This window comes from Aegilops tauschii, chromosome 6, assembly GCF_002575655.3.
Source record: "Aegilops tauschii subsp. strangulata cultivar AL8/78 chromosome 6, Aet v6.0, whole genome shotgun sequence".
Taxonomy (NCBI): Eukaryota; Viridiplantae; Streptophyta; class Magnoliopsida; order Poales; family Poaceae; genus Aegilops; species Aegilops tauschii.
Window position 1 is genome coordinate 345,525,109 of NC_053040.3, and position 72,089 is coordinate 345,597,197.

General features: G+C 43.0%; 3 protein-coding genes across 3 annotated transcripts; 1 reads left to right on the forward strand and 2 right to left on the reverse strand.

Annotated features, from left to right (window-relative positions):
- The first annotated feature begins 24,074 nt into the window (after positions 1 to 24,074).
- Positions 24,075 to 26,613, forward strand: LOC109732417 (uncharacterized). The gene is made up of 10 exons (XM_045230415.1): positions 24,075 to 24,104; positions 24,261 to 24,547; positions 24,634 to 24,736; positions 24,828 to 24,908; positions 24,998 to 25,178; positions 25,216 to 25,592; positions 25,680 to 25,709; positions 25,863 to 25,972; positions 26,142 to 26,231; positions 26,357 to 26,613. The coding sequence occupies exons 1-10, from the start codon at positions 24,075 to 24,077 to the stop codon at positions 26,460 to 26,462; spliced, it is 1,395 nt and encodes a 464-aa protein (XP_045086350.1). The 3' UTR covers positions 26,463 to 26,613.
- Positions 26,614 to 31,122: 4,509 nt separating this feature from the next.
- On the reverse strand, positions 31,123 to 52,021 carry LOC109732424 (tripeptidyl-peptidase 2). Its single transcript, XM_020291598.4, has 34 exons — positions 51,350 to 52,021; positions 50,361 to 50,439; positions 50,178 to 50,251; positions 49,732 to 49,841; positions 49,560 to 49,640; positions 49,133 to 49,219; positions 48,914 to 49,056; positions 47,404 to 47,554; positions 47,204 to 47,326; positions 46,937 to 47,020; positions 46,657 to 46,844; positions 46,284 to 46,458; positions 45,996 to 46,117; positions 45,805 to 45,884; positions 44,785 to 44,843; positions 44,267 to 44,421; positions 43,630 to 43,808; positions 42,726 to 42,838; positions 42,472 to 42,642; positions 42,263 to 42,391; positions 42,090 to 42,190; positions 41,886 to 42,003; positions 40,780 to 40,859; positions 39,373 to 39,445; positions 38,684 to 38,769; positions 38,557 to 38,608; positions 38,323 to 38,448; positions 38,034 to 38,105; positions 37,503 to 37,595; positions 36,545 to 36,640; positions 35,402 to 35,500; positions 35,207 to 35,299; positions 32,254 to 32,403; positions 31,123 to 31,431 (listed from the first exon to the last, which is right to left on the reverse strand). The coding sequence occupies exons 1-34, from the start codon at positions 51,735 to 51,737 to the stop codon at positions 31,273 to 31,275; spliced, it is 4,089 nt and encodes a 1,362-aa protein (XP_020147187.1). The 5' UTR covers positions 51,738 to 52,021; the 3' UTR covers positions 31,123 to 31,272.
- A 287-nt stretch (positions 52,022 to 52,308) lies between these two features.
- On the reverse strand, positions 52,309 to 54,669 carry LOC109732425 (probable phospholipid hydroperoxide glutathione peroxidase). Its single transcript, XM_020291600.4, has 6 exons — positions 54,275 to 54,669; positions 53,985 to 54,061; positions 53,401 to 53,462; positions 53,204 to 53,322; positions 52,674 to 52,841; positions 52,309 to 52,585 (listed from the first exon to the last, which is right to left on the reverse strand). The coding sequence occupies exons 1-6, from the start codon at positions 54,527 to 54,529 to the stop codon at positions 52,553 to 52,555; spliced, it is 714 nt and encodes a 237-aa protein (XP_020147189.1). The 5' UTR covers positions 54,530 to 54,669; the 3' UTR covers positions 52,309 to 52,552.
- Between the last annotated feature and the right edge of the window lie 17,420 nt (positions 54,670 to 72,089).

Genomic DNA, 72,089 nt, shown 5'->3' on the forward strand with positions numbered 1-72,089 from the left:
TTAACTATGGGTTCTTTTTCCTTAAAACTTTTCAGAGTAACTCCCACCTTAGATCCATATTGGGTAATTCGGTTGTGGATCTTTTTATCCAAATTCTCAATCAACTCTACAGTAGCAACTTTATTTTCAATAATTTCAAGCCTTTGCATCACATGTTCCAAAGTTAACATAGTTCCATTAACCAAAAGAGGTGGTGAGCCAAACAAATCTATCATAGCATTATAAGAATCAAAAGTACGGCTACCCAAGAAATTCCCTCCGGTAATGGTATCAAGAATATATCTGTACCAAGGAGTAATGCCTACATAAAAATTGTGGAGAAGAATGGAAGTAGATTGCTTCCTGATAGATCTATTTTGAGCATTGCAAATTCTATACCAAGCGTCTTTTAGATTTTCTCCCTTCCTTTGCTAAAATTTAAGAACTTCATTCTCGGGAGACAACGGAGAAGATAAGGGACTAGCCATAACGACAAGGCAAGCAAGAAAGCGACGAACGGAAAAGAGAGGGCGAATAAAACGGCAAGGGTGAAGTGGGGGAGAGGAAAACGAGAGGCAAATGGCAAATAATATAATGCGAGGGATAAGAGTTTGTGATGGGTACTTGGTATGTCTTGACTTGTGCGTAGACTCCCCGGCAACGGCGCCAGAAATGGATCGTTGTCGGGAAATCAAATCTTGATTTGACTTGGCGCGAACCTCCCCGGCAACGGCGCAAGAAATCCTTCTTGCTACCTCTTGAGCACTGCGTTGGTTTTCCCTTGAAGAGGAAAGGGTGATGAAGTAAAATAGCATAAGTATTTCACTCAGTTTTTGAGAACCAAGGTATCAATCCAGTAGGAGACCACGCTCGAGTCCCACGCACCTACACAAACAAATAAGAACCTCGCAACCAACGCGATAAAGGGGTTGTCAATCCCTTCACGATCACTTACGAGAGTGAGATCTGATAGATATGATAAGATAATATTTTTGGTATTTATATGATAAAGACTAAAAGTAAAGAAAGCAAAATAAACGGCGCCGGAAATAGCTTGTTGACGGGAGATTAATATGATGGAAAATAGACCCGGGGGCCATAGGTTTCACTAGTGGCTTCTCTCAGGAGCATAAGTATTATGGTGGGTAAACGAATTACTGTCGAGCAATTGATAGAATTGAGCATAGTTATGAGCATATCTAGGTATGATCATGTATATAGGCATCACGTCCGCGACAAGTAGACCGAAATGATTCTGCATCTACTACTATTACTCCACACATCGACCGCTATCCAGCATGCATCTAGAGTATTAAGTTCATAAGAACAGAGTAATGCTTTAAGCAAGATGACATGATGTAGAGGGATAAACTCATGCAATATGATATAAACCCCATCTTTTTATCCTCGATGGCAACAATACAATACGTGCCTTGCTGCCCCTGCTGTCACTGGGAAAGGACACCGCAAGATTGAACCCAAAGCTAAGCACTTCTCCCATTGCAAGAAAGATCAATCTAGTAGGCCAAACCAAACTGATAATTCGAAGAGACTTGCAAAGATAACCAATCATACATAAAAGAATTCAGAGGTGATTCAAATATTGTTCATAGATAAACTTGATCATAGACCCACAATTCATCGGATCTCGACAAACACACCGCAAAAGAAGAATACATCGAATAGATCTCCAAGAGAATCGAGGAGAACTTTGTATTGAGATCCAAAGAGAGAGAAGAAGCCATCTAGCTAATAACTATGGACCCAAAGGTCTGAGGTAAACTACTCACACATCATCGGAGAGGCTATGGTGTTGATGTAGAAGCCCTCCGTGATCAATGCCCCCTCCGGCGGAGTGCCGGAAAAGGCCCCAAGATGGGATCTCACGGGTACAGAAGGTTGCGGCGGTGGAAATAGGGTTTTGGCTCCGTATATGATGTTTCCAGGGTATATGGGTATATATAGGAGGAAGAAGTACGTCGGTGGAGCAACGAGGGGCCCACGAGGGTGGAGGGCGCGCCCCATGCCTTGTGCTCTCCTCGTTGATTGCTTTACGTAGACTCCAAGTCCTCTGGATCACGTTTGTTCTGAAAATCATGTTCCCGAAGTTTTCATTCCGTTTGGACTCCGTTTGATATTCCTTTTCTGCGAAACACTGAAATAGGCAAAAAAAACAGCAATTTGGGCTGGGCCTCCGGTTAATAGGTTAGTCCCAAAAATAATATAAAAGTGTATAATAAAGCCCATTAAACATCCAAAACAGAATATAATATAGCATGGAACAATAAAAAAATATAGATACGTTGGAGACGTATCAGAGGTTATCGTTGTCCAGAGGCCGGACATAGGTACCTTGGAAGGTGCCTCTAAAGGCGTCTTCCAGGTCTTCCTAGCTACCAATAGAGTTCTCTGGGAGGCTGTTTAGCCAGTGTCGTGCTGGTCCTTTCAGCTTTAAGGGGAGGTATTTGATGGGATGGAGATCGTCACCACGGGCCATGTGGATATGGAGAAGGAAATCTTCGATCCATACCGCGGGATTTGTCGTGCCGTCGTATGATTTGATGTTTATGGGTTTAAACCCTTCTGGGAACTGGTGCTGCATTACCTCATCTGTAAAGCATAAGGGGTGTGCGGCGTCTCTGTATCGGGCAACGTCGCGACGGAGTTCGGATGACATCCGTATGCGGTTTTCGGCCCAGGTGAGTTTATGCCTATCGCGCCAGGCTTGACGGTCGTCTTCTCGAGTTGGGGCGCGCCCCCTTGATCCATAGATTGATATAGCTTTGCCTGCTCTATTTCTCAGGTCTTGTAGGTAGGTCGTAGGTGTATCCTGGAGCCGCTGTCTCTCTGTCCCTACAGCAGGGAGGTGTAGGTTGGTGTTCGGCGTAGGTGGACGCTTTATCTCACCCGCGTTGTGGCCGGTCTGGTTCATCAGCGCGGTCGTGTTTCAACGGTATTGGCTCGAAGGCCTCATCGTCGAATTGTGGTAGTAGCCTTCGCTTCGGATAGCTCTTTGTTGGGTGTTGTAGGCCATATCTTCGGTAGCTAGGACCTGGGTCCATCTGTCGTTGAGCGTATCCTGTTCGGCTTGGAGCCGTTGCTGCTGCTTTTTTAGGCTTCTTGTAGTGGCGACTAGTTGGCGCTTAAAGCGCTCCTGCTCGAGGGGTTCCTCTGGCATGATAAAATCTCCGTTGCTGAGGCTGACATCATCCTCGGAGAGCGGTAGATAGTTGCTATCCTCCGAGTCCTCGTTCCTGACCGGATCATCAGGGTTAACTTGCCCCTCCTCCACATCATCCTGTTCGGATGTGGGCTCGACGGAGGTTTCGTGGTCTTCGGCATCCTCTGGAGTGTTATCGTCTCCGGTGCCGGTATTACTGTCTTTGCCACAACGTGATTTTGAGCAGCGTCGCTGGCGTCAACGCTTCGGTGGAGCCTCGCAGGTTTGTCCTCAACCGGATCCTTCCTGCCTTCGCCATCATCCTCTTTGGGTGTATCCACCATATACACGTCGTATGTGGAGGTGGCCGTCCAGCGTCCGATAAACGGCGGGTCTTGGCCTTGTTCGTCTCTGGCATCGTCGTCCATGCCGTCGATGTCTTCGGAGGTGTAATCTAGCATGTCGGTTATGTCCTCGACGGTGGCTATGAATTGGGTGGTGGGTGGGACATAAAATTCCCTACTCTCAACCCCTAATCCGGGCTGGGCATAGTTCGGAGGTGATTCCTCTGTAATAGCGAGGGACCGCATTAAGTCTAGAGCCTCGTTTAAGGGCGAGGATTGGGCGGCGAAACGAGAGTCTGTGGGGCTAGCCAGGGCAAAGGCATCCTGGCCACGCTCGCTTGGCGCAGACTTCGAGAGTTCGGAGCTAGAGTCCGGGGGCGAGTCCGGCCTTTCAATGATGGGAGGAACCCAATATGATTCCGAATTTGCCGAAGACACAATTGCCTTCGGATCTACGGTAGTGAGCTTCGCCGCAGAGAGTCCGGCGGGCTCCAAACTCCCATCTTCGGACCTGGCGGTTTGCTCCGGCTCTAAGGCCAGGGCGGTAGTCGGGGCCGCGAACCCCTCGAAGATCAAATCTCCTCGGATATCAGTGACATAATTTAGGTTCCCGAAACTGATCTGATGACCAGGGGCGTAGCTGTCGATCTGTTCGAGGTGGCCAATTGAGTTGGCACGCAGAACGAAGCCGCCGAACACAAAAATTTGGTCGGGGAGGAAAGCTTCCCCGGAAACGGCATCATTGTTGATGATCGAACGAGCCATCGAACCTTCTGTTGATGACACAGTGGAACTCTCAATGAAAGTACCAATGTCAGTGTCAAAACCGGCCGATCTCGGGTAGTGGGTCCCGAACTGTGCGTCTGAGGATCGAAGGAAACAGGAGACAAGGGTGACACGATGTTTACCCAGGTTCGGGCCCTCTTAATGGAGGTAAAACCCTATGTCCTGCTTGATTGTATTTGATGTACAGGGGTTCCAAGAGTCGATCTACCTTGAGATCGTAATAGCTAAACCCTAGATGTCTAGTCTATATGATTTATCTTAGCCTCTATGGACTAAACCCTCCGGTTTATATAGACACCGGAGGGGCCTAGGGTTGTACAGAGTCGGTTTACAGAGAAAGGAAATTATACATCCGGACGCTAGGCTTGCCATCCACGCAGAGGAGAGTCCCATCCGGACACGGGGGAAGGTCTTCTGCCTTGTATCTTCATGGCCCATCAGTCCGGCCCATATCAATTAGGCCGGACACCTGAGGAACCCTTAGTCCAGGACTCCCTCACTCCAAACAACATTTGGTCACCAAATCACATAACTCATATAATACAAAATTGTCATCGAACATTAAGCGTGCTGACCCAACGGGTTCGAGAACTATGTAGACATGACCGAGACACCTCTCCGATCAATAACCAATGGCAGAACCTGGATGCTCATATTGGCTCCTACATATTCTATGAAGATCTTTATCGGTTGAACCGTTATGACAACATACGTTATTCCCTTTGTCTATCGGTATGTTACTTGCCCGAGATTCGATCATCGGTATCTTCATACCTAGTTCAATCTCGTTACCGGCAAGTCTCTTTACTCGTTTCGTAATGCATCATCCCACAACTAACTCATTAGTCACATTGCTTGCAAGGCTTCTTATGATGTGTATTACCGAGAGGGCCCAGAGATACCTCTCCGATACTCGGAGTGACAAATCCTAATCTTGATCTATGCCAACCCAACAAACACCTTCAGAGATACCTGTAGAGCATCTTTATAATCACCCAGTTACATTGTGACATTTGATAGCACACAAGGTATTCCTCCGGTATTCGGGAGTTGCATAATCTCATAGTTAAAGGAAAATGTATATGACATGAAGAAAGCAATAGCAATAAAATTGAACGATCAATATGCTAAGCTAACGGATGGATCTTGTCCATCACATCATTCTCCTAATGATGTGATCCCGTTCATCAAATGACAACACATGTCTATGGTTAGGAAACTTAACCATCTTTGATTAACGAGCTAGTCTAGTAGAGGCTTACTAGGGACACGGTGTTTTGTCTATGTATCCACACATGTATCAAGTTTCCGGTTAATACAATTCTAGCATGAATAATAAACATTTATCATGAATAAGGAAATATAGAATAACAACTTTATTATTGCCTCTAGGGCATATTTCCTTCACCAATAGGGAGGCGCCCCCTTTTCCTCATGGTGAGGGAAGGAGGCCGAATTGGAGGGGGTTTCCCCCTACTTGGCTGGTGCAAGGGAGAAGGTGGTTTCCCTCCTTGTGGTGCCCCCTTCCTCTCCTCCTAACCTATATATACTATAGGCTTTTTCACCTTTTCAATATACAAGTTTTGGAACCTCCTCTAGTTCATCTAGTTCTAATTCTAGTTGGTCCTAGTTGACTAATTAGAGCTAGACCTAGTTCCTCTAATCCTCATAATTAGAAGCCCAGTGTGGTTCTAATGTCCTCCCTCTGAATCTCCGGCGACGATTAGCTCTGGACGGCGAAGCACTGCCGGATAGTGAAGACCGTACGCCTGCAACCAAGTAGAGAGGTCGTGCTTTCGGTCTTCCGTTCGAGGGATCATTCGAGGGAGGTTCACGGGATCGTCATCAATGGTTCGGTGGACTCCAAATACGATCTACACCGACTCGTCTACTTCCCCTGCACTCCGGAATCAGAACTATAGTTGATCCAAACCCTATATGCATCTTCATATTGTTTATGGGTGATCGTAGGGCGGTTTTTTGTTTTATACTACATTTCCCAACAGTTTTTTATAGGACCGAACCAACCGAGCTTGTATTGTGATAGAAAAAACAAATTAGCAGCAAAAAAGACCCCGCAGCCACGTCTCACCACCTCATTCGGCCCAACTAGCTTCTTTTTAGGTACCCAACAAACTACAAATGAAGCATGCGACATGTTGCCATGTTACTTTCCTTTTAGATTGCATTCCAACTGAGCTAGCCCTTGATTTTTTATATAAGACAAAATGGTACTTTCACATAGAAAGGTTATCTTATCTAAAAAATCAATAATATGTGGAAGTTATTGCACATGTAGATGTGCCCTAGTCATCTATGTAAAGGTCTGTCTTAGGGCAGATCTAGATGTGCCCTAGTTATGGAACATCTGAGTGACCCAATCAAACATAAAAAGAAAAGACAAAGGGACAAGAAAATACCCATGCGAATCTCCACATAAAATCAATGACATAGGATTTATATATGTATAATACTTAGGCAACATCTAGTTCCACCTCGCTCCCATGTACCCAAACCGACCAATTTAAATAGGAATGCGAGTTAAAATCAATAAGTCTCCTGAAGGATAAATAGAAAGAGGGTGAGGGGTGTATCCTCCTAATCCCTATGGAGGATGATGCACCATTGTTTGGTTATATGAATGGGCACGAAGGATCAATGAAAATATGAATGCAGACCCCCATTAAAAAGATACATGAACAAGAAGGATGAATGAAACTACGGACGCGGACCCCATCAGAAAACGCATGATCAAGAAGGATCAATGAAAATATGGATGCATGGAAAATACGGCTAAGTGACTCCCGACATAATGATCTGCGCAGATAATATAGATGCGGCTAAGTGGACCTCGGCAAAAGGTGCGTCAATCAAATCTTAGGTATCAATGAAAATATGGCTAAGGCCCTTCCCAGTGCTCCACGGTGGAGAGGTCCTAAGCATGCCACATAAGCAAAAAAATGACATGGCATAACATTTAAGAAGGGGAGAGCGCACTTTGGTGACCCAAGAAGAACCAATGCCAAGCGCGAGAACCTAGTCAAACCACTTAAATGAAACAACTTGACCAATGCATGAAAGACTTTAGGTGTTAACTCATTAAATAAAGTGTGCTTATCAACAACCAGTTAATTACCTACACATTGGGGAGTTGAGTTGCTAAGGTATTTAATGCACTTAGCACCTGATCTAAGCACCTTTGCATTGGAAGAGGTCTAAGTGACCCCTGCCTAAGGCTGGTTGTAATGGGGAGTATCATATACTAGTATCATGCATATGATACTAGTGTATGTTACTACTTTCGTAATGCATAGTATCATAGGTTAGTATCTTAGGTTGCCTTATTAATTGTCATGCATGACACAAAGTAGTACATCATTTAATATGATACGGTATCATAATATGATACTACATCCTCTCTTTTCTCATTTAATTGTGTGCCACATTATCCAAAAAGTCCAGTTGGCATGCATGATACCGCTTATGATACTCCCATTACGACCAGCCTAATGATATGCATAGAAAACATGAACACAACTAAGTGGACCCTAACAAAAAAGCCTGGTGATCAGTGCGGAAAATACGGACACAACTAAGTGGACCCTGGCCTAAGAATAACCAATAGATGAAGAATATCATAAGCGTTGATGACTTGCGTGGAAACTATGGACTGTCTAAATGGACACTTGTCCTCTGGCCTCATAAGACCCCTTCCAATGCAAAGGTGCTCAGATGAGGTGCTAAGTGCATTAAATACCTTAGCAACTCAACTCCACAATGCATAGGTGCTTAACTTGTTGTTGCTAAGCACACATTATTTAATGAGTTAGCACCTAAATTCTTTCATGCATTGGTCAAGTTGTTTCATTGGTTTGCATAGGTTCTCGCGCTTGGCACTGGTTCTTCCGAGATCACCAAAGTGCTATCTTCCCTCCTTAAATGTTGTGCCATGTCATTTATTCGCTTATTTGGCATGCTTAGCACATGTCCACCGTGGAGCATTTGGAAGGGCCTAATGCCAAAATAAGGGAGCATAACGTAAGAGTCGATGTGGTTGATATAAATTTCTTATATATAGGTTCTTTTTCGTGTGTGGGACAATTAGCAACCTTGGCCTACGCGTATTTCACCGGGCAGGACAATTAGCACTTTCTTTGTACTGAAACACAACTGTGGTTGCACATACAACAAGAGACATAACATAAGAGTCAATGTGGTTGACATAACTTTCTTCTAGACTTTTTTCATGTGCGGGACAATTATCGACCTTGACTTGCGTGTATTTCGTGGTGAACCACAACTGCTCTTGCACATACAATTTCCACTAACTTTGGGTATACGTCAGATTTCTCTCCCGTTTCAACACACGTGCATATGTGCTAGTACCCCATCATGTGCGATTCAACAAAACGTACAGGGGCCGCTCATAAATTAAAGCAAGCATTAATGATTGGAAGTTCCCTATTATTAGAGATGATCCTACAATTAGGGCAGAGTTACTAAAAACAAGAGCCTATTTTCTTGGGCAAAAAAATAAAAAAGATACATCATGGAGGTGTCAATAACAAAACTAAATTAAATATTAAAGGAGAGGAGGAGAAACACCATTATAATTTCTAGAGCACACGAAAGTACTCCAAAGTAGCATTGTGCATTAATAGAAAGTTTTCATGTGCATCATATTTCATACACTAGTGGGGACTTTACATTATAGAATTTGGTTTGTATATTCCAAAGATGAGCTTCCTCAGATGCTCTAGGTCTTACTGAGCAAGCAACTTAGATGCACTTCCCACTAGTCCATACAAGGGCTTTCATAAATTCATAACTCTAGTCCATATGTTGCATGACAATACCTACTCTTTGCATTAATATCAATTATAAGACATTTCAATTGTCTAATGATCAGTTGCATTGATGCAAAAACTTCTTCAATTTAACTTCTCATAAAACCATCATTATTCTCTTTTCCCCTATGAGCGTTGGAGTTACCCTCAAAAAGAGGGGGGAAAGGTTCCTTAGTACTCGCTCAGTTTTTTTACTTCGCATACAAAATTTGTCTGAAGTCCAACTTCACAAAATTTGACATGTTTGTTGGGAATCGTAGCATAATTTTAAAATTTTCCTACGCTCACCAAGATGCATCTATGGAGTATACTAGCAACGAGGGGAAAGGAGTGCATCTACATACCCTTGTAGATCGCGAGCGGAAGCGTTCCAATGAACGTGGATGACGGAGTCGTACTCGCCGTGATCCAAATCACCGATGACCGAGTGCCGAACGGACGACACCTCCGCGTTCAACACACGTACGGTGCAGCGACGTCTCCTCCTTCTTGATCCAGCAAGGGGGAAGGAGAGGTTGATGGAGATCCAGCAGCACGACGGCGTGGTGGTGGATGTAGCGGGATGCCGGCAGGGCTTCGCCGAGCTTCTACGAGAGAGAGAGAGAGGTGTAGCAGGGGAGGAGGGAGGCGCCCAAGGCTGAGATGTTGCTGCCCTCCCTCCCCCCCCTTTTATATAGGCCCCCTTGGGAGGGGGGGCGGCCAAACCCATCTAGGGTGGGGGGCGGCGGCCAGGGGGGTGCCTTGCCCCCCAAGGCAAGTGGGAAGCCCCCACCCTAGGGTTCCCAACCCTAGGCGCATGGGGGGAGGCCCATGGGGGGGCACCCAGCCCACTAGGGGCTGGTTCCCTTCCCACTTCAGCCCACGGGGCCCTCCGGGATAGGTGGCCCCACCCGGTGGACCCCCGGGACCCTTCCGGTGGTCCCGGTACAATACCGGTAACCCCCCAAACTTTCCCGGTGGCCGAAACTTGACTTCCTATATATAATTCTTCACCTCCGGACCATTCCGGAACTCCTCGTGACGTCCGGGATCTCATCCGGGACTCCGAACAACTTTCGGGTTTCCGCATACACATATCTCTACAACCCTAGCGTCACCGAACCTTAAGTGTGTAGACCCTACGGGTTCGGGAGACATGCAGACACGACCGAGACGCCTCTCCGGTCAATAACCAACAGCGGGATCTGGATACCCATGTTGGCTCCCACATGTTCCACGATGATCTCATCGGATGAACCACGATGTCGAGGATTCAATCAATCCCGTATGCAATCCCCTTTGTCAATCGGTATGTTACTTGCCCGAGATTCGATCGTCGGTATCCCAATACCTTGTTCAATCTCGTTACCGGCAAGTCTCTTTACTCGTACCGCAATGCATGATCCCGTGACTAACGCCTTAGTCACATAGAGCTCATTATGATGATGCATTACCGAGTGGGCCCAGAGATACCTCTCCGTCACACGGAGTGACAAATCCCAGTCTCGATCCGTGCCAACCCAACAGACACTTTCGGAGATACCCGTAGTGCACCTTTATAGTCACCCAGTTACGTTGTGACGTTTGGCACACCCAAAGCACTCCTACGGCATCCGGGAGTTGCACGATCTCATGGTCTAAGGAAAAGATACTTGACATTCGAAAAGCTCTAGCAAACGAAACTACACGATCTTTTATGCTATGCTTAGGATTGGGTCTTGTCCATCACATCATTCTCCTAATGATGTGATCCCGTTATCAATGACATCCAATGTCCATAGTCAGGAAACCATGACTATCTGTTGATCAACGAGCTAGTCTACTAGAGGCTTACTAGGGACACGTTGTGGTCTATGTATTCACACATGTATTACGATTTCCGGACAATACAATTAGAGCATGAACAATAGACAATTACCATGAACAAAGAAATATAATAATAACCATTTATTATTGCCTCTAGGGCATATTTCCAACAATGTTTATATGAAAATTATCAGCATTCGCAATACCATACAATCATTAAATGCATCATGAAATTAATTTTCATGTGTACAACTTTATTATTGTAGATGCTGATATTTCTAGTATAAATTTGGTAAAACTTTAGAAAGTTTGACAAATCTTATATGCAGAGTAAAAAGAAACAGAGGAATGCAGCGTTTCGATGGCCAGGCTCATCTGCATCCCGTCAGAAAAAATCATAGAAAATTCATAACAATTCAAAAAATGCATTGTTCTGATCCTATTTGTCTTTTTTGACAAGAGCTGCTCATATGTCCAAATGATTTGAAAATTGGAGCGGACCTCACGCGTCAAATTATCTACCATGCAAAAAATAGAATTCGTTGAATTTTTCTAGTATTTGTTTTGATTGTTTTCTTCATCGTGGGTGCAGATGAGCCTGGGCTCAGAAGTGGATTATCGGAAACAGAGGGAGTACTCCAGGTGTAAAGAGAGAAGTAGAGCACAATTTTCGCAAGCGTTGATAGTCTTAGTGTGTTTTTCCATCACTTCACCGAGCTTCCGACGGAAAATGAGCAACATCGGTTTTTAAATAGGGAGAATAAAGGGACGCGACTATTCTGCACTCAAGCTCAAATGAGCCCGAGTATGAACAGTGAAATTATTGTAAATAGCAAAAATATTAAAGAAATCGGATCTTTTTTGTGGTGAAAGATGCTCATGTACCCGGGGTCAATTTTTGGTGAAGTTTGGACATTCAAGGAGCTCGTGGCAAAGAAAACAAATTTTGGGTGCCCGAGAAACTTTTCAAAACAACACTATCCATACCTGATTTTGTATTTTTTTCCAATGAGCTCATCGAATGTTCGAAAACCATGAAATTTTGCACGAACATCACACACTTGAGCATCTAGCACAAAAAAATCATTTTTTTTATTTTTCTGGTATTTTTTACTGTTCGCCGAGTGTAGATGAGCCCGCGCACTAAATTGAATTTTCAGAAATAAAGGAACAATCTCATTGAATAAATGAGAAAGATAGGGAAATAAATGGCTCACTAACCGACCAAAGATATACCACAACGCGCATGTGCTTCAACAAAAAGTATGAATACCAATCATAAAATAAGGAATTAACGACCGGAAGTTCTCTATTATCGGAGATGATCCACTAATTAGGGTTGGATTACTAAAACAGGAGCATGTTTTCTCGGCCAAAAGGAAAAAAAAATGCATCATGAATGTGTCGATACAAGAGGAAAAATAAAATATTAAAAGGATAGGATGAGAGAAGGAGCAACGGCATTATCATTTCTAAAGTACACGGAAGTGCTCTAAAGTAGCACTCTGCATTAATAGAGAGTTTTTATGTGCATCATCTTTAATACACTAGTGGGGACTTGATGCTATAGAACATGACTTGTGTATTCCAAGGATGATCTACCTCGCATGCTCTAGGTCTTCGTGAGCAAACAAATAGGATGCACACCTTGCTAGTTCAAAGAAGAGTTGTCATACATTCATAGATCTAGTACATATATGTTGCATGATAATCCTACTCATTGTATTAACATCGATTATAAGGTATTTCCATTTCCTAATGATCAGTTGTGTTGATGCAATACTTTCTTCATTTCTGACCCCTCATAACACCATAATTATTTCTGTTTCCCGTTTCCCCTTTTTAAGCGCGAGAGCGAAGAACCTAATATGAAGTTCCCTAGTACTCTTTCAGTAAAAAAGGGAAAATAAAGGGGCTTCCTCGTACTCCACCCAAGAAAAGTAGAGCACAATTTGCGCAAACATTTAGGATCTCACTGTTTTTGTCCATCACTTTACTTAGCTTCCCACGAAAAATAAGTAACATTGGGGAAAATAAAGGAACAATCTTCCTCGAATAAATGAGAAAGATACACAGGTACAGCGAGGTGCTATACAAACGGTTTTTAACCCCTTTCCGTGATGGCATTTGGAACCGTCGCCAAGTGAGTGTGGGCGATAGGGGGGTCCTTCCCACACGACCCAGAAACCGTCGGGGATATGCCCTCCTGACACACAGGCTCGGCAAAATGAGGTCGTGTGCGACCGACGAGTGATCAAATACGGTTATACGTACAGTAGTGCTAAAAAAATACAATTATATAGGCGAAATCGTTTCCGGTCGTAAGTACTTCCCACACAGTCAGTCCCTGCTAAACGTTTCCGTTCGTATATACATCCCACACAGTCGCTCTAAGGAAAACGTTTCCGTTCGCAGGTACATCACACACAATATTAACAATTTTATCGTTTGCGTTATTGAATTCATCACACACGGTGCGTAGAAGAAACTGTGTGGCAAAGGCTGTCCATCAGACACAGTTCCTCGCCTCCTGACCATAGAGGTGGTTTGAGAGGTAATCATCAGTGAACTGCTTTGGAAAGGCCTAAAAACAAGGATCTGCATAAATATCTTCTCTATATTGGAAATGGGCAAAGGAATAAAAAGGTCAAGGTATAATAGTTAGCACCATCTTGTAGTGAACTGATGTCTTCTTCATTGTGCAGACAAAGATCTTGTTGTTTTTTGTCGCTAATTTCTGTATCCTAACAATCTTTCTGAGTTTCTTGACTTGATTGATATTCATGGACAACTCATTTCCCCATATGCAAAAAGGGTCGAACAGTGGGTCAAAACCTATGGCAGCAGGACCTACATGTGCAAGACCAAACTGTTTAAAACCTAAATATTAGAATGGTTCCAGCAATTGCACAATAATGTGCTATTAGACAACGGACCATGCACGTGCTAACCTCGATTGTAAACCGCAGTGCTTCCCGTTGTTTCCTTGCAACACATATAAGGTAGTTAGTCATCAGGTTAAGTAAGGGTTTGCATGCTATCAGTAAAATATGTTGATAAAAATAAGCACATTGCATATTCATCAGATTAATTCAAGCCACATGGAAAAACCCATTTATCCAAACTAAACGTGATTAAGAACTAGGAAATATGGCACTTGTATATGTTTCTCATGTATTAAGTGCAGCCAAATTCAATTTATTCCTCACATGCACAACAATACAAAATTCTACCCACGACAATTGGACATCACATTGCAGAAATGAACCAAGCAGTTAACTAAACACCACAACAAAATGAATCAAACATTAACTGAGCACCACATTGCACAGTATAACATACTCCTAATAGAAGATCAGACAGTTAACCAAACCAAGCATGCTTAACAACTTGGAAATATAGCAATTGTATTTGTTTCTCATGTATTTACTACAGCCAAATTCAATTTATTCCTCACATGGTATACAATAACAGAATGCACCCACAACAATTGAACATCGCATTGCAGAATTGAACCAAACAGTTAACTAAACACCACGACAGATGAACCAAACATTAACTGAGCACCACATTGCACAATATAACACACTCCTAATAGAATATCAGACAGTTAACCAAACCAAGCATGCTTAACAACTTGGAAATATGGCAATTGTATTTGTTTCTCATGTATTTAGTATAGCCAAATTCGATTTACTTCTCACATGGTATACAACAACAGAATGCACCCACAACTATTGAACATCGCATTGCAGAATTGAACCAAATTGTTAACTAAACACCACAACACAAATGAACCAAAAGTTAACTGAGCACCACATTGCACAATGTATAACCAAACCAAACATGCTTGACAACTTGAAAATATAGCAATTGTATTCGTTTCTCATGTATTTCGTAAAGATAAATTCGATTTATTTCTCACATGGAAGACAATACAAAATTGCATCCTGAAGAATTGAACATCACATTTGCAGAATTGAACCAAACAGTTAACTGAAGATGACAACTAATTAACCAAACAGTTAATAAGTGAGCACCACACTGCATGACATATAGAACATATACACTAGAGCAACAGATTTTGCACGGTAAAATTAGAAGCACAATTCACTATAATTTGTTAAGGAAAGGCAGGAGCAGCACACGCAATGGGTAAACCGAGCATGCTTAACCGGCGTAGCTAGCAAATGACAAGGTGCTCCTCAAAGATCTAGGGGTCAGCACGAATGGCAGCCATCGCGACCTCATCCGCGCTTGCGGCCGCGATTTGCTTCTTCGGTGCCAAATGCTCCTTGAGCTCCTGGCTATACTGTGTGCACCATGGCTTAGGGCGGCGCTTATTTGGTGGAGGGGTCGGTGATTTGGGTGGAAGGTGGGTATGTGGGATGTGGAAGGAGGAGGAGGATGGGGGTCGGGTGTGGATTACCTGCCTGGATAGACGAGGCCGGGCAGCGTGAAGGAGGGTCGCCGGCGAGGAAGCGGCGCTGCAAGCAAGGAGTGAAGGTTTCAACTTGGAAAGGAAGGTGGAATCGGGGGAAATGTGGCTTTTGGTAAGGGGGGCGGGGAGGTAGTGTTTCCGCGGAAGCCGAAAATTTTGAATCGGTTCAGCGAAAAAACTGGCGCGCAAAGTGTCATCAGACATGGTCCCTTATTCAGAACTGCGTACGATGTGTGAACATCACAAACGATTCAGATAGCTTAACCCGTGTGTGATGAGTTTGAACGTCAAAAATTTTGGTTCCAATTTCCCTGGTTACAGTGGTCATCCACGTCATTGCATAATTTGGGTACACAGCACACCCACACTTCTTAATCGAGCAAGTTCAGCAATTAAACAGAGCTAGCTGGCCTAAACATTACTCTAACAAATTAAAGACCGGCGCTCTTAATTAAACAAAACAAAGAGTACTACTACGGCTGGTGCTCGTCGATCCGTCGCCTCCTCCATGTCCAGCTCGCACCCGACGGTCTCCTCGGGAAGGGGCTCCATGGCATCCATCGCACCATATTCGGCAAGCATCTCGCCATCCGCGTCCGCCATCTCTATGGAAAAGGCCGCCACGAGCTGGGCATGGGCGGCCGCGATCTGGGCTTGGACGGGCTCTGTCGTCGCAAGGTATGCGGTGGAGGAACGGACGGCTACTCGAACGCTCTCGCTGATTGCCAACTCTTCAGCCGTGGTTTGCCGACCGTTGTCGGAGAAGCTTCATTCGATTTGTGTGGTGACCGCCACGAGCTGGGCATGGGCGGCCTCGACATGGTCGTGGGTGGCCTCCATCAGGGCTAAGGCCGCCGCTGCAGAATGGACAGTTGTTGTGTCACTCTCGCCAGTTGCTATCCCCGAGGCAAATGTTGCTGCCACCACCTGAGAAGCAACAACGGCCGTTTGGGCTGCCTTGGCCGCCCAGTCGCAGATTGCGGTCGCACTCATGCACCTTGTTAGCACGCGCATGGCGGCTGCGGCCGCGCTCTCGTCGGAGTGGGCCGCCGAAGTCACCGGCGACGATTGAACAGTGAAATGTTATTTGGGGAGCGAGCTAGTGTGCTTGACACGCCGGTTGTGGACTGTAGCCGACGCACCTTCTCGCATAAACCATAGGCATACTATACACCGACGGTGCTCCAGGATATTTTGTACTGCATCTCACACGGTTGGTGATAATGAACTGTGTGGGATCTACTAGATTTTTCATCTTGATTTGAATTACATAATGGGGTCACAGCGGCAATGGACGGTGTTTGAATTGCTAGACCTTTTATCTGCGGTGAAAACATGCAACTATATGTGTGTCGTAAAAAAACTGGAATTATTCAGGGTTTGTTTGGAAATTTTATACATTAAATTGGTTTTCTAGCCATTTCAGGTGCACAATTCAAAATTAAAGCACATGCACATGCTCCGGTGCACCAACATGGGTTGTAAAATCATATATGTGTCCATGGGTTTATGCTTATGTCCCATGCAAGAAGTGGGGATGAATTTCGAACACCACGGCATCGTGGCTCTCCGGCAAATGTTGAGGTACTTGCTTTTGTAATTCTAGTAAATCCAAAACCCGTATGAAATTCATGAACCTTGGCATGCTATCATGGAATGGCATCAACATGCTGGGGTAAAAAATATTGTCCCATTTGGAGCAGGTTGTGGTATAAGCTTCTCACAAACCAGAGTTTCTCACAAGAAGCCTCATGGTTCCGTTAGGGAAACGTGTCACCTTTGTGGACAAAACGATATTCGTTGCCTCTTCTTCCTTTCAATTTTTTCCTGGCGTCAACATAGAAAAACAGGGTGCGTGCCACCTTGGGGGACGAAACGATATCTATTGCCTCTTCTTACTTTCAAAATGTTTCTCGTGTCAACATAGAACAACACGAGTGTTGTGTCAATTTTGGGATTTTTTGGGGTTCGCTTGGACATTTTTATACATTAACTGAGTTTTCTATGCATTCATGTGCATAATTTAAATTTGAACTACAGGCACATGCTATAATGCATATAAATTAGTTTAAAATTCAAATCTGTATCCTTGGTTGCATGCTTATGTCCCATGCAAGAAATGGGAATGAATGTCGAACACCCTGCCACCGTCACTCGGCCGCAAACATGAGATGCGTGGTTTTTAAATTCTAGTAAATCCAAAGCTCATCTGAAATTCATGAAACTTGGTATGCTACCATGGAGCGGCATCAACATGCCGTGGTAAAAAATTTGTCCCATTTGGGGCAGGTTTGGGTATAAGTTTCTCACAAACTAGAGCTTCTCACAACAAGCTTGTTGGTTTCGGTAGGGAACGTGCCACCTTTGGGGACGAAACGATATCCGCTGCCTCTTATCTTTCAAAAAAATTCTAGTGTCAACATAGAACAACAGGAGTGTTGTGTTAAAATTTGGAATTTTTCGGGGTTTGTTTGGACATTTTTATAATTAGCTGGGTTTTCTAGGAATTTTATATGCATAATTCAAATTTGAACTACATGCACATGCTCCAGTGCATATAAATTGGTTGAAAATCAAATATTTGTCCTTGGGTGCATGCTTAGGTCCCATGCAAGAAATGGGAATGAATTTCAAACACTAGGGCACTGTTGATTGCCGGCAACGTTGAGATACTTTGTTTTTAAATTCTAGCAAATCCAAAACTCGTCTAAAATTCATGAAACTTGGCATGCTATCATGGAATGGCACCCGACATGTTGTGGTATTTTTCGTGTCCATTTTGAGAGAAGGCGCAGTCGAATAACAACCAACAAAGGCATTTTGAAACAAATAGCTGCCACTCTAACATCGCAAATGTTTGTATAATTCAAATCGTGTGTGTTATGTTAACCATTCACGTGACGCCACGTGTCTGCATTTTAATGGCTATAGGAGGTGCCGTGCGGACCACTGCTTGACTAATGGGAGGCGTGCGAGCGCAGTCCGGTGCGCAGGCTGACCGAGAGGCGTGCAAGCTGTCCTCCAATGCGCAGGCTCACCGGGAAACGTGCAAGCTGTACGCTGTGCAGGCTCACTGGGAAGCGAGCCCTTTGACTTCCATGACCGCCCGCCTTCCTCTCCATTAATGACGCCCGAGCCGCTGCTTAATACGGGCAGCCTTACTGTTCGCCTCCCATTCCCCTCCCTCCCGCAGACCTCTACCAACGCCATGGCGCAGAAGGATCATCTGCCACTAGTCTTCAAGTTTGGTGAAGTCGACTCCGAGCCGGAGGAGAGAGAAAATAAGGAGGAATGGGGCCTCATGGACATGGCCCAGAACGAGCTGGCCGCTGCGGTTGCTGCCCCCGCTCCTGTCCCAGCTCCCATCCCCGCGCCCGTGCCAGTGACCATCCCCGTAGCATTAACGGGCTGGTCGCCGAGCACTATCGCAGAGCTGGAAGCCGCGGGCGTCAGCGAGGTCTCCGCGCGCCCGTGCCCGTTCCCGTGCGCACCCCTCCACCCACCGCAGCGTCGGTCCCCGTTCGTTTGGCTGCACCGCCGCGCCCGTGCCCGTGTGTGCGCCCCCCTCAGCGGTATGGGACGCCGCCGTCGACCGCTACCTCTCAGCGCCGCCAGCTGCCATCCTCTCGCGCCCCGCCCGTTGATCGTGCGACGACATGATGTTTGATTTACAAGTGAAGAACATTATGTGCTGCATTGAAGATTTCAACAACAGCATCCCGAAGGACGACAACGACGGCGCGGCACGCCGCCTCCGCCGTCGCCGGAAATAGTTTTTTTTCTTGGGTTTAATACTGTATCTTGATCATATGAATATAAATTCGCAGTATGACTGAATGAAAGATATGGTTTGAGCAAACTTGCGTTTTTCTCTCTTAATATACAGACTTGTGAAACGGTTTTCTTTTAAAAAAAAGTCAATGGTTTTTAAATATAAAACACTCATCGCAAACGTTTTAGTTAGAACACCCGTATGCAAACCGACAGCTTCCCCGGGAAGCCAAGGGAAAATGTGCCGAGCAGGATTTGTGCAACTCTTGATCGCAAACGTTTTAGATAGAACACCCGTATGTAAAGTGAGAGCAGGATTTGTGCATATCTTCAACGCAAACGGTTCTTTTGGATGACCCGTGTGCAACCACTTACAAACAACTTGGTAAGATTTGCATATGTCATATTGGGTATGTTGCCATTTGTCAAACTGGAAAGATTGACATTTGTTGATCTAGTAACATTGCAATTTGTCAACTTTGTAACACTACGATTTGTCAAAATATGAAGCTAAAAAACACTAGCAATATCTAATTTTTTCAACTAAAATTCAGTAATTAAGCATAGATTTCATTCATAGATTAAGCAGTCATTCTTTATACAAACAGTTCAACTCGACAGCTGAACCGACCAAATTTTTCACCAATTGTTGCCAACCACGTACTGAAATAGCTAGTTCTACTTTATATACTAGCTAATTTTAAGTACGTTGTATAGTTCCACCACATCTATAGTCAGATGAACTGAACAAAATAGTCCCTAAATACTACTACTACGGAGGGCCTTTGTACTACTTTCGGTAGCCTCTCCTCTGTCGAGCGCGCTCAATAAGAGGTAGAGGAGGAGGAGCCTACCGACGAGCTGGACAACGACAATACGGTGCCTGCCGCTGCTGCACCTTCAGCGACGCTCACCTCGAAGGACCTCCGCCGCTCCAGACGACCCCTCTCGAAGCGGTTGTTCTCCTCGTAGATCTCCTGATTCCTCGCCTCTGAGGCGGCGTGTGCCACGGCCATGGCGGCGGTAAGGCTCTTTGCGTGCTTGACGAGGCGCTCCTCCTCCTCCCGTAGGAACTCGGTGTAGCGCGCAAGGTCGCTGACGCACGTCCGGGCATCCACCTCCGCCTCCCGCCTTCGGGCGGCGGTGGCGGAGCGGGTGATGACCCCGGCGGTCGACGATGGGCTGGCGGCCACGGCGGCCGACGATGGGGTGGCGGACACGACCACCACCTCCCGCCTTCGGGCCACGGTGGCGGAGCGGGTGATGGCAACGGTGGCCGGCAGTGGGGTGGCGGCCACGACGGCCACCTCCCGCCTTCGGGTTGCGGCGGCGGAGCGGGCGATGGCCCCGGCTTTCGACGGCGCTGTGGCGGCAACGGCGGCCGACAACAGTTGCTGACGGGCAGCGGCGGCGGAGCGTGTGGTGGGTGTTCCGCGCACACCCAATAGGGACGCCAGGCACTACACTACGCCGGGGACTGCGCCGCCGCTGCGGTGTAGCCTCCCAGCTGGAGCTGTCCTCTGATGACAGTAGAGTGGCTGAGCGACGACGACGGATCGGTGCCATTGGCGATTGTGGGAGAAGCAGACGAGATAAGCTACAGGGAGGGAGGGGAAAATGCGACGCAGGACTCACCGGTCGTGAGGGTTTATATAGCAGGCCGGTAAGCATTGGGATTTTGGGGGATTTCACCGAGTCGGGCGGGAAGCTTGCGCGGGAACCTACGAGGTTGCGAGGGAACGGGCTCACCGACGATTCATTGGCGCCACCGTTTGGCCAAAAGAATGCCCCCGCGTGCTGCGCAAGCTTGCACTATAAGCCATCTGCGGCAGCGGGGTGACAAGGCGTGCGAGAGGAGGACGAAAGGCCACGTACACATACGGTTAATAAAAAATGCTTGCGATTTAGTTACCTACTATACCCCCGTCCTGGTTTATAAGTAGGATTTAACTAATAAAATACGAATGCATGTCGCCAAAGATTATATAGTTGGATTCGTATTTGAACATAGTTTCCAATTATATAATTTTTATAACATGCATTAACATTTTGTTGGTTAAATTTGAGGGCAAAGTATGTCACAGAATATAAAGGGGACTATAGACCAAGACGGAGGTAGTAGCACACGGCCGCTCTCTACGCAGCGACGCAACTGTCGGCCGGCTTGTAGGCAACCATTTCCTGCGTGTTCAACTGCTCTATGTGTGTGATTGCTTGCGGTTGAGGCGGCCGCGGCGCGCTCTGCTCTCGCGTCCCTCCGGGTGCTCTGCCCTCGTCCCTCCACGTGCGCTGCCAGTGTTTGGGGCCGGCGCACGATCACGCATGTTCGTGTGCATGCGGTTGCGCCGTGCGCGGCGCGACAATGCAGTTACCCGCTGCAAAAACTGCCATGCGGACACGCCGAGAATCCAGGCCGCCCGGCCCCCATTTATTCCTGCGGCCATTTACCTTCATCTCTCGAGTCACACGACATAATAAGCACACCCACGACGACACATACAGAGAGGACATCTAGCGGTTCCAAGTGGTCGGCTTCGACCTCGAGTACACCATCGGTCGTGCCGGGCACGATCAGAAGGTTGTCGTCGCCCAGTTGTGTGTGCGACATGACGTCCTCATCTACCACTACCACCTGGCCACAAGGCCTTGCGAGCGTTTCTCCAGGTTTATCAACAGTTTCGACTACAATCTTGCTATGGTGGACACCACCAACGATCTAAAAGCGCTCAAGGTTTCGGGCTTGAAATGTTAGAATCTTGTCAACATCCAGGACCACTACAAGGTCTGGGGCAGCGACAACAACAAAAAGAACTCCCTGGTTGACCTCGCCTCGGCCATCATCGACTCGTACTACATAAAGATGAAGGTTGAGAGCAAGAAGGACAAGAACGCCTGGCACAGTGTCTGGCATGAGAGACTGGATGAACAACACGTCACGTACGCGGTCAAGGACGCGTACACAAGCTACGAGATGTACAAGCGGATCTTTGACATGAGGGAGCATACGAGGGATCGAGCCACATAGCAGTGGCGGGAGCATCACAAGAAGTAGATGAATAGATGATCATTTCTCCTAATTTAGAATGCATACAATTGTTTATTGAGGTGTGTGTGAATTATTTGTATAGTCACTTATGTAATTCTTCTGTAGACAGAGCAAATCACACGACTTATTAGCAGCAATCGTCTATGTTATTATTTGTCTTCACACGCATTTCTTATTACGGACCTGTCTGGCTGCCCGTTTCTGTTGTTCTGCATCATCGCAAACAGTTTTTCTGAATTAACCGTTTGCCACTCATCGTACACGTAATTCCAATATGAACCGTGTTTGATGTCACCGCCGTCGCAAACGTTTTGCATCTTTTTTTACGGTTTTATTACATCACCGTCTGTGATTGATGCATCGCACACAGTTTCGTCGAAGGGTCTCTGATTCGACTGTCGCGTTTGGACTATCCTGCAGTAGTGATAGTCTCTCTGGTCCTTTTCACTACTCCGCATATAAGATTTGTCTGAAATCAAGCTTCCATAAAGTTTGACCAACTTTATAAAAAATACATCAACATTCACAACATGAAATCACTATTATTAGATGCATCCCGGATTTAATTTTCATATTTGTCTAACTTTGGTGTTGTAGATGTTGATATTTTTGCATATAAATATGGTTAAACTTTACGACTTTAAAAAAATCTTATATGCACAGTAAAAAAAGACCGGAGGGAGTAGGCAAATAAATGGATCACCAATTGACCAAAGATATACTACCGCACCTTAAAAAAGAAAGATATACTAGCGCAGCGCGCGCGAGCGGTTCAACAGAAAGTACGGATGCCGATCATGCATTAACGACCGGAAGTTCCCTATTATCGGAGATGACCCTATAATTAGGGCAGAGCTACTAAAAACAGGAGCATGTTTTATGGGGCAAAAAAGGAGTATATACGGCAAAACTCTTAAAACACCCTATTTTTGACTGAAAAATCGGTCATTTACGAAACCTAACGACCGACGACCGACCGCCACGATTTTTCAGCAGATAATCTCATCTTTTTTCCCATTAATTCGGGATCAGATCCTACAATCACGCCCAGCAATGTTCAGTCAGCGATCACCACGAACGCACCACGAACGCTGGCACTGACCACGATCCTGCCCTCTCCCTGGCACGTGGTGGCGTGGGGAGAGGCGCTTGTGCCGAGGAGGGGAGGGCTGGAATTGGAAGCTACAAAGACGCTCCGGTCGACCTACGTTACGGACGCGGGATATGATGGACCGGTGATGTTGCGGATTCCGCGGGCGCGCGCGCGCGGTGGAAGGCCTTCCCTTCCCACCACCAACGATCTGACTGGATCGGCCGTGGCTCGCCGATCGATCGCGATCGCGCTATATTGGCGTAGCGCGGAAGCGGCATTGGCTCCCACCCCGGTCTCGTACGATGATAACATGGGATGGGCGAGGCGGCTGCCGCTTCTCCTCGTCCCACTCCCGCTCCCGCATGGAGGAGGAGGCGCGTCGGGAATCTCCCGCTATAAGTACCGAGGGCACCCACCCCCGCCCACGCGCGCGCGGCTCCCTCAACCAGACGAGACGCCCCAAGACCCCCGGACGCGACGCCCCTCCTCGATCGATCGCCAGGTGAGCTCTCTCGTTCCGAGGCGGTTGTTGCGCTGCGCGTCTAGCTAGGGTTCTTGGTTTTTCGCCGATCGAGTCGCTGGATCGATCCCCGGAAAACGTCTTCTCGTCCTATTAGACGGAATCTTTCCGTCGGTACAAATTCGTTTCCTTTTATTCAGAGAATATTTGCATGCGATCTTGCTTCTTCTTGCTGAACACGATCAAGGATTTTTCGATATGTTGCACGAGTATGATTTTACTAGTAGGCTTATAAACACCTTATCCGATCGTTCTTGTAGGCATTACTCTGAGTTTCATACGACAAGATCGCCGCCTCGGAGATGGCGGGCTACGACGACAATGAAACCAACGTAAGATCAATCTCTCTCTTTCTATTCGAATACATCCTTAATTTGCCTCTTCATCATTGGAGATCGTAGCACAAACGCAGCCGCGAGCCATCACTTCCGATAGCAGATTGCATCCTTTAATTCTAACCTAACCTATGCGAACACATGTGTATCCAGGTAGTGGAGGATGAGTACGACGACCTTGATGATTTCATCGTCGGAAGTGACGATGAGGGCGACAATGTGGCCGAGGAGGATGAAGAGGAGCTGCCCGAGGCTGAGGAGATAGAAGTGGAAGAACAGTACGAGGAGGAAGAGGAAGAAGAGCCGCCTGCTGGCACGCAGGAAATCCTTTCCTTCAGGGAGCAATTGAAGGCCAAATTAAGGAAACAACATCAGTCTAACGGTGCCAACTACGGGAACCCTAGCTGCTCGTCGTCTGATCAACCGCCGGTCAGGTCCAGGTGAGTTTTCGCTCGGTCTATTGTTTTTTATTTGATTATAGCATCCTCTTTCAGTTGTTAACGGCGTCAGTGATAACTTGTTGCAGATTTGGCAACTTCTTTGGGCCGTCCACGCCAGTACTTGCTCCCCGGCTCATCGAGGCGGGGTGCTCATCGATAATGCAGGAGAACCAGAACCTGCCGTCCAGAGTATGTCCTGATGATTAAACTGTTTTGATCCTGAAGTATGTAACTCTTTGAACTGTCCGGTGACTCACCCGAACATCAAAATTGTCTGCAGAAACATGCCGCTCCGTCGTCGTCTTCGAAGACACAGCCAAGTGCGAGCGCCCATGAGCAGAAACCCAAGATCGTACCTCAGGTCTCAAGGGTTCCAAACTTTCAATCGACATTACCAGATTGTTATGCGGTTCAAATGTGAGTGATAATTTGAGGGTTTGGCATTTGCAGGTGAAACGTAAGGTTGACACCCTTCGCAAGAACAGGGACTACTCGAACCTGTTCTCGGACGATGCCGATACCGCTTCCCCAACAGAGGAACACACAGAAAATAAGCCTGTCATGGCCCTAAAATCTGGTGAGTATGAACACAGTAGATCTTTCCAGAGCCCAAACAAATTCGAATTTATGTGTGCTTAATTCGTTTGACATTATATATGGTATAGAAGTCGAAGCTCATCCGATGAAGACGAAGCATTCTGCTGCGACAAACAAGAAGGTGCTCACAAACCATCCTGCCAGACCATCAAAAGACCATGGATCCATCCAGAACCACGCGCAAACAAACAAGGTGGTCTCTCAGGTGAAGAAGGAGCCACTCCCAAACGGGAGGAAACCGATTGCTGCTGCCAGGAATGGATCCAGACCACCCAACGGCACCACCAAAGCTCGTCCAGGGTTGGAGCCATCCTCAAATGGCCAAAACCCGCAGCGCTCGATGCAGAGCAAGAGCCCGCAGACGTTGCCTTCTGCCCAGCGGCAGCAGCAGCGGCGACCAAAACCACAGGGTCAGAGGCAGCAGAACTGCACCCCTCCTTCGTCGCAAGTTCGAAGGGTGAATTCTTCTGTGCAGGGCCAGCAGCCTGCGCACAAGGGTTCTGCTCTGCCTCGGGACAGAACAAAATTAGAGCAGAAGCAGCTGGCTCCTTCCTCCAAACCAAAGGTGACATTTCTTGATTTGTCTCTTGTGCTTTTGCTCTCAGTACCTTCTTTATATTTAAAATCATACCAATATGATAATAATCCTATCAAGACTACGGAAATATCACCAGCCATTCAGGAATGTGTATCTGAATCTGTTCCTGCTTGTTTGCAGCCATCTCCAACAAGTGCTGTTTACAGTGATCCCGCAAAGAAAAAGGGTGTAGTGAAGAGGAAACTCAGTGACGCTGAGAAAGTTCGTCAAATGGTCAGAGATGTGTTCAAGTATGGTTTGCTTATTGTTAACCTAGTCTTTGATATTATTATTACCCTTATTGTTTATTCACCGACCTCGATCCGGGCGGTGAAGTAGTTCTAGCCCACTAGAGATGAAGCTGAGCAATTTGTGTGGTGCTTCTTCGCTGATTGCTGCTACGTTTGTGCTTATGTGCAGCTACGACCCGGGCAAGTATGGCAAGGATGTAGATGATGATAGGGACATGGAAGCAGGTTATGCCAGCATACAGATGGAGGAGAGAAGAAGGTACGTACTTATCAAATTTGCCTTCTTACCGAAAAGTACAGGCTTGCTTTCTTTTTCGTTGCAAACGATGGTTTTGCCTAAACCATGCTGATTTTTCCCTTTCCTTATTTGCTTTGGACATCCAGTGCAAAGATTGCAAGAAAAGAGGATGAAGAGGAATATCGCCGGATTCAGGAAGAAGAGCAGCGCGAGCGGGCGAAGAAGAAGAAGAAGCAACGTACAGAATCGTAGACAATTCCATGGCTAGATTGTATTACCCTAGTCATATAGTGTTCTTTTATAGCTTGTAAGTTCCAGGACATCAAGTTAAGGACCGTCATATCTCATGAGTACAAGACGTGACTACATTTTGACGGTTCATATTGGTTCTGCAACATGGTAGTTTTTTAACAAACATAGATTGAATTTGGAATTGTGACAAAAAAACTGAAATAAAAAGAATCCAAAAATTTAGAACATTAGTTTTACTTTTCAGTAACAAATTTGGAACAAAAAATGGAAGGGAAATTAAAAATAGTACAGTTTAAAGAAACTGAGGTGGACAATAATAATCTATTACTTATTATTTAAAATTTTGAATAAGAAACAACGGATCTTTAACCAAAAGTACAAAAAGGAAAGTTTTGAGATGCTTTCAACTTCTGCGCTCTAGGCTTGGGCTACGAGTTTTAAGGAGATCCTTGAGAATTCGAACCATGCGGTGGACATTATATTAAGACAGATTGAGAGAAAATGCAAATACAACAATAAAAAGGAACCATCAAATTATTACAGAAATTAAAGTAAGCATGCTATTCTAAATTGAAGTCAAGTCAATCTTTTAGTGTATGTATTATATGGCTTCATTACATCTATCTATACCAATATAAAAAGATTCAACTTATCTAAGCCATCAAACCATGTCAGTCAATCGACCTACTACCTCCGTTTCAGTTTACAAGTCCTACGTGTATACCTAGATTGCCAATTTTATCATCCTAATATAAACTATATAACACAAAAATTGTACCTTTTGAAAGTAGAAACTCCGAAGTTTGTATTGGTATATTTTTTGTAATATATGACTTGTATTAGGTTGGTCAAATTGACGATCTAGGGGTACGTGCACGCCCTGTAAACTGAGAGAGGTAGTAAATTATTAGCGTGCATTTAATGTCATACCAAATATGAACGGCAGCACTAAGCATGTAATTCACCTATAATTAATATCCAGCCTAATATGAGTGTGCAATTAATAGACTATCTAATAACAGCGATTGCACGTACACATTTACTCCTTTATAGAAAGGAGATAAAATGAGAAATCTTTGCCATCCAATTTGGTTAGAATATTGTGAAGTATAAGTGACAAAAATTTCTTTGTAGGAATGTTTTATCAATTCATTTTCATTTCATTTGTATCCTGGCAAACCCGTACTTTCGTTGAAATGGTCTCTAAGTAATCCACATTCTTGCTTACATAAACATCCACGCTGAAATAACCAACAAAAGGCCTGCAGTAAATGACCTGAACTACGTGCAACAACTAATGAAGAACAAAACGACCATACTCGCTTTCCTTTTGTATTAAATTTTTAATGAGGTAAATACACGGGTGGTGCTTAAACTTGCCACGGATGTTCACTTTAGTGCCTGAACTTGAAAAATACATTAAACTGGTTCTATAACTTGACAAGGAGGTGCAAATACGGTTCAAATCTCATATGTATACGCCCAGTGGCGGAGCCAGGAAAAATGAGTGAGGAGGGCCAGAGTGTCCTTAATCCTTGTTAAGGAGGGCCAGCCTACTACATTACACTAATTTAGTAACCCAAAATCATCTGTATACATGCATATTAGGCATAACTCACTGTTGTTAGGGGGGCCAGGGCCCTTGCTGGTCCCCCTGTCTCCGCCACTGTATACGCCCACGGTGCTGATGAAGCTTTCCAGCATGTCATTTTTCTTGGAAAGCCCCCTAACATTTTTTCTTACAAATAGGTCCTCAAGTAGAAACATCACACATTTGTAAAACGAAAATAAAACTGTTCTGCCGGGGATTTGAATTTTAAACCCGTGGCCTGCTTTTAGCATGCAGGCGTGGCCAGCCAGTCCGCCGCTTCAAACTTACTGTGGTGAATGGATTCATATGATTTATATACACTAGGCGGAACAACATAAATTAACAGAATTTATTCCAGCAAAAAATAGTGTCGCGTCTGTGATTCAAACATCCGAGGTTATATAGCATCCTCGGATACCACTCCAACCAAAACGATCTCATGTTTCTATAGTATAATTAGTATATATGACTGTAAAACAAATATAATTTAAAAGGATTTAAAAATTTACATTTGATTTTAAAAAGAATTCATGTGTTATTTTATAACATATTCATAAAAAATTAAATATTTATAGAATTATAAAAAATTTATTTGATTTAAATATTATTCATGTGAGGATCTGCAATCTAAGAATTTATTTCAAAACACACAAACTTTTATGTATTATATAATTTTTTAAAACAACCCAAAATAATTCTTAAAGCATGAAACTTTCATGTACTACATGAATATTTTATAAAAAACGTGGAATTTTATTAACTTATATGAGAATTTAGTTAAATATACAAATGTTTAAAAAATTACTTTAATTTTATTTAAAATCGAACATGTTTTGAAAATATACAAATATTTTCAGAATTTGTAATTTAGCAATGTTTATTCTGTAAAATTATTTCCTAGATATTTTATGAAATTAAATTAACTTTGTAAATATATTTTATGTTAATTATAGATTACTATTTATAAAACACGATTATCATTTACGTAGTTTTTTACAAATTTTAAAATGAATAAACGAACACATTGAAAATGGGCTGAAACGTGGTTCATTTTACCCACACAAGTGCATTTTGTTATAAAGGTAAATTTATCCTTTGTGGTATTACATCTCGTGTGTTTGAGTGGTATGTGTGGCCGCTATATGGCCTTACGGTGCAGGTTTGAATAATAAATTTCTTGGTTTATATTGGTCAGCCGTCGATATATAAAGAATGTGAATATAACGTGACAGTAAAGTGATTGGGTCTACTGGCTAGCCACACCTACATGTGAAATATTGGTCGCAGGTTCGAACCCTCACCGTCTAGTTCTTTTATAGTTTGTGTTGTACTGTTGTTTATCTCCAAGGGTTTTTTTAAGAAGAAAATAATTTTAGGGGGCTTTTTAAGAAGAAAATAATTTCAGGGCTTTATTTGCAAAACCAGACCACACGCCCGTCTACCGATCGCTGACAACGGGCCACATGCCACGCTGACATGCCTCGTCAGCATCGTGGACGTGTAACGATGAGATTCGAACCGTATTTGCATGTTCGTGCCAAGTTGTAGAACCAATTCGATATATTTTACAAGTTCAGGCACTAAAGTGCACACTTGTGGCAAGTTCAAGCACTAGTGGTGTAATTACCTCATTTTTAATAGGTTAACACATAAGAGGGTGGTAGCATTACATAATTTCTCATCGTACCATCAGCATATCACCTAAAGATCATTTCTCCGCCACTTAGTCCACCAGCCACATGGAAGGCACAACAATCTAACTGTTACCTACTAAGGAAGATGATAACATTGTACAAAAGAAAAAAAACTGATATTTTATGTAACTAACTGACCAGGATTCAAGTATTAAACGCTCCTGTCAACTGCAAAGGCATATATGGCGACTTCGTCAATCTCAAGTTAATGTGCCGACTCAGTCTCTCGAAGGTGCTTATAGGGATAGGGTGTGTGTATGTTTTTTTATAGGGCTGAGAGGATGTGCGTTTGAGGGTCTGCGTCTGTCTGTACTGTGTGATGTTTTTTTTTCTCCCGTTGCAACACGCGAGCCCTTTTGCTAGTGTATGTTAATGACGAAAAGGTCCATCAACCTGCATATACCATGGACTTTTGATGTAGTGCATGTGCATGAATATATGCAAGCATTAGGAGATTAGATTAGGGGAAAATGAAAAGAGCAAAGTGGGTGCCCATGACAAGGCACTGCCTTGCCGGTGCACACAACCACCATCACCACAAAAACAGACAAGGACGCTAATGGAGTGTGCCGTGGGAGGATATCACAATATCGAGACCTTGCAAGTTGGCACAGCACCACCCGCATACATGAAACTATCCCCATAACACAATACTGGGGTAAAGTCAATCAACAAGTGTCAGCGGCATTGACCCACAAGGTGCAAGCAATACAAACCGTGAGACCACCGATGAACATTAAACTTGACTGCAAGCTCCACCAAAAGGACAACCGGAGCATTTTGCAAGATGGGGTGGGCTTCATACGCCAACAAAGAGCAAAGATCAACTGAGAACGCAAGGGACACAAATCTCACCTCAACACATTGAACACCATGGGAAGGAGTTGAGCATGCACACCAACAAAAAGTCAACGTCTGGAGCAACACAACGATGGATAGAGGGAGCAGATGGATGGCAGCACATTGGCGCCAAAGGTGCCACCAGTAGACCGCCAATTGTCTCGCCGCAAACTTTTGTGAATCAGTTTCTCAACTTTGTACTAGCTTGTACTCCCTCCGTAAACTAATATAAGAGCGTTTAGATCACTAAAATAGTGATCTAAACGCTCTTATATTAGGATCTAAACGCTCTTATATTAGTTTACGGAGGGAGTACTAAACTTAAGACACTTATTTTGGGGCGGAGGGAGTAGTCTACTAGCTCATCTTTTGGGAAAATGGTTTTACTATTGCCCATACATGCCCTCAAACTAAAGTTCAGGCGTATACGAGGCTATGAGCAGCGTAATCATGCGGTCACTCAAAGGAACTACAATCGATAACCTAAATCATCCCGGCCAAGAATTCGACAAGCAAGCAAAAGTGGACGAACAGAGAATCCAATGTGGCCGCGCTTGCATGCCTTATTACCATTTCAAGAATTGAAATGTCAAATGGAAGATCCCTGAAATGACAAATGTTGCATCCAACAATGACACAAAGTACTGAACCTGCTGATGCCGGAATAAATGGTAAGCATACCCAATTAAAAGGGAGGCAGAGATGGGGGAAAGCGGACATGCATCCACTGCTTTTCATAAGCCGATACATGTGCCCATCCTATCTCCTCAATCAGCTGGATCTTCAGATCATATAACTTCTTCTTTGGTTGCTCAGAGTCCTCTTGAATCATGTCGTTTAGAACCTAACCCACCACAAAGATAGCTAACATTAAGCATGAATTCACAAGTAAAACAGAATCAGTAGGTTCTTTAATTCTTTATGAAAAATAAAATGCAAGTAAGAAATTGTGCCAATCTTGTTTTGATAGAGGTCTTTCAACTATTAAATATACTATGGTTTCATCAATGTTACATCCCGAATAGACCAGGCAGTTCAAACTCCCTCCGTTCACAAATCTTATATTTGTGAAAGGAGGGAGTATAATAGTAATAATATCCATCCTATGTGCAAAGATTTGTCTGATAATGTGGCAGTGGAAATTATGTTGGTAGTGCTGACATCAGAATACAGTTGAACCATAGCATGTTAGTTACAATGGAGCCTGATAAAAATTCTACTCACTAAGAATAAGCAAACTGTGCAAATGTTAATTTGATTAGCATAGGTTTATCAGTGAACTGAGAGAACAAAATGGGTTGTGGGAGTGAGACTTTATTGAGTGGTAAGACGTAAGAGTAATGGCTAATATTTTGTTGTTTTCATAACAATGACAAGTTGGCCATTGAAAATAATGGACATACCACTTGCTAAGCCAAGCAAAGCTAAGCTAACAACCATAGGCAATCAAAATACATGTGCGGACTAGATCCACTAAACAAGATAGTCACCAATGCCATATGTATTTACTTAAGATCTCTTGGGCACTCAGTCATAGAACTATTTGACAAAGTCAACCGTTCCTTTTCATTAAAGTTGTCATAACTGTCCCAATAAAAGCTGGAATCGCAACTGCAAATGCTAAGAATACAGGTAAGGGAACTGGTGCTTGGTAGGGAGAATATACCTTGAGTGCCGTGCCACATCTTCCACAGCGCCTCTCACGTAAAACGGTCAGAGTGCCGTATTTTGTAGATTTGGCATCAACCCATTTAATTAATTCTTTGTAATTCTCCTCAAAAACATCTTTAGCAGATGCCTCGGTTGACTCATCAGGCTGAAAGAAAGATATCTTCATAATTAATACTACTTAATAATATACACACTAACACAAATACATGTTCTAGGCTAGAGACTGCCAGTTGACAATGTACAAAGCTAAGACCAAGGTATGGTGCCCAAGCCAAGTCACCTACCAGACAAAGGCAAAGAGAATGAGGGGCTAAAAGGAGTAGTAGGTTGTTAGATATATATTATAGCTGTTTTAGGTGGGACGCGGATTTTTGGGACATGGTGCTACGCGAGGATGTTATCCTGACCGATGATTGCTGCCATGCGATTCACACTTAATATAGTGCTTAACTGGACACTCTGGCAATACTTAGGAAAGTGAGTGAATACACAACATTAATACAGTAGACATTGTCCAGCCATTACTGAATTTGGTGGAGAAAGGCTGTTGTGTTTATGGTTAGGGTGCAGGGTTCCCGTCAGTGTAATTATTGTTCGTGACCTGGGTCATAGTAAATGGTGCCTGCTCCTAGTAAGTAAAAGTTACTCACCCAGCCTGCACTATATATGGATCCTTCATCAACGTAGTGCATGGTCTCCAGTTCGTAGGATGGTGAAGGTTGTTGCTCCAGTTTTTGCTACTTGGTTCTTGCTTGCTATGCATGTACAATCCTGTATTCCAATTTCCAATAGCAGGTTTGCTGCTTCTCAGCCTGGTTGGTTGGTTGGTATCCTCAAACAGAACAGAAGCTCTCATGCAGGCCAGCCCGAGATTAGGAATTTTGCTACAAAAACACAACCCCGTGGCCGTGTCCGTTCTGGAGATGCTAGAGGAGCCAATGAACTGCAGAGAGAGAGAGAGAGAGAGAGAGAGAGAGGGAGGGAGGGAGGGAGGGAGGGAGGGAGGGAGGGAGAGAGAGAGAGGGAGAGAGAGGGAGAGAGAGGGAGAGAGGGAGAGAGAGAGAGATGAACATGAGAGGAACAGTATAGAAGAGGGAATCGTGTTGGCGATGGAGTGTGATGGAGGTGGTGTGGAGTTGTGCCGGGACATGGATGAACCCATGCTTGTGAACTCCGGCGAGACTGTGATGTATGGAGTGATCACAGAGAAAAATAGTTGAGCAGTAGAAACAAGCAAGCCAGGCATTTAAAAAGACCGAGGGGAGCGTGGTGCAGATAGTTGGTGGGACTGACATGTACTTAATGTGCAGCGCCTTCAATGCGTGAGGCTGCACTGTGGGACAGAGGTAATACGCAAGCCATACAAGTTGTATATGGTGCAAGAAAATCATTATACACGCTTGATGTATTCAAACTACACGAGTCATGTGGGAATGGACGGGCGGGATAACAACCTCGCGTGGCTGCATGTCCACTCGTCATTTATCGTTTTAGGTGTCCATATACAACACCTGTATGTACTGTACTAGCAAGATGCCCGTGCATTGCACGGAACATCAAGATGCATTTTTTTACAAAACACCTGTTGTGATTGACCCATGTAGGAGTAATCCCATGTGTAAAAACTAATGATATCTCGAGAATTTCATCAAAAAAATGATATATCGAGAAAGATGAGAGATAAGGTGAGGAGGAGTGGGGCGCGGTGGTGATTGGTGGTCGGACTTAGCAGAGGCATGGGGATGGACGATGCCGGCAGCGGCCACCATGCAAGATTGTTCCAGAGGCTTCCTTTTTTAATTACTCAACAATGAAGTTGTGGGAGATAAGGATGAACGAGAGAGGTGCGGGTATCCTTTTGCAAAATTGCCATAGTTTGCTTTCTATCCGTCAGATATAGATCGGACGGTCTATATTGCAAGATGGCAGGCACACCATCATCACCAACTCGGTTTTTTATAAGAGTAGAGATATTGTCCTAGAGACACATGGAAGCAGTAGCACAGTGGTAGCAAGACGGGCTTGGCTTCATCTCTGCCAGTCGCTAGTTTCCACCACGCCGTCTCCACCACTTGCTTATGTGCCCGCTCGTCTTGCTAACATGGTGCTACACTGCTACTGCATGCCGCTGCACTCTTTAGCCACCACCACCAGTTCCACCAGCCTGGCCCAGAGAGCAGATCCTAACCCCGTAACCCTAAACACCACACTCCGTCTCCCTCGCTGGTTTGTCCCCCCTAGGTCAACCTGCCTCTTCATCCCTACCTCTCCCCTTTTGCTTCCAACTGTTTCTCCATCACTTCCGCCAGAGTGCAATTGGCAAAGAGGCTGCCAGCAACACTGACTAGCAAAAAGGGCAGCCCGGTGCATGTAGCTCCCGCTTGCGCAGGGTACAGGGAAGGGTCCGACCACTTTGGGTCTATTGTACGCAGCCTTTCCCTACATTTCTGCAAGAGACTGTTTCCAGGACTCGAACCCGTGACCTCCTGGTCACAAGGCAACAGCTTTACCGCTGCGCCAAGGCTCCCCTTCCAACACTGACTAGCAGTGGAGGTAAAAAAGAAGCAACAACCGCGGAGCTTCAGCGACAATGAGCTCGCCTTTCTATTTTTCGATCTGCCTCTCAAGGCAGGGCAACCAGGCACAATGACTCTCGAATTGCATCTGCCCGAAAACCAAGGTGGCCCCTAGATACATTGGCTAAGACCAGAAAAAAACCAGAATATACACATTGGCTGGGCATGAAGTAGGAAGTAGGAGCATGTTCCTCATTTCAACGACCAGGTCATTTCAAATATAACAAAGGTTTCTATAGTTGATCATCAAACAGCCTGATGCAGAACCCAACTTCTAGGTTATGACAACTGATCTTATGAGTATATAATATAAACTTCAAGGAACTTGACATTCAAGGTAAAGGAAAATATGCTAAAAGAAAGATGATGTACCTTTAACGACTCAATCTCTGCCAGTGCAAGACCTTTTTGGTATAGTGCATCTGCTAGCTGGTCTCTTGTTTCTTCCATTTTTCTCTTAGTTTTCTATTTGCCAGTAAATGTTCGAGGAAAACAACATTCAATAGGAGCTGGTACATTTGATTAATTAAGGAGCAATGATAGTAAATAATTATTAATGACATATACCTGTGATTCTTCATCCTCAGGATCGGGTTTTAAAGACAAAAGTTTCGCTAGTTGCTCTTTGTCAATACTGTCCACGACCTCATCAGCTGCAACAATAACCTGAACACCAAGAATACCATAGACAAAGTCAGAAACAAATCTCTTACTGGAAAATTAAATTTTGATAGTCAGATAAATATGAAGATAGCTGATTGGAGCATGAATACTGACACAGAACTACAGCGGCAATATATCTACATTTTGACAGCAAAGAAATAATCTCGCACCAAACTGGCAGTGCCATCTGAAGTGAGACTGAAGTGCACTGTATATAATACTGTATTTAGTTAACTAAACAAATTAACCTGGGGAATTCTATAGGCAGTTATACAGCTATAGATCATGTGAAAGATGCAAGACTGTAGACCATGTGATTGTCTGATTGTTGGATAGACTCAATATAGGCATACAGGAGTTTTGATGTCCCTGATTAGAAACAAACTCAGCTCAGGTTTTCTACTCACGTAAGACCTGAATTCAGTTTTGCCAGCATATTTGACGTCAGGATATATTAATGAACTGCATGCCAGTTTGGCATGTTCAAACTTGGTTTTGCACCAACCCGTGAAACCATCTTGTACAAAAAAAGATAACCAGCGCTGCTGCTGACATCACATTTAACGAAGGAAGTTGAACTACCCTCGCATAGCCGGTTTTGTCCGGTTTAATCCCAACCCATACTTGAGCACTCTTAATGCCAGCATTGTCATCAGCAAAAGTTGCACTATTTGAAGGAGTTAGACCCATGATAACATTCGGTTGCATGAAGTCATCAACTACAGTATCAGATCCTTTTGTAAAAGAAGAGTAAAAGGTACTCCCTCCGTCCCACAATATAAGATATTTAAAACATCTTATATTATGGGACAGAGGGAGTACATCAGATTGCCCCTAGTGATTTCTTCTACCTCGGTCATATATTTATTTAGAGGGCATTAACATGAACTGTTCCATGTATCCAATCATAGAGATCGTAAAAAAAGTGATGAAAGTCTGAACAAGCAGCATGATTCGTATAAAGATAGCACCTTTGTTCATAGTTGTTCAGTCCAACAATTCAAGATGCATGCAGTACAACATAAACGAAGGATCAATATCAGTTACCTCTTTGTGATGGCTAATTTTATCATCAGAGGTTGATTCCTGAAGTACACATTCCAAAATTTTGGCAAGCAAAGGTGTATATTTTGGATACTCAGACTGCAATATGCCAGGAAAGATTATGGTAAGTAAATTGACATCAAAGAAAACAATATTGTAACCCAATATAGCTCAAAGTTTCAATGGCAGAGTAGCATAAAACATGTTTATCAAGAAAAAACCCATACTCCCTCCGTCCCAAAATAAGTGTCTCAACTTTGTACTAACTGTAGTACAAAGTTGTACTAGAGTTGAGACACTTATATTGGGACGGAGGGAGTAAGATATAGCATCTTATTGCATGCATTAACTGTATGTGTTAGTATGTATTCCCTCCACGACACTTATTTTGGAATGGAGGGAATAGAACTTAGATTCGGCAGAGGGACCAGTCAACAACATATTCTCAAAAAGAAATTGAAAAGGAAAACGCAGGCATGAAAGGAGTTAAAAATTCAGATTGACAAGATCAGTGGAAGGTGTGAACGATACAATAAACACCTTCAGAGGGTTGAGTCATATTAGTCTGTAACCACATAAAGGATGGTAAAAAGGAATAAGAATGCTTGCATATAGGATTCTCTGGTGTTTTAAGTAAGAAGAATACATGTATTAACAAAGTACTGACAAATCAATATATTCGATAGCACACAGGTACGATGAAATCCTCACATCCAGCGGCGGCGCCAGGAATTAGGCGAGCCCCAGGCCGACCCAGGCAGCCTTCGTTCACTGTAGCTTACTGCAGCATTATACATACAATAATTGCTACAGTCAACGAAGCAAACAACCATCACGCCCCAGGCAGCCGCCCGAGCTGCCTGGGGCCTGTCTCCGCCACTGCTCACATCTGATGCTTTCTGATTGTATCTGAATTTATAAGATTATAAAATGATTAATGAAGGGAAGTCATCGCTATTACCTTAAGAGAAGCGACAAGCTCGGTCCAGGCAGACTTGTTGTCCTCATTGTCTTGTTTAAGGCCCGAAAGAAACTTTATCTTGGTGTCTCGAACCTATTAATACAATTAGTTATGAAGATCATATGAGCCCCTAGGGATTTCAATTGCAGTAAAGTAAAGCCATTCTTATCTACTCCCTCTGTAAAGAAATATAAGAGCGTTTAGATCATATACGCTCTTATATTTATTTATGATCTAAATGCTCTTATATTTCTTTAGAGGGAGTATTAGCTAAAAATAGCATATTGTTCATGATACTTTCCAAGTAACCAAAGTTTGCTGTAATCTATCCAGGACCAAGATTTATCGTTGATGAAAAAGTACATAGACATAGCATTTAGATTACCAACATATCTTCTACAGTAAATCATGAATTGTCAAGAATTAGTAACATGAGTTGAGAGAATATAAACAAAAAAGGTGTGCTAGAAATGTCAACAACAATCTGAATTCAAGTAAATAGCATTTAACTAACTACTGAAGTGTGCCAACCTCATCATTTAACCTCTCAGAAATACTCTTCTTTGTTTCAACTGAAACCCCCTTTTCTTTAGTATCATCAACCTGCAATTTACATAATCATAAAAAAGTTCCCTGAATATGCGAGACAACATAGATAGAGCTGAAAACATGGGTGAAAGCTGAAAACTAATATGGCCTTATTGGGACTATATGATTTACATCTGAACTGGTGGTCTAGCATTATAAGGATAGTAATAATAACAAAAAAAGGATAATGTTAAACTAAAAGGAGTTGGTAATTTATTCCAGTGCTACTGACCTTTGATGGTGGAATGATACACAAAATGCTATAAGATGCTGGAGCATGCTGTTCATCTTTCTTGTTGAATGAGCTTACTATACCATAGGTTATGGAGCCAACTAAAACAGACCCAGGTGGAGCACCCTGTAAAGCAATCCAACATATAAAACCAAAACAACATTACAAAACTGCTTAAAAACTGATATGGTATTTTAGTGATATCTAACAAAATAACATCAACTGGATATGTACCTTCGGAAGTTTTTCTCTAGATGGTGGACCCACATAGAATGCTTCAGGTTCTCTATTAACAATAAACAATGGTGGTGACAATGTGTTATTTTATTAAGATGGTAGTGAACATTCAAAAGGAACATACCCGGGAACTAAAACAGAGGACTTGAAGGCGGCATTTCCAATTATAGGACCATCAGGTTCAGAGTAGAAACTTAATTGAATGCAATCCTGCAATTAAATTGAACATTTAAATCAACCCTGTATCGTTAATTGCTAGATAAATAATCTGCATGTGCAAAATTAATGATAAGCATGATTCTTCGCTTGCAACTTGCATACTAATTGGACAAACTGAGAAAAAGAGACTCATTCTCCAACTGAAATATTTAATAGTAAGAGGATAATGTTTTACCCCATGGAGCAAAAGAATACAGTTGTATCAAGCCTAGTGGAATGCATGAAAGAACACAATTTAATCATGTGGTTTATTCCATCTGTCTGTGAACAACAAACTGATAACTTGAGTAGTATGAACCTATATAGGAGTGTGATTCTATGCATGCTAAATAGTGTAAGTTGATGATACATCTTTTGTGGTGGTCCCCTATGTACAAAACTCTAATCCTTGCGCAGGATAATTCCCAAAAGGACGATTAAGCAACATCTACAGCATTACCTATATGAGCCTAACCAATGTCCCCAAAAAGGAAAGGAAAATATAACAGCTTCCATGTCACAACATATCATGTGATGCACAATCAACAAGAAAATCATCATCAAGCCATCAATAAAGCACGATTAGCAACATTTTTTTAGTATTAGATGCAATACCTTCTTCTCTAGTTTTCTCTCAATAAATAGAACCAATTGCTTCAGCTTCTCCAAGATTTGCACATTTTCATGCCTACAACCATCCATAAGATATATTTATGGAACAGATCATAGATGAACAGCATCTAAAATAAGATAACCACAAAAATATGTAATAAAAAATATCCCATAGCCAGAGGGTGCAAAAAAATGTACTCCCTCTGTCAAAATAGTGATCTAAAAAGTCTTATAGAAGTTGACAGAGGGAGTATTACTTTCCATCTCTACTTTTTCCTCAGACTGTTTAAGAATGCATAGCTATCTGAATTATTTTGAATTAAATCATAAAAGCACAACATAGTTAACAAACTAAGAAGAGCATCAAATAAATGCAACCTAGAAGACACAAAGCTAATCTTGCTTTTGTCCATTTACCAATTAACAAGTATTATATATCCTATTAAGATTCAGCACGGGTGCTCTAGTCATATTTGTATTCATATCAACCTCTAGTATTGGGCAAGAATGGACTAAAAACAGTATATAGTCAGAAGAACACCAAAGTATTGGTGGGGCACTGTTACAAAAACCGGCCGAGTAAACGCAGCTCAGAGGCAAACCGATGCGAATAGGTCCAATTCAGTGTGCTAACCGCCAGAGGCAATTATTTGGTCTGATAAGCCAATTAATCCAGTTCAGAACAAATAATCGGGGAGAGAGCGATTAAATGGACTCAGGTTTGGGCTGATAGAGCACAAAAAAATCAGCCCGTGCCCATCTCCCAGCCACCCTGCGCCTTAATAGTTTGGCAATTTGGGCTCTCCCACTCCTCTACTCTCGTCTCCCGCTCAATCCCGCCGGCAGCCGGACAGTTCCTCGATGACACACCCGGTTCCCCCAACAAGCGCAGGCACCTCCTTGCCGGGCAGAGTAGATTTGGTATGTTTCGACTTACGACAAAACTAATATGCGAGATAAAAAGAAACGGAGGGAGTATGTTGCTGCTCCTCCCTCCACTGGCTGCTATGTTGCTGTCCTCCCTCCTCTGCTGCTGCTGCTGGCTTGGCCCTAGTTGACCCACAGATTAATGGTTTATCGGTTAATCCCTACTCCTCTGTTGCGTCTAGATGATTCACTGTTACTATAACTTTCCTGAACTTACGCTCAGCTTGTAGTTAATTGGAATTTACGAAGTTAGGTGACTCTTTAGTAATTCTAGTAAAATATTTTATGTTATATTCCTAAAAAGAAGGTGCTTCCAACTAATTGCCATATCTGCAAGTACGAAATGCTTTTGAGAAGACAACACAATGCCCTTAACCAAGCTATAGTGGTTTATTTAGTTCTGATTCTTCAGTGCTGAAAGCAAAATCATATTAGTCATCTAACCATATATACAGCATTACTTAGAAGGTGGGAGAGCTGTACCTTATGTACAATTGCAGTGTGTATTCACCTTTTGGAAGTTTGACATAACTAGGATAGACATCACCAGAAGAGTAAACACACTATTTTCAAACAAAAAGGAAACGTTCTAAGTCAGTAACAGAGCATTATATATGTAGATCAAACTAATGACGGGTCAAAGAGTAAGGATAGCCCTGAAAGGAAGAAGCCACAGAAACTATGCTGAAAAATACCTAAATTGCTATCGGTATTTGGATGTTACAAAATATCACCTTATTTGGCACATAGTAAACGGCACGGTTTTCATAATGTGAAAACCGATCATATACTGAATTACATAATGCAAAGTAGGTGTCATACTTCATTACTAAATGGGCATATGCTACTTCTATCCTTAGGCCATTTAATCACCTTGGCACTTGCAAACGTAAGCCTTCCCTACAGATTACATGCCTCTAACTGGATTTCTAAGTTCAACTTAAACATCTAGCATGTACATCTTGTTATATATAATTCATTGTTTGTTGAGAACTTTTTGTATTTTCATGAATACAAGATGTAGCACTGAACTCCAACTCTCTAATGTATCTCGAAATCTAGGCGCAAATGCATGCGCGCAAATATGGCTTCATCTATACTGCTGTCCACACATGACAACCGTGCGAGAGGGCTGCATCATCTTTGCTTGGGCGCATGGAATTTCAAGCACATCCGAAGGTTATGGCACAATTGAAATCACAAGACCAATAAGTTGGGTGTTGTAAAGCATTTCTGGTCATCTATTTTTAGTATGGCAACAAAATGGTATGTTTAGGTAGAAGATGACATCAGCCATGTGCAAAGTATACTTTCATACTGGACTAGTGCAAGCAGAATAATTGAAATAAAAAAAGGTAAAAATGTTTCTGTTAAGAGTATAATTCCATACTTAGTCTAGGTTTGTGTCTCTTAAACTCAGCTAACTGCTATATGTGTCATTTGGGCCTCAATGAATCAACTAAATGTTATCCGAGTCAATTCGTAACAGTCCAGCAGGAACAACAGTTACTCGAATCACATATAAACCCTCCTGCCATTGGAGATACAGGAATTAAAGAGATAAATTTTTATAATGAAAAGAAGTGTACCTTATTTGAATCTGAAATTCTATAGAACTGAGACTCAAACTTATTATCGTATATTCTGTTGTTAAGTAGGGGCAGATGGGGCTTTACTTCAGCACCGTCCTCCAGTTTGAATTTGTAACTGTAGAGGTTCATAGGGAGAAAAGATTGTGAAAACCACATCAAGGACTAACTCAAACAGTTACACCAGAACCAAATATAACTCACGTCAAAGTCAGTGCAATAATTTGCTTGCCAGAGGGTAATCTATCACGGCTGGTGGGAAGCGGACAAAAGTTAGAATCCACTGGTCGATAAGGTATCTTGATCTGCAAGCCACAAAAGTCAATATCTGGTCAAAAGAATAACCAGTCATAACCTTCTATTGATTCTTGACTAACCTTGTTCAGAGTGGCAACAGGAACAAGCCTTTCTGATGCTAATAATGATCTAGCAACAATACGCATAGGTGACTCACTACCATCAAGGGCAATTACTTTCTGATCAATGAAAATTCCATGAAACACAATCTGCCAAGTTGCAAATGAATATATTTAGCACATCATTTAATATAAACCAGATGCTATGTCTTGGAAGTTGATAAAAGTACCTCGAAATCAACACAGGTAGGTTCATGGCTAGCATTTCCACTAGACCAGAACTGGGCTATAGACAATTCCAAAGTTAAGCCACCTTCAACAGGAAAACTGAAATTCTTGATAGATGGTGACGAGAAAGTAACAACAGACTCCCATTTGATAGGTCGCTTCAGTGGACACATCTGTCATATACTCCCATTTGACGTTAAAATTCACATCTTTAACTCATAGGACTGAAGGTAAAATCTCAATGTAGTGTATATACCTGAACAGTATCCAAAAAGAACCTTCTAGGAGTATCAAAGGCTGATGTGCGCATGGTAACTTCCGCCCACGAGGCCCCAATTGGCACATTTATGAACCTCCTTTCGATATGACCTGCAATCAATAAGATGGAAATAAACTAACTACGCTTTATTTCATATAAAAAAGATGGAAGTAGTTAAAATATTAAATATCTGGAAGCATGTCAACAGAAATGAGAAAACAAAGCATGAGTCAGAGTTTTAAAATTTTAAACTCGATGGTATTGGTTGACAAACAAAATTATGATCATTGTTCATCATTGGTTCCTAGGTGGTGGCATTGTACATCCATTCCCCAACCCAAGATGGCTAGGCTCACTTCTTTGGTTCAGCATTGTAGTAGTGATAGGTCAAAATAAACAAGGTATGGTGGCTGATTCATCAACAAAGATAAAATCAAGATTTGAGACAAGAGAGTTTCAGCACACTGTAAGGCCTTGTTCGGTTGCGTCTGAATCCGAGTGGATTGAAGGGGTTTGAGAGGGATTTAAACCTCTTATAAGTCAAAATACGAACCAATCCTTGCCAATCCCCTCCAATCCTCTTGGGGAGAGGATTAACCGAACATGGCCTAACTGAACTAAATCTGTGGTGAAAGACAGAATTCTATTGTGTTCATGGGGACAAAAGTGCAACCAGTCTTTTTTTTGGGGGGGGGGGGGGCTCTTTGTGGTTAGAAACAAATACAGAAAGATGATGCAAATCTGCACATTGGCATCATCCACCTAGTTCCTCCAGGGGTTCACTCTCCAAATGTTGATGAATACAAGCAATGTTAGCATATGCAAAAGAATGAGGGCAACAATAATGATTTTAATTTAAGTTAAATCAGAGCTCCCAGTAAGCAAGAACAATAATTAGTACCTGACTTGAAGTACAGTTTGGAAAGTGACAATACTGGCGGCTCTCCTGATAGAGCAATAGGCTTAATTATTGTGATTGGCACTCGGAAAATGGGTCCACGCCATGGTGCTCTGCAATCCATGCCATAAACTTCATAGTAGTGAAGGCCACTACTGATATTAACAGGATTGACGACAATACTGCAAAAAGGCAAAGCAAAACCAAATGAAAGCAGGACACTTGACAAAATGAACAGGGCATGTAATTGAGCAAATTATTTACTACTACTATTCTGCATGTCTAACTTAAAGGCCTTTAATTTCATCTGCCATTGCGTGCTATGATACTAACCAACCTACACATTCCTTTGGTTGAAAAGCCTTTATAAGTTATAATGCACCGCTGGTTTTTAGTGATGTTTGTATAAATATAAGAGAATATCCGGCATCAGGAATCATGTTTGTATGACACATATATGCATAAGCATTACCTATAACGAGACGAACTATAGTGCAGTTCAGTTTAACGCGCATGTCCTTATAAACCGAAGTATCAACAATTATAGGAAGACCAAGTACAAGTTGATATCAAAAATTATTGCTCTTGAGAAGGAGAATGAGGGAAATAACATCTAGTTGAACAGAAAGAAGGTACCAACTTGAAACTGCGCCCATTGTTTGTCAACAATATATACTCAGGAATATTAATAACAGAGCTATCAGTGGAATGCAGCTGCAGGCACTCCTCAAATGGAACCAATTGCTCCAAATTACTCGCATCGTCATGAAATTTTGGGTTAAGTTGAACAGTCCACTGTAAAGCAGAGGATATAACATATAGTTAATTGTAATGTCTAAAACAAATGAAAACATCTAGTACAGATAAAAATTTCGTGCTCCACCAGACAGAAAAACTTGTAAAACATTTTTTAATCTTACTGATCATAAACAAGTCATACATGCCTACTAAGCTACTACCTCCGTCTCAAAATTTAAGACGTTTTTGTAGGCTAAACTAACCTACAAAAACGTCTTATATTTTGAGACAGGTAGTACTAAATAAGTAAAAAAACCATCTTACAGTGGTCAAATACAATGCTACAAAACCAACTCTCTTTTTGGGGAGAGGGAAATATAAGCATGCCAGGATAACCCAAACAAGTTATCAGGAACTGACCTCACTTGTTTGTTGACATGAATTACTCCCACGTAGATATATTCCTCTTAGTTTTGGAACTGCAGATAATGCATTTGAGTTAAGTAATCAAATATAATGTATGAACTCAACATCAATTAGTGTGAATCACAGGTAGTACATCATACCCGCTCCCCAATTGTTTTGCCTGATCTACTATAAACTGCTATTCTAGAGTAGAACAGCATCCCAAAATCAATAGAAAATACCAAATTACCAATACAATATTGCCCAGTAGAAGTTGTAACTGTGACTAATCCCTCTGTTCACTACATTTCAAGGCCTTGGGGGTCTCAGTTTCAAATTGTTCATCCATTAAGAAAATCGAGTGTAGTAGTTGTAGTGTTTCCACTCATCTATACAATATCAATAAGCACGAGACAATGAGATAATTTTGATCCGAGCCAACCAAAATCTTTAACTCCCTTTCTTAGTTACTCCACCCAATCGAGTGCAGAAATGTTATACTCTCCTCTAACCACTGTTATGAGAATTGTTTTTCTTTCATCCTTACAGATTTGCTTTTGACGTGATATTTATTTCATCAAAAAGGTAGCTCATGTCTTTGCTCTCGAGATGAGAATGTTATCACTTATCAGAAATTCTCTAATACTACATTTTAGTTTTATATGACATTTTAAGGATGATGGGCGTATGCGGATTAAAAATTGTGTACGCACAGTTGCATGTTTTTTATTATAATTTTCTTCGACAGCAGAAACATTTCAAGGTAAATAAACATGTAAAAAAATGTACTTGTACATGCCAAAAAATTGATTTCTTTTTTCATGTTTCAATTATGTTAGATGAACATGACTTGTCTCTGCTTAAAATGCTTCAGAAGAGCTTTTCTGAAGAAAACAGAATGAAAAAAAAAATGCTTCAGAAGAAGTTGAGTGGCTGTAGCGTTCAGTAGAGGTCATTCTTCATTCTTATTAATTTCTGTTGGAACTCCTAAGTTTATTCAGAAGAAGAATTATCGTGGGAAAATATGATACATACTTGACTTCCCTACTTGACTGATTGAGATTCTGTAAGAAACAAGTGGCAACTTCTTAGCTTGCCGCGCATATTCATAAGCCCTGAGAAAACAGCAATGGTATGCATGATGATTGAACTCAAAATCAATAGCATTAGATTAAGAAAAATGTATCCCTCTAGAGCATAACAGAGAGAAGAAAAATTGTGCTAACCTATCAACTTGCAAAAGCCCATGTCCTGTTGTCAGTTTCTCCTCAGGCGCATCACTTATAGATGAAGCTGTATTCTCGATTGCCTTCCTCACAGTATAAGGGCTTACTGGAATGCCTTCAGCCTAAAATATACACCTCATTAAAGTAACTGAATACATGTTTCATACTCCCTCCGTCCCAAAATAAGTGACTCCTTTGTACTAAGTTAGTACAAAGTTGAGTCACTTATTTTGGGACGGATGGAGTACTTCACATTGCATTAACGGAAAAGATGTTGGCCAGACAAACCTTCATGGCACTAACAAGGAGAGCAACCCCACCACAGGCAGAAGGAGATGACATGGAAGTACCATTCATGAGCATGCGAGACTGAAGGGTCCATGTTGGCACAGGGGCCACTGCTCCACCAGGTGCACTAATGGAGACACCAAGATCCCCGTCAGCTGTGGGACCTCGACTAGACCTTAAAAATCCAAAAGGTTCAATTAGCAATAAAAAAATTATTGTTTGGGAACTAGAGGACGACGAGCACTCCCGGGCTAGCGCTGTCCAGTTGTTCACCGTACGTTAGAGGACTAGACCCAAGTTGACCTCGGATGATGCCATTGTTAGAGAACTATATTGTATATCGCAATAAAAGAATTACCAACTGATCACATACCATGTGTACTCCATCCCCTCCGACGGAGGTTGTACGACACAGTGAGCTCCAGCAGCCATAGCTGGTGAGACATAGGCACCAATACCAATAATGCTTGAACTAGTCCCGCCAGGTGCACCAACAGTGTTTAAAGCCGGACCGTTGTTTCCAGCGCTACTAATAAATATAATACGATGCTTGTCGACAACCTGTGAAATAACAGAGCACCTTCCTATAAAACATTCTAAGAAAGCCAAGAATGAATATGGATAAGAAATAATAGCACACAAAAGGAGTTCACCTCATTGACAATATCAATGAATCTTCCATAGTCAGGAAGAAGAGCAGGCTCACCGTAGCTCATATTAATCAGATCGCATTTGTGCTGAATATACAAGAATTCAAGGAAGCAGGTCAATAAAAAAGCTGAGACGTAAGGGAAAAAATTATTGTTATTTCACAAAATTAAGCACTTCATCAGGAGGAGTTTAAGGAGTTGTAAATATAACAGAGGCAAATACACTGTTATTTACTCTGATAAATGATGCACCAAAGGGAGTATTATCACCTCTACTGCAGCTATCAAGGCCCTAACCAAGCCTGTCCCTGTCTCCATTGATCCTAAGCGGGTATCTCCTATTCTACAAGAAATCAATTGTGCCCCTGGTGCAACTCCATTCAGCACAGGTTCCTGTTTAAAAACATTTCAATAAACTGGTGCTTGTATAATTGTGGTTTAAATGAAAAGCCAAAAGTTAAGGAACATACTTCAGGATGAAAAGCAGCTGCAATGCCGGCAACATGGGTAGCATGCGGAGAGCAGTCAGTTACTATGCTGACAAGGTTCCCATCATCATACACATTTGCTACAAAAGAGCAAGCATCTAATTTGCTAAAAATCCCAAACTTTCGCTCAATCCTGCAGATAATTTTGTATAGATCAGAAACACAATATATGGACGATAACCTTCTAGTTTACAATGGTAATACGGATAGATTGTATAAGATAAGATATGGGAACAGCATACTACTTCAATTACAAGTGAAAACATGTCTGGTATATCATGTTTACAAAATTTGTAATAAAACATCCCAAATTGAATCACTGGCTTCTCGTTACTAGATTTACAAATCATATATACATTTCGAGAGAACCTAAAATGGCATAGCTTCTCCAGCCAGAAGAAGTGGTGCAGCAGTAATTGTATACAACAGTAGGTATCTACCGCCATGAAGATGGTGGGCTGCAGATAGGGACTTGATGTAACAGAATCATCTACAGAAGTACTTATGATGATGATTTTGTATCACATAAATCACATATTAGTAGAGTATAAATGTTGGTGAAACGTGTCCTAATAAATACGCCTTATATTTTTGGGATGGAAGACGTATTTCACAGTTATAACAACAAAGCCTTTAGTCCCAAACAAGTTGGGGTAGGCTGGAGCTGAAACCCATAAGATCTCACAACCAACTCATGGTTCTGGCGCACCCCTGTCCATGGCTAGTTCTTTGGTGATATTCCAGTCCTTCAGATCTCTCTTTATGGACTCCTCCCATGTCAAGTTTGGTCTACCCCGACCTCTTGACGTTCTCAGCACGCTTTAGCCGTCCGCTATGCACTGGAGCTTCTGGAGGCCAGCGTTAAATATGCCCAAACCATCTCAGACGATGTTGGACAAGCTTCTCTTCAATTGGTGCTCCCCAACTCTACCTCATATATCATCATTCCGAGCCCAATCCTTCCTTGTGTGGCCAGTTGGCTACACATCCATCTCAACAAGCGCATCTCTGCTACACCTAACTGTTGAACATGTCGCCTTTTAGTCAGCCAACACTCAGCCATACAACATTGCCGGTTGAATCGCCGTCCTATAGAACCTGCCTTTTAGCTTTTGTGGCACTCTCTTGTCACAGAATGCCAGACGCTTGGCGCCACTTACTTGAACACCAAGTAATAATCAAAAAGGATACAGACTCAATCTCTATCTCTTGCTTATCTAAATAATTAATCTTTCTATTCACATAATATTCCATATTCATTTGAATATTCCATAACCTTATATTTGCTCACGTGATCAAAAATAAAGTGAATTCTCTGATGAAGACCTTAAATGAGCACTTTCAGCACCTGAAGTATTCATGTGGACAAAGCACATCAAACAGGACCCTAGAAAATAAAATGCCTTTCGAGGGCTAGAAGGAGCAACGAACTGTCTGTGCAAGAGATTACATCGTCTACTTTACAACATCAACACCACAGGATCGACCATACCTGTAGTTTGTCAACGGAACAAAATCTGCTAGTTTTCCACTATCTTTCTTATCCTCAAGTCCCTGCGTATCAACTGCAACCCTCCACACATCACCATCATGCCATACAACAACATCAATCACAGGTCCCCTGTCATCAAAACCCTGCAGAAACAGAAATAAGACATGTACAATAGCTGAAATCGGCTAAAATTTCGGGGAAGTATGATCGCTTTCTTACATCTGCTTGTTTCCTCAGGCAATCAAGTCTGTTTTGCAGGTCTTCTTGAGACTTTTTCAGTTTAGCATCATAAGGCTTACTATGCTTCTGCAATCATTTTCGGTGGAGGTGAGCCACTCATTTAAATAGATGTTTAAAGAATATCATAAAAAGCAGTGTGCAAGGCCAGCAGTATCACTCTTAGCTGGAATATAGACTCAATATTAGCAGTACATATGCAAAATCACTTCATTAATGGCTTTCTGTATCTCCTAGCTGAACCACTTTATTTGACTGCCACATCACATACTCACAATGCTTGACAATAGCTATCGCGCAAAGTGTAATCTACAAGGAGTACATATAATAAAAAGAAAAACGGCATGCAAAGGAGAATCAAAATTGTAAACCAAATGAATCTATACGCAACAAAAGAAGTCACTTCAACCTTTTCAAACTCGTTCAGCTGCTTCAGAGCTCCGGATATCGCTTCTTGGTTTTCTTCATCCCATTTCTTTTTTCTTTCTTTCTGAAGTCATACTTAATAGATTTTCATTAAAATATTGATATTGAGTGTGATATAAAACCTTCAGAATGCAGGCATTAAATATTGTATTTACCTTCAATCGAGATATAAGTGTGTCCGTGAAGAGTTCATATACTAGTTTGCAGCCAACACGCCACTCTTGAGAAGGGTTCTTCCATGAGGGGTTTACAGACAAACGAGCGCCTGAGTGTAAACAGAGGTTAGCATATCAGGGCATCAGGACAGAAAATTGCCTTTCAGAATATGGATATTCTTCAAGGCATGGAGCGTTACAGGTCGCAACTATTGAAAAGACAATATAATTGGTATATGGTACCTCAGATACAATAGAATCATAATCAAGTACATGCTAAAGTTGAACAGCATTAACAAAAAAAAGTTGCAGTGACTACGACAAGGGGAAAAAACGAGTTTGGTTTTAACACATTTTGCTAATTCACATAAATAAATGTTTAGCTTCAAATTGTATCCCATTAAATGAGTAATATAAACAAAACAAACCCTCAGGGCATGACCAACCTGAAGCACCAACTATAGCACCATCAGCATCAGCTTTCACCACTTTGGACGTGTCAACATCACCACTACCCGTGCTACATTTAAGAGCATACTCGTTGGCAAATACATCATTCAAGAGAAGTTGGCATCTGAAAATAAATAAACAAATAGTGCAGTTTCCAAATTCTGGAAGAGTCTAAGTACCAATCAATAACATCAAGGATCTTGGGCTTCCCGTCAGAAGTTTTCTGCAACCCAGCTGCAGCCGGATCAACTCCAGAATCTATCAGACATACAAGTCACATCAGCGCAAAACAAGTAGGACAATGAAATCCTATGAAATACACATAATAATTGCATGCCAGAGTCAGATCCACCACAGATCGTCCGAGACTCGAGCTATACCCATGTAACCTGCCTGAGCTCTTCCCCAAATGAAGAAACCTTCCAACCACCATGTATGCGAGTTGTTAACTTGTAATAGCCTCATACTGGTGAGCTTTAGAGCATGTTTATCTCGTCCTTACATAGATGACTACTCGTAGAAGCATTTATTTTTTGTCAATAGAAATTGGTTGTGTTTGGTTAGCGACAAGAGGCGCTATGCCATGTGCTGCAACATGGCAACATCTAAGTCTATGTTAAGTTAGGATCATGCAAACCGGGTAGGTGCTGCCTGCTGCAGTAGTCCGAACCATACAACAAGCAAGTGAAGTCACACCCCATAAGCTGCAAATAGGAATCTAGGATTACAAAAACAGCAGATCACTTCCCATATAAGTCAATTAACCATTTCATTAATCTCCCACATCGTACAGGCATTGCATACGTGGGCCTAAACTGCAGCGACTGAGCCCCCAAGTGATGAATCAGAAAATCCTCTGAAGCTACGCAGCTCAGTGGAGCCACCCACTTGAACACTACAAACTGGGCAGAACGACGATCCAAAACACCTAGTGAGCTACACTCTCCAGCTGACGGCACGCCATACCAGAACTCGGACGCGGTTTAACCTCTGTCGGACCAAAGTATCGCCTAGGGATCCAGCCGAATTGCCAATTCAGACCGCATCGGAGGAATCCAATTCTCCGGCCAAAAGATGAGGTCAACTACAGTCAACCCTCAGCACAACGATGGCAAGTATGGACTATTAGCCGGAGCAGGGGGGCGGGGGGCAACTGGAAGGCACTCACCGAAGATGGCGATGAGCGAGCCGCGGCCGTCGTACTCGGGGTGCGCGGCAAGGAAGCGGTCAACGCCGGTCTCCTTCTTCGGCATGAGCGACTCGAGGAAGGAGGGCTCGGTGAGGCGGAACCCACTGGCGGCTGCGGCGGCGGTCGTCTCCTCGGCGGGCGGCGGCGTCGTCGGCGCGGAGGAGGAAGACGGCATCGCGGTGGGCGCGACGCCTGCGCTGGGGCCCGGGCCCCGGGTCGGACCAGCCGCGACGGTGGGGTGGGCGTTGGCGTGGAGCGGTGCGGGGGTGGAGCAACAGGCGGAGACTCTGAGGAGGGGCCGCAGGTGGGCGACGGGTTTATGTAGCGCGGCTGCGGTCGCGCTGCCTGCGCAGCTCCCGAGCCACATTAGGTGAAGGCTGGCTTCCTTTACACTTTTTCCAACTGATTTTGGAGTTTGTTTATTTTTGATGAGTGGATTCCGAATGTTCAGCTCGATTGCCGGATCTGCGTGGAAACCATGGCTGACGATGATGATGATGGGGCGATGAGTGCGTGGAATTGAAAATGGCAGCACTGCTGTACCAGAGCAGAGCAGAGCGGCAATGGAGACTGTGCCAAGCGCTTGCAGGAAGCCGCGAGCGTGGTAGGGGTAGGCTGGCAGCCGGTGGTTGGCTAGGGGCAGTCTGGCTGGTGCTGAATAGATAATTTGGCTGATACTACATGGAATATCCAAAAAGAGATGTGGGAGATATTTGTGGCCTTGGAATGATGATTTATCTGTGAAACTGAACATTAGAGTGTTGAGAATTTTTGTATTTCTTCCTCTTCTTCTTCTTCATCCTCAAATATGTCATTGCTATATGTAAATAGTTTTCGCGCAAGATAGACGTGTTTTTTCCAAGTTCTCGGAAACTTCGCCTGCAGCAAAGCCCGGACAAAACAAACTACAGAAAAATTTCCAACGAACACACCATTGGTAACACAGAGGCACGAACAACATGTATGCATCACATTCCAAACTTGTTCCTCAGGAATAGGAATCTCGCAACCACAACAAAAACACAGATAGAGGGGATATCTCTGCAGCAGAAGTAAGACGCTCCACGAAATCCATTACATGTCATATACAACTACGAGATCGGACTGCACGGCCTTTATTACAACATTATACTGAAGCTTCAGGTGATGCACCAATGCATCTAGTTGATGCAGCAACAAGGCTTAATAACTCGCGAGCAGCTTCTTGATATCCTTCTGCAAAGATCCAAGGAGTAAGCACCACAAGATCAGGAAAGGAAGTTTGATCATCAAATGGAGCACATATTGCACTGTCGGGACTTACCTCGATGCTGAGGGGGGAGGTGGTTGGCGCATAGCGATCCACAACATGCCCCTCCTTGTCAACCAAGAACTTTGAGAAGTTCCATTTGATGTTGTCCCCGAAGAGACTGCCTTTGCTGGACTTCAGGAACTTGTAGACAGGTGCAACATTGTCACCATTGACATCAACCTGACAGATGGTGGAAGTTAAGTTAGTACAACTAGCTGCTTGCCTCTCTGATAGATAACTGTAGTATGTGAAGAAAAATCAAGCGACAAAACTAGGATAGTTGCTATTTTCAGAAAGAAACGAAAGTCAGTTGCTACAACTGAAGTCCGAATGTCTGATAACCAATAGCGATTTCAGAGTTTATATCACACAGACTGCATACAAACTAGAGAACACATGTTGGACTAGCTTTCCTCGATCAAATGATAATTACTGTTCATGGACGCAAGTCATAATGTACACTGTACACTAAAGCAATCATTCTTTCAGCCTGAAACAGAGACACAAAAAGGAAAAGAAAGAAGTATTAAGCACACATTTACCTTGTCAAAAATTGGATACTCGGCCTTAAAGCGAGTGCAAGCAAACTGAACAATTTCCTCATTAGTGCCCGGTTCCTGCCCACCAAACTGGTTGCATGGGAAAGCAAGGATCTCAAAACCTGTGGTCAAATCAAATTGTTAGCATAATAGGTCATAACTGAAAATCAGGGACTAATCCATGTGCAGATATATCATACCCTGGTCCTTGTACTTCTCGTACAACTGAGCGAGCTCCGTGTAGTTGGAATTGGTCAAGCCACTGCAGTAGTTACAATTATCTTTGTTAATCTAACAAAATGGTCGTCCTTTCAGTACTTACATCTCTCTACAAATGGGGAATTAGTCAGAAGTCAACGTCATGACACTTAATATGCACACATAAAAACAGGTTGTCCAACTCCAAAGTCCAAACCAACTTGATCAGAGTAATTTTCTCCATGTCTAGACAACTTTGATGCTAATCACAAATGCTGGTCCTAATGAACCACAAACTAGTGTGATAGACTATGCATATTTAGCAGAACAATATTTTAAGATTAAAGTTGTATAATATACACACTATACTCAACTTTGCAGATGACAATCCAAACTTGACAGCGTAAAATGCATACCACGAATGCAAACTTGACAGTATAATATACACATTATACATGTTTATTTATACACCGCAACATGAATAAGAGAATTACATGACGACTTCTAAATAATTTCACAAGACATGAAAAAATTGAACATAAAAGATAAAGAGCAGATGTGAAGGAGCAGTAATAATAGTTCATACCACTGGGATGCAACATTGACAATGAGGAGAACCTTCCCCTTGTAGGTGCTCAGGTCGACATCTTTTCCACTTGCATCCTGCAGGCACAAAATGAAGCGTTTATCAAAATTCGCGCAGAAAAACAGAGTCAACTAAACTATTGGTTAAGAACACAAGAGTGAAGTGACAGCGGGATAAGGGGTGTGCACATGTGCAAGCGCAATTGCAGACACGGAAAATTGGCAGGGACTTGGATGCGAAATTCGGATTGAGATAACGGAAGGGGCAGGCGCGACATGTGGCAGGCAAACCTTGACGGTGAAGTCGTGGACGGAGGAGGCGGAGGAGGCGGCGGCGGCCATGCTGCTGAACAGCGAGAATCTGGCGCCGACCGGGCGGAGCAGCGGCGACGAGGCGGCGGCGAAGGCGGCGGCGCGGAGCGGCGGCTGCGCGAAGGGGATAGCGAGGCGCGGGCGGCTGCACGGCAGCAGCGCCGAAGAAGGGGAGACGACGGCGCTTCTCAGGAGGCGGAGGCGGTGGACGAGCGGGGCGGGGCGAGAAGGCATCGGGGACCGGAGACCGGGCTTTATAGCGGAGATCGAGGGTGTGTGGCCGCGTTGGGGAGAGGATGCCTGCTTCGACTTTGCGTTCCGGAGTGCGCTGTGACGTGCTGCTCGACGTTCGTCCTGGATGAGGCTCGCCTCTGGCCACGTCCGGCGTCGGGGGTCCGCCACGTGTGAAGGGAATCCGGGTACCGGGCGACGCCCGGGGCGCTGCCGCCCGATCGCCATCCGACGGCTGGCGAATTCACGGTGTGTCTCACGGCCTCGGAACCCCAGGACGCGTTGCTTGGCTGGCATCAGCGCTTAGCTCTGCCGGGAGATGGTTTGTGTCAAGAAAATTAAGAAAACTCTGCCGGCAGATACGCGGCGGGTAGCCGCAAACCGTTCGGCGCGGAACCTTCGATGCCGTAGTGCAGGTCGAGAGCATGTCGCCGTCTGGTGTGGTGTTTGATCTGAGGCAAACACGGTGAAATGGAAAAGAGCATAAACCCGGGCATCTTCGGCATCTTTTTGTCTAGGAGCATCCTTCATCTTTGCGCAGAATACTATGGACCGTTCCCCATTGTGTGCACGGGTTTTCGATTCAGTTAGATCCCATATCTTTGTTTTTTCATGTTTTCTAGAGCAGTACATGACTAGGACTTGGATCATCGAACGATTCCTCAACAAACAGACATATCGGATCAAATGGCGTGTGTCCCGTTTGCCATTAAGGTGCGGAAGTAGTTAGGCATCTCTTATACCTGTGCGTCCATGCTAAGAAGTTAGGATTGGTTAGGGGTAAGTTGACTGAATATTTGATTTGGGTCAGTCGATCTGTTTCCAACCGTCATATTCGAAATGAACGGTCAGATTGATTTCTTCAACCTCCAGCCGATCTACTGTTCATCTTCTTACTGTAACCGCCGCACGTACCACCGGCCAAGCCGCCATCCTCCGCCACCCGCGGCCGGTGGCGCTCCCGCGCCAGGCCGGCCGCCCCGCCCTCCCCTCCACCGCCGCCCTCGGCCATTCCTCTAGGGCCTCCCGACGACGAGCTTTTCTCTGGCGAAGCCACACCGCCGCCCCACCACCGCCCCCCAACCACCGCCGTCTACCACCTCCCCCACCCGAAACCCTAAGATAGATACTGGGGTAGCCTGCCCAGCGACCTTCTTCTTCCCCTCCGGCGAGTTTCTTCCTTCCCGCGCTTGTTTCTTCCTTCGACCAAAATCGACTGACCCAATGTTCGAAAATCAGGCGATTGACATGTAGCTATTGTGAAGAAGTTATGAAGAAGAACGGGGATCATGGATCAGATCGACTTGGCCATGTCGGTTGATAGGTCAGGGTCTGTACTCCTAGAACACCTACTTTCTTTACCGGACGAACAACTAGCAATGCATCCTTCGGTAATGATGAAAGAAGTGCTAATTATTGGGGGTTGGTTCCTGTGGTGGATCGGATGGTAGTTAAACCCAATGAATATGTTTCACCCAGATGGAGATGACCTATTTCGGTGCTGGCTATCGCATGTAATTTTCAGAATAGCATCGCCAAGAGCATCCCAACTACAAAGAGGAGATGGACTAAGCCTGATGCAAGGTTTGTTAAATTAAATTTGGATGCAACCTTCTTCATGGACTATGGAATGGGTGCTATTGCAGCTATACTTTGAGATGAAAAAGGTACTTTTCTTGCTGCCCAATGCAAATTTATACAGTATGCTGCTGATGTGATCACAACTGAAGCAATCGCAATGAGAGATGAGTTAGAGTTTGCAAAGTCCCTTGAATTTAATTGTGTTGAAGTAGAATCAGATTCTTCACAAGTAAATGAGTTTTGTTCCGGGCAAACTCAATGGTGGTAAGAAGCATCAGCAATTTTTTCGAGAGTGTGTAGACACAGCATCGATGATCGGGAAGGTCATGTTTAGGCATTGTTTTCGTTCTGCAAATCAAGCAGCTCATGTGCTAGCGAATTATAGTTTTTGTAATAAGACCTTTTCTGTTTGGTTAGACGAGCCACCTGACTATATTGTTAGTGCAGTCGTGAACGGTGTAACCCTATTCGAGTTTTAGTAAAGCTAGCCATGATGGCCTTTCCTAAAAAAAGACTTGGATCATCAAACACCATAACACGCAGGGACAGAAGCACGCATGCATGCAACCACTAGATTGCTTTAAGATCCATAAACTTATTTGGTTTGAAGACATTTGATTACTGTAGGGCAGGATCAATTCATGCATGCTTTTAGTAGTATTTTGTCAAGGTTGCATGCGCCATCCACCCCACCCCCTTACGTGCCTTTTTAGTTCATCTTCAAAATTGAATCTACTACTCCGGTTTATCTTTTGAACCAGAAGTCTAAATTAAGTTTAATTTGCATATTTGTGTCCGTTGCAACTAAAATTTTGAAAAGGATCAATTTTAAATACATTTTGATTTTTTACAAAGATTTCAAGTTTCAAATATTCAAACTTGATTATTATTATTTAGATAAAAGACATACGCTCGACCTTATAGGTAAAGTTAATAGGCACCAGACAACCGTTCAGACAAGCAAACAAATAGCCCACATTGGCAAATGAAGGAAAATGCCCTAGAGGCAATAATAAAGTTGTTATTTATATTTCCTTATATCATGATAAATTTTTATTATTCATGCTAGAATTGTATTAACCGGAAACTTAGTACATGTGTGAATACATAGAAAAACAGAGCGTCACTAGTATGCCTCTACTTGACTAGCTCGTTGAATCAAAGATGGTTAAGTTTCCTAGCCATAGACATGAGTTGTCATTTGATTAACGGGATCACATCATTAGAGAATGATGTGATTGACTTGACCCATTCCGTTAGCTTAGCATTTGATCGTTTAGTATATTGCTATTGCTTTCTTCATGACTTATACATGTTCCTATGACTATGAGATTATGCAACTCCCGAATACCGGAGGAACACTTTGTGTGCTACCAAACGTCACAACGTAACTGGGTGATTATAAAGGTCCTCTACAGGTGTCTCCGATGGTACTTGTTGAGTTGGCATAGATCAAGATTAGGATTTGTCACTCCGATTGTCGGAGAGGTATCTCTGGGCCTCTCGGTAATGCACATCACTATAAGCCTTGCAAGCAATGCAACTAATGAGTTAATTGCGGGATGATGTATTACGGAACGAGTAAAGAGACTTGCCGGTAACGAGATTGAACTAGGTATTGAGATACCGACGATCGAATCTCGGACAAGTAACATACCGATGACAAAAGGAACAACGTATGTTGTTATGCGGTTTGACCGATAAAGATCTTCGTAGAATATGTAGGAACCAATATGAGCATCCAGGTTCCGCTATTGGTTATTGACCGGAGATGTGTCTCGGTCATGTCTACATAGTTCTCGAACCCGTAGGGTCCGCGCGCTTAACGTTCGGTGACGATCGGTATTATGAGTTTATGTGTTTTGATGTACCAAAGGTAGTTCGGAGTCCAGGATATGATCACGGACATGACGAGGAGTCTCGAAATGGTTGAGACATAAAGATCGATATATTGGAAGCCTATATTTGGACATCGGAATAGTTCCGAGTGAAATCGGGATTTTACCGGAGTACCGGGAGGTTACCGGAACCCCCCAGTAAGTGTATGGGCCTTATTGGGCCATAGTGGAGAGAGAGAGGAGACCAGGGCAGGCCGCGCGCCCCCTCTCCCTCTGGTCCGAATTGGACTAGGAGGGGGGCGGCGCCCCCCTTTCCTTCCTCCCTCTCTCCCCCTTCCTTCTCTCCTAGTCCAACTAGGGAAGGGGGGAATCCTACTCCCGGTGGGAGTAGGACTCCTCTAGGGCGCGCCATAGAGGGCCGGCCCTCCCCCCTCCTCCACTCCTTTATATAAGGGGAGGGGGCACCCCATAGACACACAAGTTGATCATTGATCTTTTAGCCGTGTGCGGTGCCCCCTCCACCATAATCCACCTCGGTCATATCGTAGCGGTGCTTAGGCGAAGCCCTGCGTCGGTAGCAACATCATCACCGTCATCACGTCGTCGTGCTGACGGAACTCTCCCTCGAAGCTCTACTGGATCGTGAGTTCGCGGGACCTCACCGAGCTGAACGTGTGCAGATCGCGGAGGTGCCGTACGTTCGGTACTAGGATCGGTCGATTGTGAAGACGTACGACTACATCAACCGCGTTGTCATAACGCTTCCGCTTACGGTCTACGAGGGTACGTGGACGACACTCTCCCCTCTCGTTGCTATGCATCACCATGATCTTGCGTGTGCATAGGAATTTTTTTGAAATTACTACGTTCCCCAACAGTGGCATCCGAGCCAGGTTTATGCGTAGATGTTATATGCACGAGTAGAACACAAGTGAGTTGTGGGCGATACAAGTCATACTGCTTACCAGCATGTCATACTTTGATTCGGCGGTATTGTTGGATGAAGCGGCTCGGACTGACATTACACGTACGCTTACGCGAGACTAGTTCTACCGACGTGCTTCGCACACAGGTGGCTGGCGGGTGTCAGTTTCTCCAACTTTAGTTGAATCGAGTGTGGCAACGCCCGGTCCTTGTGAAGGTTAAAACAGCACATACTTGACGAAATATCGTTGTGGTTTTGATGTGTAGGTAAGAACGGTTCTTGCTCAGCCCGTAGCAGCCAAAAACTTGCAACAACAAAGTAGAGGACGTCTAACTTGTTTTTGCAGGGCATGTTGTGATGTGATATGGTCAAGACATGATGCTAAATTTTATTGTATGAGATGATCATGTTTTGTAACAGAGTTATCGACAACTAGCAGGAGCCATATGGTTGTCGCTTTATTGTATGAAATGCAATCGCCATGTAATTGCTTTACTTTATCACTAAGCGGCAGCGATAGTCGTAGAAGCAATAGTTGGCGAGACGACAACGATGCTACGATGGAGATCAAGGTGTCGCGCCAGTGACAATGGTGATCATGACGGTGCTTTGGAGATGGAGATCAAAGGCACAAGAGGATGATGGCCATATCATATCACTTATATTGATTGCATGTGATGTTTATCTTTTATGCATCTTATTTTGCTTAGATCGACGGTAGCATTATAAGATGATCTCTCACTAAATTTCAAGGTATAAGTGTTCTCCCTGAGTATGCACCTTGCGAAAGTTCGTCATGCCGAGACAGCACGTGATGATCGGGTGTGATAAGCTCTACGTTCACATACAACGGGTGCAAGCCAGTTTTGCACACGCAGAATACTCGGGTTAAACTTGACGAGCCTAGCATATGCAGATATGGCCTCGAAACACTGAGACCAAAAGGTCGAGCGTGAATCATATATTAGATATGATCAACATAGTGATGTTCACCATTGAAAACTACTCCATCTCACGTGATGATCGGACATGGTTTAGTTGATATGGATCACGTGATCACTTAGATGATTAGAGGGATGTCTATCTAAGTGGGAGTTCTTTAGTAGTATGATTAATTGAACTTTAATTTATCATAAACTTAGTACCTGATAGTATTTTGCATGTCTGTGTTGTTGTAGATAGATGGCCCGTGCTGTTGTTCCCTTGAATTTTAATGCGTTCCTTGAGAAAGCAAAGTTGAAAGATGGTGGTAGCAATTACACGGACTGGGTCCGTAACTTGAGGATTATCCTCATTGCTGCACAGAAGAATTACGTCCTGGAAGCACCGCTGGGTGCCAAACCCGCTGCAGGAGCAACACCAGATGTTATGAACGTCTGGCCGAGCAAAGCTGATGACTACTCGATAGTTCAGTGTGCCATGCTTTACGGCCTAGAACCGGGACTTCAACGACGTTTTGAACGTCATGGAGCATATGAGATGTTCCAGGAGTTGAAGTTAATATTTCAAGCAAATGCCCGGATTGAGAGATATGAAGTCTCCAATAAGTTCTACAGCTGCAAGATGGAGGAGAATAGTTCTGTCAGTGAGCAAATACTCAAAATGTTTGGGTATAACAATCACTTGATTTAACTGGGAGTTAATCTTCCGGATGATAGTGTCATTGACAGAATTCTTCAATCACTGCCACCAAGCTACAAGAGCTTCGTGATGAACTATAATATGCAAGGGATGGATAAGACAATTCCGGAGCTCTTCGCGATGCTAAAGGCTGCGGAGGTAGAAATCAAGAAGGAGCATCAAGTGTTGATGGTCAACAAGACCACCAGTTTCAAGAAAAAGGGTAAAGGGAAGAAGGGGAACTTCAAGAAGAATGGAAAGCAAGTTGCTGCTCAAGTGAAGAAGCCCAAGTCTGGACCTAAGCCTGAGACTGAGAGCTTCTACTGCAAAGGGACTAGTCACTAGAAGCGGAACTGCCCCAAGTATTTGGCGGATAAGAAGAATGGCAAGGTGAACAAAGGTATATGTGATATACATGTTATTGATGTGTACCTTACTAATGCTCGCAGTAGCACCTGGGTATCTGATACTGGTTCTGTTGCTAATATTTGCAACTCGAAACAGGGACTACAAATTAAGCAAAGATTGGCTAAGGATGAGGTGAGGATGCGCGTGGGAAATGGTTCCAAAGTCGATGTGATCGCGGTCGGCACGCTACCTCTACATCTACCTTCAGGATTAGTTTTAGACCTGAATAATTGTTATTTGGTGCCAGCGTTGAGCATGAACATTATATCTGGATCTTGTTTGATACGAGACGGTTATTCATTTAAATCAGAGAATAATGGTTGTTCTATTTATATGAGTAATATCTTTTATGGTCATGCACCTTTGAAGAATGGTCTTTTTTTTGATGAATCTCGATAGTAGTGATACACATATTCATAATATTGAAGCCAAAAGATGCAGAGTTGATAATGATAGTGCAACTTATTTGTGGCACTGCTGTTTGGGTCATATTGGTGTAAAGCGCATGAAGAAACTCCATTCTGATGGACTTTTGGAATCACTTGATTATGAATCACTTGGTACTTGTGAACCATGCCTCATGGGCAAGATGACTAAAACACCGTTCTCCGGAACAATGGAGCGAGCAACAGATTTGTTGGAAATCATACATACGGATGTATGTGGTCCGATGAATGTTGAGGCTCGCGGCGGGTATCGTTATTTTCTCACCTTCACAGATGATTTGAGCAAATATGGGTATATCTACTTGATCAAACATAAGTATGAAACATTTGAAAAGTTCAAAGAATTTCAGAGTGAAGTGGAAAATCATCGTAACAAGAAAATAAAGTTTCTATGATCTGATCGTGGAGGAGAATATTTGAGTTACGAGTTTGGTCTTCATTTGAAACAATGCGGAATAGTTTCGCAACTCACGCCACCCGGAACACCACAACGTAATGGTGTGTCCGAACGTCGTAATCGTACTTTACTAGATATGGTGCGATCTATGATGTCTCTTACTGATTTACCGCTATCGTTTTGGGGTTATGCTTTAGAGACGGCAACATTCACGTCCATCTAAATCCGCTGAGACGGCGCCTTATGAACTATGGTTTGGCAAGAAATCAAAGTTTTCGTTTCTTAAAGTTTGGGGTTGCGATGCTTATGTGAAAAAGCTTCAACCTGATAAGCTCGAACCCAAATCGGAGAAATGTGTCTTCATAGGATACCCAAAGGAGACTGTTGGGTACACCTTCTATTGCAGATCCGAAGGAAAGATATTCGTTGCTAAGAATGGACCCTTTCTAGAGAAGGAGTTTCTCTCGAAAGAAGTGAGTGGGAGGAAAGTAGAACTTGATGAGGTAACTGTACCTGCTCCCTTATTGGAAAGTAGTTCATCGCAGAAATCAGTTCCTGTGACTCCTACACCAATTAGTGAGGAAGCTAATGATGATGATCATGTAACTTCAGATCAAGTTACTACCGAACCTCGTAGGTCAACCAGAGTAAGATCCGCACCAGAGTGGTATGATACGTCTCCAACGTATCTATAATTTTTTATTGTTCCATGCTATATTATATTCTGTTTTGGACATTATTGGGCTTTATTATACACTTTTATATTATTTTTGGGACTCACCTATTAACCGGAGGCCCAGCCCAGAATTGCTGTTTTTTGCCTATTTCAGAGTTTCGCAGAAAAAGAATATCAAACAGAGTCCAAACGGAATGAAACCTTCGGGAACGTGATTTTTGGAACTAACGTGATCCAGAGGACTTGGACCCTACGTCAAGAAAGCAACCAGGAAGGCACGAGGTAGGGGGCGCGCCTACCCCCCTAGGCGCGCCCTCCACCCTCGTGGGGCCCACGTTGCTCCACCGACGTACTTCCTCCTCCTATATATACCTACGTACCCCCAAACTACCAGATACGGAGCCAAAAACCTAATTCCACCGCCGCAACCTTCTGTACCCATGAGATCCCATCTTGGGGCCTTTTCCGGAGCTCCGCCGGAGGGGGCATCGATCACGGAGGGCTTCTACATCAACACCATAGCCTCTCCGATGATGTGTGAGTAGTTTACCTCAGACCTTCGGGTCCATAGTTATTAGCTAGATGGCTTCTTCTCTCTCTCTTTGGATCTCAATACAATGTTCTCCCCCTCTCTTGTGGAGATCTATTCGATGTAATCTTCTTTTGCGGTGTGTTTGTTGAGACCGATGAATTGTGGGTTTATGATAAAGTTTATCTATGAACAATATTTGAATCTTCTCTGAATTCTTTTATGTATGATTGGTTATCTTTGCAAGTCTCTTCGAATTATCAGTTTGGTTTGGCCTACTAGATTGATCTTTCTTGCAATGGGAGAAGTGCTTAGCTTTGGGTTCAATCTTGCGGTGTCCTTTCCCAGTGACAGTAGGGGTAGCAAGGCACGTATTGTATTGTTGCCATCGAGGATAACAAGATGGGGTTTATATCATATTGCATGAGTTTATCCCTCTACATCATGTCATCTTACTTAAAGCGTTACTCTGTTCTTTTGAACTTAATACTCTAGATGCATGCTGGATAGCGGTCGATGTGTGGAGTAATAGTAGTAGATGCAGGCAGGAGTCGGTCTACTTGTCGCGGACGTGATGCCTATATACATGATCATACCTAGATATTCTCATAACTATGCTCAATTCTGTCAATTGCTCAACAGTAATTTGTTTACCCACCGTAATACTTATGCTCTCGAGAGAAGCCACTAGTGAAACCTATGGCCCCCGGCTCTATTTTCCATCATATTAATCTTCCAACACTTAGCTATTTTTATTGCCTTTTATTTTACTTTGCATCTTTATCATAAAAATACCAAAAATATTATCTTATCACATCTATCAGATCTCACTTTCGGAAGTGACCGTGAAGGGATTGACAACCCCTTTATTGCATTGGTTGCAAGGATTTTATTTGTTTGTGTAGGTGCGAGGGACTCGTGCGTGGCCTCCTACTGGATTGATACCTTGGTTCTCAAAAACTGAGGGAAATACTTACGCTGCTTTACTGCATCACCCTTTCCTTGAACCTTTCCTTTTCAAGGGAAAACCAACGCAGTGCTCAAGAGGTGGCAAGAAGGATTTCTGGCGCCGTTGTCGGGGAGGCTTACGCGAAGTCAAGTCAAGATTTGACTCCCGACAACGAGCCATTTCTGGCGCCGTTGCCGGGGAGTCTACGCAAAAGTCAACATACCAAGTACCCATCACAAACCCTTATCTCCCGCATTACATTATTTGCCATTTGCCTCTCATTTTCCTCTCCCCCACTTCACCCTTGCTGTTTTATTCGCCTTCTTCCTGTATGCCTTTCTGTTCGTGTTTCCACGTGCCTTCTATTTGCGTGCATCTTTGCTTGCTAAGAATCTATTGATATGGATCCACTTAAAGTGTTCTACTTGGATCATCTTCGATCCCTGTGCGCTCGTGCTGAAACTCCAACTAGCCTAGTTGATGGGGAATCTTTAGATGAGCATGCTCATTTTGTGCGTCACGGTTTGTCTGAAAAAGGGAGACTCTTATGGAATCAAATAAACAAATTGATGTGTTATGCTTGGAATCTTTGTGAAATTTATGATTTTACTTGTTGCTCTGAAAACATTAAGAAACACCTTCCCTACCAATGTGAGTCTAGTGATAATGGAATCCTATCTTCATATGCTAGGGGTGTTTATAATTACTATGATGTTCAACAAATTGAAGAATTTGTTGCTTTTAAGGGTGCTTATGAAATTGCTTCTTTGATTGAAACATATGGTGCTACTCTTTACAAATCTGAAAATTTTGCCATACTTAAATATTGTTATGATAATTATGCTTCCAATGCCTATGTTAAACCATATATTGAGGACTCCTCCGCTGTCCAAGAAGAAGCTAATATTTCGCAGGAGTCTATGAAAGAAGAAAATCATGATATGCATGAACCTATAGATAATAATGATTCCGATGATTTGATTGAAATATCCCTTGATGAACGTGATGCTTGCTATTCGTGTGGCCATGATGCCAATATTTATGAAGATGAATTTGCTATAGTTCCTTATGTTAAACATGAGATCGTTGCTATTGCACCCATATTTGATAGTTCCTTCGATGAAAAGCATGATCGCAATGATTTTACTATAAATTCTCTTGATGTCAATTGTGCTAATAATATGCAAAACCCTAAGCTTGGGGATGCTAGTTTTGCTATGTCTACTACTTGTTGCAATGATCATGATTGGGGTGATTCTTCTTATGATCTTGAAAATTTATTTAAGCCCCATAATAAATATGAGATTGATAATAATGTTTGCAATAATATTGAAAGTGGGTTTGGAAGAGTGTCAACTTTAGATCCCACATATTTGGAGAATATTCAATCTTATGGTATTTTTGATAAAAGTGGGTTTGGAGAGGTCATGACTTTAGTTAATGTTAATCCCACTATTTTTGAAGAGTGTCAACTTTGCATACATGTGGATCGTGTTGAGAATATGTTATGTGATAGCTATTTTGTTGAATTTTCTTATGATACTACATGTAATTATTATGAGATAGGAAAATATGGTTGTAGAAATTTTCATGTTACTAAATTACCTCTCTTCATGATGAGATTGCTATCGTCTCTTTCTTCTTCCTTGCATATGCTGGTTTTTGCTTGTCTTGATAATTTGTTTGCCTATAAGATGCCTATGCATAGGAAGTATGTTAGACTTAGATGTGTTTTTCACATGCTTTATGATGCTCTCTTTGTGCTTCAATTCTTGTCTTTCATGTGAGCATCATGGAAATTGACGATGCCTAGCTAGGGGCGTTAAACGATAGTGCTTGTTGGGAGGCAACCCAATTTTATTTTTAGTTTTTTTACTTTTTGCTTCTGTTTAGGAATAAATATTTGATCTAGCCTCTGGTTAGATGTGTTTTTATGTTTTAATTAGTGTTTGTGCCAAGTTTAACCTATAGGATCTTCTTGGATGATAGTTATCTGATCTTGCTGAAAATTCCAGAAACTTTCTGTTCACGAAAATAATTGTTAAAAATCACCAGAACGTGATAAAATATTGATTCCAATTGCTGCTGATCAATAAACAAAATTTCTAGGTCTTCCTATTTTGTCTGAATTTTTGGAGTTCCAGAAGTTTGCGTTAGTTACAGATTACTACAGACTGTTCTGTTTTCGACAGATTCTGTTTTTCGTGTGTTGTTTGCTTATTTTGATGAATCTATGGCTAGTAAAATAGTTTATAAACCATAGAGAAGTTGGAATACAGTAGGTTTAACACCAATATAAATAAATAACAAGTTCATTACAGTACCTTGAAGTGGTGTTTTGTTTTCTTTCGCTAACAGTGCTCACGAGATTTTCTGCTGAGTTTTGTGTTGTGAAGTTTTCAAGTTTTGGGTGAAAGATTTGATGGATTATGGAACAAGGAGTGGCAAGAGCCTAATCTTGGGGATGCCCATGGCACCCCAAGATAATCTAAGGACACCAAAAAGCCAAAGCTTGGGGATGCCCCGGAAGGCATCCCCTCTTTCGTCTACTTCCATCGGTAACTTTACTTGGAGCTATATTTTTATTCACCACATGATATGTGTTTTGCTTGGAGCGTCTTGTATTATTTGAGTCTTTATTTGTTAGTTTGCCACAATCATCCTTGCTGTACACACCTTTTGAGAGAGACACACATGATTCGGAAATTGTTAGAATACTCTATGTGCTTCACTTATATCTTTTGAGTTATATAGTTTTTGCTCTAGTGCTTCACTTATATCTTTTAGAGCACGGTGGTGGTTTTGTTTTATAGAAACTATTGTTCTCTCATGCTTCACTTAGATTATTTTGAGAGTCCTACAAAACAGCATGGTAATTTGCTTTAATTATGATAGTCATTCAAGATTAATAAAAAAATTCTTATGAGTGTGTTGAATACTATGAGAAGTTTGATGCTTGATAATTGTTTTGAGATATAAAGATGGTGATATTAGAGTCATGCTAGTTGAGTAGTTGTGGATTTGAGAAATACTTGTGTTAAAGTTTGTGATTCCCGTAGCATGCACGTATGGAGAACCGTTATGTGATGAAGTCGGAGCATGATTTATTTATTGATTGTCTTCCTTATGAGTGGCGGTCGGGGACGAGCGATGGTCTTTTCCTACCAATCTATCCCCCTAGGAGCATGCGCGTAATACCTTGCTTTGATAACTTGTAGATCTTTGCAATAAATATATGAGGTCTTTATGACTAATGTTGAGTCCATGGATTATACGCACTTTTCTTCCTTCCACCATTGCTAGCCTCTCTAATACCGCGCACTTTTCGCCGGTATCATACACCCACCATATACCTTCCTCAAAACAGCCACCATACCTACCTATCATGGCATTCCCATCGCCATTCCGAGATATATTGCCATGCAACTTACCATCGTTCCGTTTACTATGACGCGCTCCATCATTGTCATATTGCCTCGCATCATCATGTAGTTGACATCGTATTTGTGGCAAAGCCACCGTTCATAATTCTTTCATACATGTCACTCTTGATTCATTGCATATCCCGGTACACCACCGGAGGCATTCACATAGAGTCATATTTTGTTCTAAGTATTGAGTTGTAATTTTTGAGTTGTAAGTAAATAAAAGTGTGATGATCATCATTTTTAGAGCATTGTCCCAAGTGAGGAAAGGATGATGGAGACTATGATTCCCCCATAAGTCGGGATGAGACTCCGGACTAAAAAAAGAGGCCAAAAAAAGAGAAAAGGCCCAAATAAAAAAAGAGAAAAAGAGAAAAAGAGAGAAGGGACAATGTTACTATACTTTTACCACACTTGTGCTTCAAAGTAGCACCATGATCTTCATGATAGAGAGTCTCCTATGATATCACTTTCATATACTAGTGGGAATTTTTCATTATAGAACTTGGCTTGTATATTCCAATGATGGGCTTCCTCAAAATGCCCTAGGTCTTCGTGAGCAAGCGAGTAGGATGCACACCCACTTAGTTTCTTTTGTTGAGCTTTCATATACTTATAGCTCTAGTGCATCCGTTGCATGGCAATCCCTACTCACTCACATTGATATCTATTAATGGGCATCTCCATAGCCCGTTGATACGCCTAGTTGATGTGAGACTATCTTCTCCCTCTTTTTGTCTTCTCCACAACCACCATTCTATTCCACATATAGTGTTATGTCCATGGCTCACGCTCATGTATTGCGTGAAGATTGAAAAAGTTTGAGAACATCAGAAGTATGAAACAATTGCTTGGCTTGTCATCGGGGTTGTGCATGATTTAAATACTTTTTGTGGTGAAGATAGAGCATAGACAGACTATATGATTTTGTAGGGATAACTTTCTTTGGCCATGTTATTTTGAGAAGACATAATTGCTTAGTTAGTATGCTTGAAGTATTATTATTTTTATGTCAATATTAAACTTTTGTCTTGAATCTTTCGGATCTGAATATTCATACCACAATTAAGAGAATTACATTGAAATTATGCTAAGTAGCATTCCACATCAAAAATTCTGTTTTTATCATTTACCTACTCGAGGACTAGCAGGAATTAAGCTTGGGGATGCTTCATACGTCTCCAACGTATCTATAATTTTTAATTGTTACATGCTATATTATATTCTGTTTTGGACATTATTGGGCTTTATTATACACTTTTATATTATTTTTGGTACTCACCTATTAACCGGAGGCCCAGCCCAGAATTGCTGTTTTTTGCCTATTTCAGAGTTTCGCAGAAAAAGTATATCAAACGGAGTCCAAACGGAATGAAACCTTCGGGAACGTGATTTTTGGAATGAACGTGATCCAGAGGACTTGGACCCTATGTCAAGAAAGCAACCTGGAAGGCACGAGGTAGGGGGCGCGCCTACCCCCCCCCCCCAGGCGTGCCCTCCACCCTCGTGGGGCCCATGTTGCTCCACCGACGTACTTCGTCCTTCTATATATACCTATGTACCCCCAAACTACCAGATACGGAGCCAAAAACCTAATTCCACCGCCGCAACCTTCTGTACCCGTGAGGTCCCATCTTGGGGCCTTTTCTGGAGCTCCGCCGGAGGGGGCATCGATCACGGAGGGCTTCTACATCAACACCATAGCCTCTCCGATGATGTGTGAGTAGTTTACCTCAGACCTTCATTTGAAACAATGCGGAATAGTTTCGCAACTCACGCCACCCGGAACACCACAACGTAATGGTGTGTCCGAACGTCGTAATCGTACTTTACTAGATATGGTGCGATCTATGATGTCTCTTACTGATTTACCGCTATCGTTTTGGGGTTATGCTTTAGAGACGACAGCATTCACGTCCATCTAAATCCGCTGAGACGGCGCCTTATGAACTATGGTTTGGCAAGAAATCAAAGTTTTCGTTTCTTAAAGTTTGGGGTTGCGATGCTTATGTGAAAAAGCTTCAACCTGATAAGCTCGAACCCAAATCGGAGAAATGTGTCTTCATAGGATACCCAAAGGAGACTGTTGGGTACACCTTCTATTGCAGATCCGAAGGAAAGATATTCGTTGCTAAGAATGGACCCTTTCTAGAGAAGGAGTTTCTCTCGAAAGAAGTGAGTGGGAGGAAAGTAGAACTTGATGAGGTAACTGTACCTGCTCCCTTATTGGAAAGTAGTTCATCGCAGAAATCAGTTCCTGTGACTCCTACACCAATTAGTGAGGAAGCTAATGATGATGATCATGTAACTTCAGATCAAGTTACTACCGAACCTCGTAGGTCAACCAGAGTAAGATCCGCACCAGAGTGGTATGATACGTCTCCAACGTATCTATAATTTTTTATTGTTCCATGCTATATTATATTCTGTTTTGGACATTATTGGGCTTTATTATACACTTTTATATTATTTTTGGGACTCACCTATTAACCGGAGGCCCAGCCCAGAATTGCTGTTTTTTGCCTATTTCAGAGTTTCGCAGAAAAAGAATATCAAACAGAGTCCAAACGGAATGAAACCTTCGGGAACGTGATTTTTGGAACTAACGTGATCCAGAGGACTTGGACCCTACGTCAAGAAAGCAACCAGGAAGGCACGAGGTAGGGGGCGCGCCTACCCCCCTAGGCGCGCCCTCCACCCTCGTGGGGCCCACGTTGCTCCACCGACGTACTTCCTCCTCCTATATATACCTACGTACCCCCAAACTACCAGATACGGAGCCAAAAACCTAATTCCACCGCCGCAACCTTCTGTACCCATGAGATCCCATCTTGGGGCCTTTTCCGGAGCTCCGCCGGAGGGGGCATCGATCACGGAGGGCTTCTACATCAACACCATAGCCTCTCCGATGATGTGTGAGTAGTTTACCTCAGACCTTCGGGTCCATAGTTATTAGCTAGATGGCTTCTTCTCTCTCTCTTTGGATCTCAATACAATGTTCTCCCCCTCTCTTGTGGAGATCTATTCGATGTAATCTTCTTTTGCGGTGTGTTTGTTGAGACCGATGAATTGTGGGTTTATGATAAAGTTTATCTATGAACAATATTTGAATCTTCTCTGAATTCTTTTATGTATGATTGGTTATCTTTGCAAGTCTCTTCGAATTATCAGTTTGGTTTGGCCTACTAGATTGATCTTTCTTGCAATGGGAGAAGTGCTTAGCTTTGGGTTCAATCTTGCGGTGTCCTTTCCCAGTGACAGTAGGGGTAGCAAGGCACGTATTGTATTGTTGCCATCGAGGATAACAAGATGGGGTTTATATCATATTGCATGAGTTTATCCCTCTACATCATGTCATCTTACTTAAAGCGTTACTCTGTTCTTTTGAACTTAATACTCTAGATGCATGCTGGATAGCGGTCGATGTGTGGAGTAATAGTAGTAGATGCAGGCAGGAGTCGGTCTACTTGTCGCGGACGTGATGCCTATATACATGATCATACCTAGATATTCTCATAACTATGCTCAATTCTGTCAATTGCTCAACAGTAATTTGTTTACCCACCGTAATACTTATGCTCTCGAGAGAAGCCACTAGTGAAACCTATGGCCCCCGGCTCTATTTTCCATCATATTAATCTTCCAACACTTAGCTATTTTTATTGCCTTTTATTTTACTTTGCATCTTTATCATAAAAATACCAAAAATATTATCTTATCACATCTATCAGATCTCACTTTCGGAAGTGACCGTGAAGGGATTGACAACCCCTTTATTGCGTTAGTTGCGAGGATTTTATTTGTTTGTGTAGGTGCGAGGGACTCGTGCGTGGCCTCCTACTGGATTGATACCTTGGTTCTCAAAAACTGAGGGAAATACTTACGCTTCTTTACTGCATCACCCTTTCCTCTTCAAGGGAAAACCAACGCAGTGCTCAAGAGGTAGCATGGTACGGTAATCCTGTTCTGGAGGTCATGTTACTTGACCATGACGAACCTACGAACTATGAGGAAGCGATGATGAGCCCAGATTCTGCGAAATGGCTTGAGGCCATGAAATCTGAGATGGGATCCATGTATGAGAACAAAGTGTGGACTTTGGTTGACTTGCCCGATGATCGGCAAGCCATCGAGAATAAATGGATCTTCAAGAAGAAGACTGACGCTGACGGTAATGTTACTGTCTACAAAGCTCGACTTGTTGCGAAAGGTTTTCGACAAGTTCAAGGAGTTGACTACGATGAGAATTTCTCACCCGTAGCGATGCTTAAGTCCGTCCGAATCATGTTAGCAATTGCCGCATTTTATGATTATGAAATTTGGCAAATGGATGTAAAGACTGCATTCCTGAATGGATTTATGGAAGAAGAGTTGTATATGATGCAACCTGAAGGTTTTATCGATCCAAAGGGTGCTAACAAAGTGTGCAAGCTCCAGCGATCCATCTATGGACTGGTGCAAGCATCTCGGAGTTGGAATAAACGTTTTGATAGTGTGACCAAAGCATATGGTTTTATACAGACTTTTGGAGAAGCCTATATTTACAAGAAAGTTAGTGGGAGCTCTGTAGCATTTCTAATATTATATGTGGATGACATACTGTTGATTGGAAATGATATAGAATTTCTGGATAGCATAAAAGGATACTTGAATATGAGTTTTTCAATGAAAGACCTTGGTGAAGCTGCTTATATATTGGGCATCAAGATCTATAGAGATAGATCAAGACGCTTAATTGGACTTTCACAAAGCACATACCTTGATAAAGT

Excerpts from the sequence above, each read along its gene's own strand:
- LOC109732417 (XM_045230415.1), top strand. The coding sequence starts at position 24,075 with ATGGCGGGCTACGACGACAATGAAACCAAC. Across the intron at positions 25,593-25,679 it reads GCACCCCTCCTTCGTCGCAA|AAGCAGCTGGCTCCTTCCTC; the intron begins GTTCGAAGGGTG and ends AAATTAGAGCAG. Across the intron at positions 25,710-25,862 it reads CTCCTTCCTCCAAACCAAAG|CCATCTCCAACAAGTGCTGT; the intron begins GTGACATTTCTT and ends GCTTGTTTGCAG.
- LOC109732424 (XM_020291598.4), bottom strand. The coding sequence starts at position 51,737 with ATGTGGCTCGGGAGCTGCGCAGGCAGCGCGACCGCAGCCGCGCTACAT. Across the intron at positions 47,555-48,913 it reads GTTCCGTTGACAAACTACAG|GATTGAGCGAAAGTTTGGGA; the intron begins GTATGGTCGATC and ends AATTATCTGCAG. Across the intron at positions 47,021-47,203 it reads CCTTGATAGCTGCAGTAGAG|CACAAATGCGATCTGATTAA; the intron begins GTGATAATACTC and ends TTGTATATTCAG.
- LOC109732425 (XM_020291600.4), bottom strand. The coding sequence starts at position 54,529 with ATGCCTTCTCGCCCCGCCCCGCTCGTCCACCGCCTCCGCCTCCTGAGA. Across the intron at positions 54,062-54,274 it reads TCCACGACTTCACCGTCAAG|GATGCAAGTGGAAAAGATGT; the intron begins GTTTGCCTGCCA and ends TTGTGCCTGCAG. Across the intron at positions 53,463-53,984 it reads GTCAATGTTGCATCCCAGTG|TGGCTTGACCAATTCCAACT; the intron begins GTATGAACTATT and ends TAACTACTGCAG.